A 69566-nucleotide genomic window follows, 5' to 3' on the forward strand; every position below is an offset into this window, starting at 1 on the left:
AATTGTTTTTCAATCTTTGCTGTGATAACGCTAAAGGCAGGGCAGCTTGATGAATAGACTGCTGAGCTGGCACCTGTGAGCTTTCAGTGGAGTCTGCCTTCATCAGGACATTTTTTTCCCCTCTTTTGCCCATCTCTGAAGAGGAAATAGTGTCATCTGCACAGTGAAACATCCTGAGACCTACAGCACTAAGAACCTGCTACCAGTACCACCAGGGAGAAAATGTTTGCCAAGCAGCCATCAAGTGCTTTTTCAAAGTTCTGCCACACCACATCCATCTTTCTTCCAGCTGCAGAGACCTCCCACCTTCTCACTCCATGAAGGGGATGGAAGATCCAGCCCCAGGCAAGTGGATGGGGTTAACCTGTGGATTCTTCTAGTGCCAGGTTTTAATCAAAGAGCTGGAGTTATGCCAGAGCCAGTCAGCTGTGGTGGTGGGTGTGTGAGAGTCTAGCACATCTTGATTATTAGGGGCATTAAGAAAGCCATTCAGAATTTAGCGATCTCAAACAGCACTAAGTAGGGTGTTAGAAGATGAGCTAATGTTCCCTTTAATACCCATCTTGGTTCTCCTTTTCTTAATTTCTTTTTATTTTCTTCTTCTTTTTTTTTTTTTTCTTTTTCTTTTTCTTTTTTTTTTTCTCAGATTTTACAAACCTGTATGAACAATAAAACTAGGTATTGTTTTAATAAGGGACTGCCTCTAAGACACGAGTTGCATTCTTAAAATGCTTTAAATGGCTATGGAGGGAGATGAAGGCCAAGCAGGAAGGACAGAGAATACAAATGTCCCAGGGATTGGACATGTGCTTGTGGGTCAGCATTGCCTGGAGCACCTCAGTGTCCATTTCCTCTGTCTTCAACCTACACAAACTGGTGCAGCTGGTCAGCTGGGAGTCAGGGCACAGTGCGTGACCTCGCAGTATCAAATACAACTTGGAATCTCAAGGGGGAAATAGTTGGAAAGGAATTCAAGAGGTCACTTAGGCTCTCTCTGTACTGACAACCTGAATAGTTAAATTATTCCTGGTTTTCAAAGTAATGTATATCCTTCCTTGGCACTCACTGTTAATCAGTGCTTGGTTACAAAAGACTGCAAGTCTTGTTCTGGAGCCAGCTTCCAATTTTTGCAGTGATTCTGTGATGTTCCCATCCTGAGAGCCTAGAAATGAGTTTACATTTATGGTTGTATTTGTTTGCACTGGGTTTTCTTCATTCTGTGTTTTGCTGAACATTTCCCCTAAGTGAAGATAAATATCCTAATTTTTATGTGCTGTAACAGTCTCTTTAAAAGTCTTTTGAAAGGGAAAGCCCTTTCCTGATGTGTTTCCCCTCCCTCCAGTCTTGTAACAGAAGCCACAAGCATTTCCAAACAAAGCTCTTTACAATTCTCTTTCTATCTTTTCATCTCTATTTCATTTATATATTATATAAAAATAAAGAGGTAATAGAGCATTACCTTAACATAGTGTTTCATCAAGTGAGTTGACACTATCTACAAGTAGTGCAATTCTCAGCAATAAGCCAGATTCAGTAGTCCAAAAATTAAATGTGCAATTAAACTGTACGCTGAGTTACACTGCATTTCTTGCTATTACTGTCTTGAAAAAATAACGATCTGCCTGTTTTTTCCAACTTTTCTCAAGGCAATGAAGACAACATTACTAAAATGGATACACCACCTCAGACGCCTTCCGTTTCATTTCCTTGCATAACACATCACACTCCAGTGAAACTTGGCCTTCTTGTATCTTGCTGCACTGTACTTCCTGTTAAGTATAAATTGAATTGTTTGTAATTCATTTCCCTATATAAAAAATTAATTATAATGTTCATTTTGTTGGGAAAATTGTAAAACAATTTTATTCGGTATATTTACAGAATGAAGCTAATAAATAAATATTATTTGAAACTGTAACTGTATTCAAGCATCCTTTTCTATTTTCCTTCTTTCTGATAAGCTAAACTGAATCAAGAATAAATCAAGTGGTTCAGTTTAATTTTTCATGTCTTTTTTTTTCACTTTTTTATTTAAGACAAAGCAATATAACCTTGTGAACTGTTACAAAAGATACCATGCAAAGTAACTAATAAGTAACTCTTCTGAAACTTCGTATCAATTCTCTAAACTGGCTGAAACTACAGGGCAAGGTCTGGTCATGGGAAGATCTCCCCTACTTCCTTCTCCTTCCTCCCTCTTACATTGAAGGCCAAAACAAACAAACAAACAAACAACAACAGAAAAAAAAACAAAAAAAACCACCAACAAAACCGAAACAGAATACCAGCACAGAGAGAAAGTTATAATCTATACTACTAGGCTATGAAGAATTTTGTCAGGAAAGCACAGTAACATAGCCAGAAGCTATTCTGGTTTTCATGCTTTCTGACAATATGCAGAACAATTTTCATAGCATACAGCAAAATCCAAAAACTAACTTCTTCAGAGCAATTCCAGCAGGCTAAGATAAACCACCTGCCTAGATGGTTAAGAATATGGTCCACTACAAGTTGTGGGTTACAAATTCAAGTGGTTTATACGACCTTGCATGTTTACATGCATAGCCTCATGATGCAACAGTTAACTTCAACACCAGAAAAGGAAGAAAAAATCCTCCTGTTTTGCACTCAAATTATGAGCTCCTACATTTGATATTAATTGTGATGGTTCAGATGAGGCATATTTACAGAGCAGCTTGGAATACGTGTCCTGTCAACTCCCAACTTCACCAGTAGTATACACAGACAGAAGACTGGTAGAGGAGAATTCAACTGCAAATATTAGGTACTCAATTCTGTTTCTCCTTATCTTCAAGATCGCAGGCTGCAGGCACAAAAGACTAAATATACAGGTACACTATCCTATCCAAGCTAAGAAAGAAGTACACTATCTGCTGTAAGTATGCAGCTCCAAGCAAATATGCATAAGGACCTTCTGGAATCAAAGATACCCTAATTACGGTCTCAGGCAAGGGCAGATGCATAAAGCAAACGTTAAAAGACATCATCTTTCACACTACAGAAACGAGTCATATTTCTGCAGTCAGATTAGCTGCAACTAATACACAGTCCAATTATCAGTGGCTTATTGGTTCTACCATCATTTACCCTCTACACTGTAGCTCTCTGTACAAAAGAGAGCATGGATTGGGGGCTTGACCTGGAAACAGTGAGATGATATTTAAGGTGGGGATAGTGTTTTCTTCTCTTTCTGAAGGGAAACACCATTTCACTAGGAATCAGAAGTATCACTTCGTGGCTATTTAAATAAGTGGGCTGTCATCATATAAGAATTAATTTTTATTAATTATATAATTAACTCATAACAACCTTTCCACCTTATTAAAATCAAATTTACAAGATTGAGGGGGGGAAAAAAAGTAACCGTCATCATATTTAAGGACCATAAAACTTTCAGAATAGCAGATCTGGAATGTTCCATTTCAGGCCACTGTAAAAGTGAAAAGTGAGCATCCTAAACATTAATTTCATTGCTTCTTGCTACCACATTTCAGTTGGACATCCACATAATCACTGAAGACATCCCGGCACTCTGGGACAATAAAATCTGAACTGGTCTGAAATAGCTATACAGTGTCAGAACTCAGCAGAAGATGATGACACATTTCAGTATTCCAAAAACAGTATGAAAATTAGGGACAGCAACAACTAGATGTAACAGAGCTATCATGGAAATACCCATCTTCCTTATTCAATTAAGTCTGGCATAAGAAACAAGACCTCAAAGATCATCAAGTCCAACTGTAAACCTATATCTTAAGGAACAAGAAGCAGAAGTATACACGCAACCAATGATATTATTGATTTTACTGAACACAGTAGAGTAAGAAAAACTGAAATTAGTAAGAGCACTTAGTCACAACAAAATAATTTATCCTCAGCAGAAGTCAACATTTCAACTTACAAATAAAGAAAAGCTAGTTATTTATAAGCAGAGACTGCTCAATTTGAAGCACGTACTCTGGGCATTACCATCCTTTCTCTTGAACATGCGCCCTGCAAGATCTGAGATTTCTGAAGACATTTCTTGGAGAAGCTAAGAACTCTGGGGAAACTGCATCTGTGTGGAAAGCTCAGAAGTTAACCGGGTCTTGAAAATAATTTAAGCATGCTTTGTTCAAGCCAGATAGTGAATTTTTCATTAAGTTAACACTTGTCAAGAGGTCACAGCAGCCTCTGGTTTTCCCCTCATCATACTTGATAGCTATAAGCTTTGTCCTTTATCTCTGCTGAAAGCTAAGGATGCTGATGCCTCTGTTTGCTTTAAGGGCCTCAGACAACCATCAATTAGGAATTCAAAACATCTGTGACTGTTCCAATTTATGTAATTATAAACTTCTCAGTTCCTAATGAGGAAAATGGGCTTTGACTTCTTAAATCACTCCAGATCATCTGATTATTTTCCTAATGGAACTACAAAAATTGAAGTGTGCTTGAAGAGAAAGGTATTGCAAATCTGGGAGCTAACATTTTCTACAATGAATTTTATTTTCCTTAGTGAATATTTTGATTGTTCCACCCAGACTTTCAGCTGCTGTTGCTGCTCTGCTCAAGTAACTGATTCTATTCCAGTCTTGACCAGAGACAATCCATGTACACAAGCCTAGGAACATACAAAGAAAATGTGTCACTCTCAGAACTGCAACTCCAAAACTTACCTTTTTCAGTCGCTTACAAGGACACTTGAGTTTAACCTTCTGGCTGCAGTTCAGAGGACAATCACCTGAATGGCAAATCTCTTCACACCGGTGACCACAAGGCAACTACAAGCAAAACAAGAAATACCCCACCAATGAATAACTGAAATTGCATGCAGTCTATGAACTAGTTTTATTTCAGACACAGCAGCTAAACAGAAAACTCATTCAGCTCATCAGGTTTGTCTTCCTACCTGCAAAACTGGAAAGAAAAAGGTCAACTTATTTCACTAGTTACTCAGAGTTTTTTGGTTCACATAGAATTATTTATCTTTTACTGGGAACGCTTGATCAAAAAACAATTTTTTCTTTCAAATGTTACAGGAACAGTCATCTCCACAATGATTCATATATCGACTGCCCTAACTACCTGTATGATGGAGGAATAAAAGTAGATGAAGTAAGAAGAAACTGAAAACTGAAATGAAGTGTGATGTGACCCAGCCTGACCCACAAATTGCTAACAAGAGGGTAGAATTAGAAGCAAAAATACCACAAAACTAGGTTTTATGTGCAAGAACCTTGCAAACTATGCAGGAGTCAAATACAGGCCACCAATATTCTTACACCTGAATTAATTTCACTAAATCCTAAATTTCTGCATTTGGTAAATTATCCTGTTTTTGACATCTGACAAATAGCATTTCCTTTTTTTAAACTATCAGTGAAAATTTTAACACTTATAATGAAACTATTATTATTCCTTACTGTATATTATTATTCATTACTGGGATAATTTAAATATGCTGCTGCCTTTTAAGGATGTAACAGTGTTCCCAGAACGACATTAGAGATTAAAAAAATAATTCACAAGAATAAAAACAAGTTTTCTTCCACAGTGTGTTGGGAGCTCAACTGACCTTGCTCAGGTCCCAAACAAAATCTTCATAACGATGATCTTTCATTTCCAATTACATAAATCAATACTGTCCAATACTGTTTATAAACAAAGGCAATAACTCATGTAAGATACCCAACTGATTCATTTATAAAGGTAGGTTTAAACAATATCACTCCCTGTACAGAAAGAGTTGGGGGAAAACACACTGGACAAATGACCACAGAGTCTCTTCCAGGATCCCACCTTAAGAGGCAAGAGCTTTTCCATTCATTTACATTTATTTTATCCAGCCATTAGATCTTATCCACAGACTGAAAAACTTCTCTACTGTCCTTTCATAACAGGCTCTTTATTCCCATAATATTCCCTTCATTGAATTCCAAGCAGCTTCAATCAATGTTTCTTGAATATAGTAGCCAGAACTGCAAGTAATATTCCAGCTGGAAGAACATTGTACAATGCCTTAATTGCAGCTTATTCTCCACAGAATATCTTTCCCTATACATCTTCCACTCTCATGTTCACTTCTCTCCAGTTATCCATGCTGCAACAGTAAGGGTTTCTACTGTCTCCCAGGAGGGTTGTTATTGGCCTTGACATGCCCAGTCTCACTGGTTTTTCTGTATCTGTACCATGTCCCAAACGCATGTGTTCTGCTGCACATGCGTTTCCTCAGTTGTCACCTACTGACAACACACCACAAATTCTCATAAGAAAATCCCAATGAGTTTTTGGTGCCAAGGTCATTACTGCAAACAGTGCAAGACTAGCCCTCAATTTGAGCCCTTGGAAAATCCCCTTATTGCCAACATTTCTCGTTCCAATCACTCCTGCAGGAATTTTTGTTGTTGCTTATGGCTTTTGAGGTGGTTGCCCTAAATAAAAAAAAGAACCACAAGCAGTTGTTTCCTTCAGTAAACACCAACTCTCGCAACGATCATCTCTTTTACATGAATTAGCTGTTTACTGTCTGGCACAGCCTCAAGAGCACAAGTGAAGTATGACATATGGGACTACATCTCTTCTCTTTGTCTGGAGGAAAAAAGGAATTGGTTGTTCTATCAAAGAAGGAATTCAGTTTTGTCTGGCACAACTGATCACCTGCAAATCTACTTGAACTCTGCCTCATTGTTAAAAGATGGATTAGATGCTCATGATTAAGCCTTGCACATGCTGAAGTCAGGCATGCTTCCATTAATAATGTCAAAGCCTGAACAGTTACATACCACCAGAGCACAGCACAGGAATATACTTAATGCAATACCAAAAATCGTATTTGCTTATTGAGTTCATACACAGCTCACATTCAGTGGGATGCAGGACAAGAATGAAGCTGACAGTTTCAGCTGCTTCTCAACCCCTCCAGTGCAAACACAACATAAACTCATGGGAAGCAGTTCTATGAGTGGCAAAACAACAGCCCCAAGAGCTAAGAGAACAGAAGCAATCCAACCAGTTCTGCCAGATAAGTGCTGTAGTGGGAAGGGAGGTGGTTTTGTCCATTTATTTTTTGCAAATGTTGAGGTGCTAAAATATAATGTGTTTATCCCCTTAGATCTTTTTCACTGTAAATATTCTGTTGTTAATAGCTAGTAAACTAAAGGCTGAAAAGAACAGGCTTTATATTTGTCATAGCAAGCCCATTAAAAGAAAGCAGTATAACCCACAACTCTGAAAACAATCAAACAGAAATCTTCATGAGCATTTTCCACTTTGGGAATGCATTTAAATCCTAACATTATGCCTGGTGATGACAAAAACCGTCAACATTTATGGATGCTTAACTCATCTTCACCAGCAGGTAATAAGCTATCTGTTAATGCACACATGAGAATAACCCCACTCTTGAGCAGCTGTCTCAAAGTTACAAACAAAAGCCAAGCTTATCACTTCCAACCCATGGGGCAGACTCACCAGTTTTAAAGTGTAGCTCTGCTCTCAGAGCTCTGTGAAAACCTCTACTGCTGAAGCTAGACACTGAGAAGGATACATGCTTATGATAGAAGCAAAGCTTTCATTGCACAGTAATAAAATGTAATGGAATACTGGCGGGGAGGTTCAACCTCTACTGCCATCCCACTAACATCTGCCTCTGATGTCATGGGCTGACATAATAAAATAGGAGGCATTACTTTCAGAGCAGCCCTCATAGATGCATCACAATGGGGTCCCATGTTTTACAATAAGATAATAGCAGAATGCACAGTAAAAGCACAAAGTACTGTTATTTTGTTGAAAAAATAATAATTACACGGAGCAAAGAAAAACATGTTAAACAGACCCACAACTACTGGTAATGGACATGTAAGCAATGGAAACAGATATGACTGTTAAAACTTTCGTTTAAGATCTGTCCCAAAACATCTGCTAACGTGATCATAAGAATTTAATCACCCCTGATTAAAAAAAGTTACATTTCCTTCAACAGGATATTTAGCTATTGCTACCAAACAAAGCAAAGAACTTTTTAATTAAAGCTTCACATCCAACAGCTGTAGCAGTATCAAAGACTTTGCTTCTCCCTTTAAGCAGATAGGAAATACGAGCTGTACCGCACAACATTTGAAGTCTTTCTTAATAGCTCAATACTACCACATGCAAAACAAAAGCACGAAACCTGGCAGGACTTTTCAATTCCTGCTGTATTTTTCCCAAGGCACCAGACAATACAGCTGATTTTCATAATCATTGGAAGAAGCACAACACCTGCAATTCAAGTACAATGCTTTCCACCATTTCCATTAATCAAAAAGACAAACATCTCAAAGCTTCAGGAGAATACTGTATTCCATTGAACCTAAACTGCACTATGCCGAACGTGGTGGAGTTACAGAATACACTGATTTTTAATAAACATTAGTTTTCCTGAGCTCTTCTGGTAAACCAAGCTCAGAAGGAAATTCTCATAAAAACTAACCTGGTATTTACTTTTGGGCTGCTAAGATAACACAAAAACATTTCAGATTTGGTGTTGAGGAGACAATTCTATTTAGGCATGAAGAAATTAAGAAGAACAGAGAGTACTTCTGAGGTTATCAGAACAGGACTAGGGAAAGCAGGAGGAACAGAAAAACAAGGACAGGAACTACATGAAGCAGGACTGTGCTAACACATTTCAAGAAAATTACTAAGACAGAACTAGAAACACAGGAAGAGAAGAGAATGTATTTTTATGTAACTGATTACACTACAAAGTTTTGCATGTAGATGAAACAAGATAAATCCATATCTACAGGAATGAGAAGAGTTAACCAAAAGCCTTATCCAACTAAAACAGACCCTGCTGTCCTGAGTCTTCTGTTCACATCCCACTGAATTCAATTCTAAAAAGGCCCTGCTCTACAAACGATGCAATTCTGAATTGCAGACTTGAATTCAGTAGTACTACTGGATGGATTTTAAACCTCAGACTGAGTCTTGGGAATACATCCAGAAAAATCTCAACAGTTAACATTAATCAAAGTCAAAGAAGAGATATGGAAAAAATCTTTGAAGAGAACCTGAAGTACAGGAACACGCAGTTCATGTTAAGAGATTAGAAGTACTCCTGAAAATAAAGAGGAGGAAGCGTTGCAGCAAATAAAACCAAAGTAACAGAGAAGGAAATGGAAGGACAAAAGTTAAGAGGTAAACAGTGAAATAAATCCCCTGCCGGGAAGAGAACTTTCAGACATCCAGGTGAGAAGATTGTGACAGATGGATTCATTTACTCAAGTAAGACAAATAAAGAGGATGTGCAAAACGAAGACATCACAAAGACAAGGGCAGAAAGCAGAAGATGCAAGTAGACACACAGCAAAGAGTCCAGAATTTCTATTGGGGTTTCATGGATTTGTTAACATAACCTTGTCTGAAAAACAGAGACTCTTGGGAAGCAGGCAGGAATACTATCAGTTTTGCAAGTTACTCAAAACCAGGAAAGTCTATCTAGTAAAAGACTGGACACTTCTGAAACCAGAAAATAATGCAACACAGGTTTTGAATCTATGTCTATTCAGTTGAGGCAGAATTCAGGCAAGGTGAGACAACAGATCTCAGACTAGAGGACTCCACAGGCAAAGCAGCACAACGGAACAGAAAGCAAACAGTGCAGAAGGACAAGCTGAATCAAATTACTTCTGAGTGCCAACTACATACTACTGGAGACAAAGTACAAGGCCAAAACAGAGTAAAAAACCAATAAACAATTTCAGGATTAAGTATTCTCAACCCTTTGAAATTATGCACAAGCCTTTTCTTTACAGCTGGGAAGCAGAATTTCTGAGAAATTCTGAAGTGTTTAACAGTGGAAACACTTTCCAAAATATTCCTGACTATTCACGTTTTTCCTCTTTGTAAATTTCCTAATTCTACAGTAGGAAAACAGAGTGAAGAAAGGGCTGTCACCCCTGCCACAACTAATGACAACTAAAGAACAAAGGCACAATAGTAAGTAATACATAGATTTCTGAAAACACACAAACAGCACAGAATAACAGCACTGGGAGGGACTAGGAACAAGTCATTTTGCCCATCCCTCATGTCTTACAGCAATAAAATCCATAACTAGACTAACCCCAATACATGTCTAAGCTGTTACTGATGAAAATTCTGTAGCTTTTCCAACCTATTCTTCCCAAGCTCTACAAGCTTTACTACTCAAAGGCAGTAACTAACACGAATCTTCCTAACTGATACAACCACTAGTTCATAGCCTGTTTACCATATAACAAGTTTACTATTCTTCTTTACAGCAACCCTTCATATAGTCACATACAACAAAGCAATTAACTCCTTTGTCTTAAGCTTCAAGCTACTCAATATGTTTCACTAGCACAGTCAGTCATTAAGAATTCATTTTACTTAGGCCCCGTGCAGTTTTTTTTTGTTTCTCTTTTCTTGTTTCCTAAAACTGTTGTGCAGACAGTGATCACTGACCCTGTGCAAGAAAAATCACAAATACACTCCTCTGTATTTGTCCCAATCAAAGAGTATCCTGTTGAGAAAGTCTGTTCAAGATCAGTTTTCAACCACATCAAAGGACATACTCTTCCTCATTCAACCTCAGCAGCTTCAAGCTTCAGCTTTCAAGCCATGAATGAAGTATTCACTGATACTGTCCTGGAGTCCTTAACCCTCATAGAATAAAAAAATCATTACGGTTGGAAATACCTCTAAGACCAAGTCCAACCATCAACCTATCACCACCACGTTTGCAGCGTTTGAGGCACGGACTCAGATGTGAACGACCCAAATCGTTTATTACAAGTTCTCACATCCCTTATAGACCTTCACAAGTTGTTATTTTCTAACTTTCCCGTCCGCCCTTACAACTTTCCCAACCACCTTTACATGTCAACAGAGCATTCTACAGAACCCTTTTCAACTGTCCATGCAGGCACGTATCCAATCAGAGCTCTGAGACCCTTCTTCTCCTTGCAGAGGTGTCCTTGGTTCTCATGTTGTTTATCTTGCTCCACAGCTGCTGCTCTGAACAGCTTTTCTTGTATTCCCACAAGTACCAGTGCAGCCACCGCCCTCAGGCACCCTGGCCATCCCTTACTCACTTCCTTGGCAATTTGCAGCTCAGGGGTTTGGCAGATGACTTTTTTCCTGGCAGTCCTTAAGGTTCAAAGTCCAGCTGTAATCTCATATCCCAAATATGTCACTTCCTGTTGAGTTATTTGTGCTTTCTGTAAACCAAGAAACTCAGCAAACTCTCAGTCTATTGTACACAGTCCTTTTGTTGCTGTGGCAGCCACGTGCTGCAGTAAAGTTCCACCCTAGAATGGAGGATCCCAGATCTCAGGCTCATGAGTTGACCATCATTCAGCTGTTCTCACAACCCTGGGTAACACTGTCCAGGTTAACTGAGACTCTTCTCCCCATATCAGGGCTTTCCTATTCAAAGGCAAATAACCTTAGGCTTCCTTTGGCCAAACCAGGCAGAAGAGACATCCCTCAAATCCAGAAGGTAAACTCCATCTTTTCGTTCCTTAACTTGGTTAATAAAGTGCATGGATTTGCCACCACTGAGTGTATCCATTCAACTATTCTAGTACTTGCCCTCAAGTCTTGTACCAAACTACAGCACTTGCTATCAAAATTGGAATCCAAACTCCAAAAAGTTACCTATTATTTCTTTTATCCTCCTACAGTCCCATAGCCTCAAAGGGCACCGCTTTACCCTGACTAGGCAAGCTCTTGCTTTTAACTTCTATTTAGGGCTTCATTTTTGGCCCTGATGCCCACACGACTAAGTGTATCATATTTGAGATTGCTGTAACTCCTGGGGGTACAACATTGTTTTGCCCAGTTTGTGTTAAAGCCAGAGTTACAGTTTTTAATCAGTCAATATTGTTGCACTCTTAGCTCCAGTTTTATTCAATTTCTTGCCAGAGTAACCTGGCAGGTACAAGAATTTCTGTATTCCTGCTTGTTTTCTTAGCTTATGTTTAATTAATCCAAAAAAGGAAACCTTTTCCCGTTGGGCAGTAGCATCTACACTGTTACAAAACCATCTATGGGTAGTAAGAAGCACCCATATCCACCAGAAAACGAACCTCAATATCCTGCTTTCCTAAATGCAATTTCCCACTGCAGTTTGCACACTGCTTTTCTTCCAGTGAGGTCACTCCCAAGTACACTGCCCGGTGCAACTCAAGGGTAGGTATGGCCAGCCATACGGACCACAAACCCACACAGAACCGCAAGGTATCGCTGCACAGAAGACTTATTAGGACCCTTAGACAAGGATCTGGGGAAAGTCGTATTCTTACAGCAGCTTCTGGGTAAAGCTCCTAGCCACAGCTCGGTTCCATTGCAATAGTTCTGTTCAACACACAATGTCCTCTGGTGCTGTACCGGAGACTGCCTCTTGCTGGGACATACTCGTGGGGGAGAGGAGTGAAAGGAACGCCAGGACAGCAAGGGAGGGATGCCTGATGACAAGGGTGTGCGAATGTCCCCACCGAAGGAAGCAAAGAGAGCCGGCAGAAAGCGATGCTTCATTAGCGTAACAAAACACAGCCCCCATTCCTCCCTCCCTCCTCCCCCGCACCCCTTCCCATCGCCATCCCCCGGGGGCAGATGTGCCATGAAAACGAGCTCTGGGCGTGATCGTTGTGGGAATTCCTGCCTTCCTGAGCCTGTGCGGAAGAGGCGAGAGCCTGGCTGGAAGCCATCCGGGCAGCACCGCGGGGGAAGGAGGTGCACCAAGGCCGTCCTGCGGCCAGCTCCGGGCTGAGGGCACTCGGCGTCCTCTGCTCTACGCGACTCCGAGGAGCCCGGCTACCTGCACCAGAGCTGGGAGCAGCCTGCTTCGCACCCAAGGTAGGTGCCCTTCGTGGCTCGTGCAGAGGAGCGCACGCTTCCTGCCCCCTGCCAGCAGCACCGGGAGAGGAGCGGGGAGCGGCCCCGGACGGGGCGGAACCCGCACTGCCGTACCCCAGGCGGGACCCTGGTCCCGGCTCCAGCTCCCGCTCAGCGCAGCAGGTTTGCTGGCCCAGACGGGCTGCAACCAGGGCAGCAGTTTATGCAGCCCGGGCTGGGCTCCGAGGGGCACGGGAACGGGCTGGGAGCTGGGACAGTGAGGAAGGGAGCAGAGGAGGTCAGCGTGCTCTGCTGCCCGGTTGGATCTCTGTAACACAGCGCAGCTGGGGCTGCAGTTCTTCCTCTGGGCCACGGGAGACACGAGACGGCCTCGCTCTGCAGCTGTGCACGAGTGGATTGATGGAAGCTTTAAACCCCCCGATGCCTCCTTTGGAGTGTCTTAATGTGAAGCCTCCAAGAGGGAATTTCCACTCCCCCTGCTTCTCCTCCCCGGCAGTTCCCAGCTTCCTTTCGGGGACCCTGCGGGCAACACGTGCTTCTAGCGACCCTTGAAATGGCGTTACCTTTTGTTTGCTGAGCGCTTGCCTAATGGCTCAGCTGGGGTTGTGCAAAGCCCTGGCAAGGCTTTTGTTCAGGCTGTCCCGGCAGCTGCAGATGCCTTGAGCGCACAGCTGCGGGCCCTGAGCACGTTCAGCATCTGCAGCAGCTCCGGCACTGGGCTCTGGAACAGACGATGAGAAGCTGGCAGCCTGTGGGCTGACTGGAGCACGCGTTGAGAACACGGCCGAGCAGCAGCAGGTCAGTAAAGCACAGCCCAGGTGCCTTCTGCAAAGGGCACGCGGTGCTGAGAGCGTTCCCTGCTAATGAGCGCAGTCGGTGTACTGCAGTTTTATGGCCTTTCATCTGTTATTGCTGGAGTGTTTCCTGGTGTGTTGTGCATTGTCTTTGGCATCACAAAGAGGAATAAGTCCACGATGCCATAATTATTCTGTTTAGCACTGCTACTATTTGGTCAGTTGCCTTCCTGGTTCGGTTAAAATTCCCAGCACAGCATTGTCTGGTGGTGGTTGTGACCGTCACAGGCTGGTTTGGCTGCAGTGCTGTCAGATACTCTCTCTTTTCAGGAGTTTTTTGGATGTTTTGTTGATTTTTTTCTGTGTTTAAGTAAGCCATCCTGTTTATTTGAGAAGTGTGTAAAATCCAGTTGACTCCTCGCCATTTTGCACTTCCTTACACAAGGAATGTGAGCCCTCATCACTTTTAGGTAACATCAGCAGCAGGTGGTTTTGAGAACTACATCATTTTCCTTCACAAAGTACTTTTCCCAACCCTTTTATGAGGGCTTGGTTGATTTCAGCAAGCCCAAGGCTACTTCCACTCCTGAGAGGATGTACAGACATCTGCCAGAGGATTTAATCCATTTGCCACCAGGTGTTCCTCTCACGGATCTGTAGAGGCAGTGCTCTAGCAGGCTGCTCTGCTGGCAGCTGCCATCTGCGCTGAGGCTTGCTGTGTTTGTGTGTTGGGGGCTGCATTCACAGTGTTCTTCCATGAACCAGGTGCTTTTCTGCACCTCCTGCTGGATGGTTGGATGGCTATACCATTTTCTAACAGTATTTTTGCAGCTCTTTCCTGGGTAGCCGTCCCATTTAGACGTGCTTGCAGTCAGTCAAAAGATCCCCCAGTCAGCACAGCCTGTCCTTGTTGTATGTCCTCAACTTTCTTCTCCACTCAGACCTCCAATAAAACTCCCCTTCTGAGGTGACTGGATACACTTGGTTATTTACTGCATAGAGGGTAGGGTTACACGCACAGCTACAGGAGGCCATCCCATTGAGTCACGAGGCTCAGAGTACTTCCCCTTTCTTTCTCATGTCTTCAGACCACAGAGGTAAGGAGCTAGGATGTGGCTGGATCCTCTCCTAGTCCCAAACTTGCTCAAGGCTTTGTGTGGAAGGAATCAAACGGTCCCACTAAGGCAGAGCCTTATAGAGCACATTAAAGCTCCAAAGTAACCACAGGTGCCTTAGAGAAGATCTGTACTGAGGAGGAGTCTTGACGTCAAGCTGCAAGGGATCTCTGTGCAGGTGTGAGCTGCAGAGAGCCCTGTTTGAAGGCAGGTCCTGTAGTGCAGCCTGCTGCTGTGCAGCAGAGCTGGAGGGGCACTTGTGCTGCTCCCTGTTTTGGGATAAGATGGCTGCCTCCTTGCCTTGCTTTTATCGTTAAGTCCCCAGCTCAGTCTCAGCTGTTGAACTAAGTGTCTGCTACCAGTTGCATCAGCCTCCCAGTATGAAACAGCTTTGTGGCAGTTTATCTCTTTGAGCTAGGCTGTTTCCTGTACTGCAGCTCATTGTCTTCCTCTGTAAGCCCAGGCAGCGCCCTGCAGAAGGGCTGAGCTGGGACTGGGACTGCTGCATTCCCTCACAGCTCCCCTGCCATTTCTCTTCTCCCTGCAGGCTCCAGTTCAACTTCTGCCTTCCAGCCGTGATCATCCCAGCCTGCAGGAGAGCAGCAAATGTCTGCAACACATCTAGCTGAGGTAGGGGCTGGGGAAGCAGGCAGGAGAGGCCAAAGGGCCAGGGATGTGAATGCAGGGGAAGAGGGAGGTGCTCTCAGCCAGCGTGTGTGTGCAGGGGACAGGGAAGCAGCTGAGATGGGAGGTTCTGTCCTGTGTGCACTGTTTGCCTGGGCCTTGGCTGTTCCCAGCAGGGAGCCTCTTTGCTTGCAGGAGCCCGTGAGCTTTGAGGAGGTGGCCGTGTATTTCAGCAGGGAGGAGTGGGCGCTGCTGGACCCTGCGCAGCGAGCGCTCTACCGGGACGTGATGCTGGAGACGTACCAGTGCGTGGCCTCGCTGGGTGAGAGCTTGTCTGCCTTTCCTCCTTGTTAGGGCACCTTTAACTGTGCAGAATGAGCCTCTGCAAGCTGGGCCTTGAATAATTGTCATGCAGCTACATATTGACTAACACCACAGTGCCAGCAAGAAAGGAGATACTGAGAAGCATGAGTTTCAGAAGGGATTAGTATGCACGGCACTGTGATCAAAGCTGCAGAGTCAGTGCTGGCAAGGAGGCATCAGCCAGGAGGTAGAAAACCAGCCCTTGTGTTGAGTGTTGCATGGTGCCACCAGCTCCAGCTCACAGATGACTCCCTGAATACTGCTATGAAATTGAGGATTTTACATGCAATTGCCATCAACATTTTGATGCCTTGACCACTGGTAGATTGTAAGAAAATAAGTAATCTGTTTTAAAGTTAATTTGAAAGAAAAAATATCCCTTCACAATGTTCAGAGATGTCAAAGCATTCTTTGCTCCAAGGGAAGCTGTAGGCGTGGTGTCATTCAGGCCCAAATGGTGGTTTCTCCTTGGGGAGGGAGACAGAGTGAGCTGTTGAACAGGCACTGTGCCAGCATGATGGAAATGCTCTCTTGTTCCCTGTTTCTCTCCCTGAAGCTCCATTTCCAGGCCCCAAGCCCGTGGTGATCTCCCTGCTTGAAAGTGGGGAAGACCCCTGGATCCCAGATGTGCGTAGCCCTGAGGCCATGCCAGGAGACCTCATCCCAGGTGAGATGGTGGAGGGAAGGGGAATGTTGGGGCTGTAAGAGCCTTCTCTGCCTGTGTTTTATGTTGGGCACCGTGTGCTATTGCTGCATTTTGTCTGTCATCCAGCAGCTGATGGGATCAAAAATGCAAAGGAGGTTCTGCAGAGAAGTTGTGTAGCAGATAGACAGTGGGGTCACATCTCTATGGAAGAAATCAGAAGGGATGCCCATGAAGGCCTGCAGCATGGGCCGGGTGAGCACATCAAGAAGCCCCTGGGAAAGCGTCTGGGAATGACATTGAGGAACCCAGTGGACTTCACCATAGGTCCAAAGCAGCCTGAGGAAACCAGGAGCAAGGATGTGTGCCGGATGAAAAAGCAGAATCTGTGCACTGAGTGTGAGAAAAGCTTTAAAACAGATTCCAGCATCACTAACCACCAGTGCATGCACTCAGCAAAGAGGCATTACGAGTTCTGTGATTCTGCAGAGAGCATGAAAAGGAGAGTCCACCCCACTGGCCAGCAGTGCATGTACACAGGAGAGAGAGCCTCCGAGTGCTCTGATTGTGGAAAGAATTTCACGGACAGTGGGAGCCTCACTTCCCACCAGTGTATCCACAGAAGAGAGAGAATGTACAAGTGCCCTGAGTGTGGGAAGAGCTTTAAATGTAGTTCTAAACTCAAAAGACACCAACGTGTCCACACAGGAGAGCGACCATATAAATGCCTTGAGTGTGGGAAGAGCTTCAAAAACAGTTCCAGCCTCATCTACCACTATCGCGTCCACACAGGAGAGAGACCATTTAAGTGTACTGAGTGTGGGAAGAGCTTTAGAAGCAGCTATGAATTGAAGATGCACCTGCGCATCCACACAGGAGAGAAACCATATAAGTGTTCTATGTGCGGGAAGAGCTTCAAAAGCAGTTCCAAGTTCTCCCAACACCATCGCATCCACACAGGAGAGAGACCATTTAAGTGCACTGAGTGTGGTAACAGCTTCAGGAGCAGCTCTGAATTGACGCTCCACCTGCGCACCCACACAGGAGTGAGACTATATAAGTGCTTTGAGTGTGGGAAGAGCTTCAAAATCAGTTCTGTTTTGAAGTGCCATCAACGCATCCACACAGGACTGAAACCCTTTCAGTGTCCTGAGTGTAGGAAGAGCTTCAAAAGCAGTTCTGTATTGAAATTGCACCAGAATGTCCACTCAGGAGACAAACCATTTAAATGCCCTGAGTGTGGGAAAGGCTTCAAATGGAGTTCCAGCTTCTCTTCCCATCAGCGCGTCCACATGGGAGAGAGACCCTTTATATGTCCTAAGTGTGGGAAGAGTTTCAAAGGGAGTTATGATTTGAAGCGCCACCAGCGCATCCACACAGGAGTGAAACTGTCTAAGTGCACTGAGTGTGGGAAGAGCTTCGCCAGCAGTTCTTTTTTGAAGTGCCACCAGCGCATCCATACGGGAGAGAAACCCTATACGTGCCCTGAGTGTGGGAAGAGCTTCAAAAGCAATTCTGAACTGAAGTGCCACCAGCGCATCCATACAGGAGTAAAACCCTTTCAGTGCACTGAGTGTGGGAAGGCCTTCATAAGCAGTTCTAAATTGAAACTGCACCAGAATGTCCACTCGGGAGACAAACCCTTTAAATGTATTGAGTGTGGGAAAAGCTTCAAATGGAGTTCCAGCTTCTCTTCCCATCAGTTTATCCACATGGGAGAGAGACCATTTAAATGTACTGAGTGTGGGAATAGCTTCAAAAGGAGTTCTGATTTGAAGCGCCACCAGCACATCCACACAAAAGAAATACCCTGAAAGTGTCCTGAGTGTGGTAAGAGCTTCAAAGGGAGTTCTGAACTGATGCTGCATCAGAGCATCCACACAGGAGTGTGTCATTATGTTATCTAGATCAATCTATGTCCGTGACTGGGGTTAGCAGGCCTATGGGCTCCCCGCCCCCCATTAATGGGAAGGAAAAAGGGGTAGGGAGACGGGAGCTGGGCTCAGGGAAACAAACAGAGCAGCAGCAACAATCTAAGGTGGAGACTTACCTTACTAACTATGATGTTGGGATGTAAGATTACACAATATAATACAGTCTTATTGAAACTGAGGTCCTCTGGGATGTGTAGTTCTTCTCTGTGCTCCACATGATGTTCTGATGTGGAATACTGTCACGGGTTACTTAGATTTACCTATGCCCGTGACAGGGGAAGCCACCCCACACCCCCCCCCGGGGCCCGGAAAGGAGGGGGAAAAGGGGAGTGGGATAAAACAGCGACAATCTAAGGAGGAAAAACTTATTTTACTAAATATGATATCGAAATACAAGATAACACAATATAATATAATTAAGGCTAACAAAATCGAACGAAACAGAGAGAGAGAGAGTCTCCGAAAACCGAGAGGCCTACTGTGAACTCTAGGCGACACGGCTGGAACGCTTCCCACTCTCCGAGAAGTTCGAGAGAAGAAGGAGGGCACTCCAGCCTGGGAACGAGATTATATAGAGTCCTGGTCCCGTGACTTATTGTTACTCCTGTTGTTCTCTGGGATATGTAGTCTTCTTCTGTGGACTGCACATTCAACAGAAGTATCCATACTTGACATGATGTTATGATGTGGAATACTGATAGCAAAATTACAAAATTACAAAACCATGACATTCCACCCCTTATTCTACATTATTACATCATGGTTAATATATACATATATATACATATATATACACGTATGTAAAATTATGATAGCTAAATAGTAGAATTGCATGTAACATAACTAAATGTACAACTATAATAACTAAAATACACTACACATGCAAACATATATATATATATATAGATACATAAAATTATTGACTGCACTCCCCCAGCATCAAATTCCCTTGTGGCACACATTGAACATCCCCATCCTTCTGCATTACCCACCAAGTGCACCCAGGTCCCTGGGCAAAGACAGTTCCACGGATAGGTTTGCCCTTTCCAGAAGCTGGAAGGACCCAAACAGCTTTTCCCAACATGTTCTTTACATGTATAACAGGGACCTTATCTCCTTCTACAGTGTGTAGGGGGCTAGATTGACTAGGACCATCACGATTGACAGATCCTCTAGTATTGACCAACCAAGTGGCTTCTGCCAGATTCTTCTCCCAGTGCTTAAATGTTCCACCACCCATTGCTTTCAACATAGTTTTCAACAACCCATTATATCGTTCAGTTTTACCAGAAGCTGGTGCATGGTAGGGAATATGATAAATCCACTCAATGCCATGATCTTTGGCCCAAGTATTTATAAGAGAATTTTTGAAATGTGTCCCATTATCAGATTCAATTCTTTCAGGGGTGCCATGTCGCCACAGGACTTGTTTCTCAAGACCTAATATGGTGTTTCGAGCAGTTGCATGGGGTACTGCGTATGTTTCAAGCCACCCAGTGGTTGCCTCTACCATAGTGAGTACATAACACTTACCACTGCGAGATCGTGGCAAGGTGATATAATCAACCTGCCACGCCTCCCCAAATTTATACTTTTGCCATCGCCCTTCCTCCCAGAGAGGTTTCATCCTTCTGGCTTGTTTAATTATGGCACATGTTTCACAGTCATGAATAATCTGCGCAATAGCGTCCATGGTTAAGTCCACCCCTCGGTCTCTGGCCCACTTATATGTTGCGTCTCTTCCTTGATGGCCTGAGGTCTCATGAGCCCATCGAGCTAGAAATAATTCGCCCTTATTCTGCCAATCCAAGTCGATTTGAGCCACCTCAATTTTGGCAGCTTTATCTACCTGATGGTTGTTTTGTTGTTCTTCAGTAGCCCGACTTTTGGGCACATGTGCATCCACATGACGCACCTTTACAACCATATTCTTTGTTCGGGAAGCAATGTCCTTCCATAGTTCAGCGGCCCAAACAGATTTTCCCCTCCGTTGCCAGTTATTTTGTTCCCACTGCTGTAACCACCCCCATAAGGCATTTGCCACCATCCATGAGTCAGCATAAAGATACAGCATTGGCCACCTCTCCCGTTCAGCAACATCTAAGGCCAGCTGGACAGCTTTTACCTCTGCAAACTGACTTGATTCTCCCTTACCTTCAGTGGCCTCTGCAACCTGTCGTGTGGGGCTCCACACAGCAGCTTTCCATTTGCGATGCTTCCCTACAATGCGACATGATCCGTCAGTGAATAGGGCATATTTCTTTTCATTTTCTGGTAATTCGTTGTATGGTGGGGCCTCTTTAGCACGTGATACCTCTTCTGCTGGTGATGTTCCAAACTTTTTATCTTCAGGCCAGTCCATGATTACCTCTAGGATTCCTGGACGATTGAGGTTTCGCATTCGCGCTCGCTGTGTAATCAGCGTAATCCACTTGCTCCAGGTGACATCGGTAGCATGATGGGTGGAGGGAACCTGTCCTTTGAACATCCAGTTCAACACTGGCAGTCGAGGTGCCAAAAGGAGCTGTGTTTCAGTCCCAACTACTTCGGAAGCAGCCCGAACCCCCTCATACGCGGCTAAGATCTCCTTCTCAGTTGGAGTGTAGCACTCTTCAGACCCCTTATATGATCGACTCCAGAATCCCAGGGGTCGGCCTCGGGTCTCTCCTGAGGCTCTTTGCCACAAACTCCAAGTGGGGCCTTTCTCTCCAGCAGCAGTGTAGAGGATGTTCTTTACATCCTGTCCAGTCCGTACTGGCCCCAGGGCTACAGCACGGGCTATCTCTTGTTTAATCTGTTCAAAAGCCTGCTGCTGCTCTGGGCCCCATGCAAAATCATTCTTCTTCCGCGTCACCTGATAAAGGGGGCTTACAATGAGGCTGTAGTTTGGAATGTGCATCCTCCAAAAGCCCACTGCACCCAGGAAAGATTGTGTCTCTTTCTTGCTAGTTGGTGGAGACATGGCAGTGATTTTGTCGATCACATCTGCTGGGATGTGACGACGTCCATCCTGCCACTTTATACCTAAGAACTGAATTTCCTGGGCAGGTCCTTTTACTTTGCTTCGCTTAATAGCAAAGCCAGCTTGTAGAAGAATCCGGATTATCTGCTCTCCTTTTGTGAAAACTTCTTCTGCTGTATCGCCCCACACAACAATGTCATCAATGTACTGCAGGTGTTCAGGAGCACCACCCTGTTCCAGTACAGTTTGGACCAACCCATGGCAAATGGTTGGGCTGCGTTTCCACCCCTGGGGCAAACGGTTCCAAGTATACTGAATGCCCCTCCAGGTGAAGGCAAACTGTGGCTTGCATTCTGCGGCCAAAGGAATAGAGAAGAAGGCATTGGCAATGTCAATGGTGGCATACCATTTGGCTGCTTTTGACTCCAGCTCGTACTGGAGTTCCAACATGTCCGGCACAGCAGCGCTCAATGGGGGTGTGACCTCATTCAGGCCACGGTAGTCTACTGTCAGCCTCCATTCTCCACTGGCTTTACGCACTGGCCATATGGGACTGTTAAAAGGTGAGTGAGTTTTACTGATCACTCCCTGATTCTCCAGCTGGCGAATCAAATCATGAATGGGGATCAAGGAATCCCTGTTGGTGCGATACTGCCGTCTGTGCACTGTCTTCGTAGCAATTGGTACCTGCTGCTCTTTTACTCGTAGCAGCCCCACAACAGACGGGTCCTCTGACAGGCCAGGCAAAACAGACAGCTGCTTAATGTTGTCCATGTCTACAGCAGCTATCCCAAAGGCCCATCGATACCCCTTAGGATCCTTGAAATGCCCCCTTCTGAGGTAATCAATACCCAGTATACATGGAGTCCCTGGGTCAGTCACAATAGGATGTTTTTGCCAGTCTTTGCCAGTGAGGCTTATTTCAGCCTCCAGCACAGTCAATTCTTGAGAGCCCCCAGTCACTCCAGAAATATGGATTGATTCTGTCCCTTCATGACTGGAGGGCATTAGGGTGCACTGTGCACCGGTATCCACCAGCGCCTTATATTCCTGTGGTTCTGATGTGCCAGGCCATCGAATCCACACAGTCCAATAAACTCCCTTTCCCTCCCCTGACTGAGGGCAGGGCCCCTCTATTGGTTACCTGTGATGACTGGAGCAACTCCACTGGTGGTTGGTATGTCTAGTAGTTCTTTCACCCGTGCTCGTAGTGCAGACGTGGGCTGATCATGCCACTTCCTCATGTCCTCTCCACGGTCACGTAGGTAGCGCCACATGGAAACACGCGGTGCAATCGTACTGTTGTTCTTTGCTCGAGCTGGGAAGCGTGTGCATTTAACAGCTGAGACTTTTGATGATGCAGGTGGGGAGTAGGACTGGACTAGTTTGATCAGATCCTTCATTAGACCTGGTGGCCCGTACGAGGATTGACCTTCATCAGTTGTTTCTGATACTATTACGGGATCATTACAATTAGTTGATGGAAACAATTTCTTGCACATTTCATCTACTCGGTTTTCTAGCCGTGAGATGGCAGAAACTGCGGCATGCAGTTGGGGGAGCTGCTGATCGGTGGTTTGAAGCATTATAATCAGCTCAACAACTCGGGGCCATCTGTCCACGAATCCTTTAGATCCTGATACCAATGACTGTGCAATTCTCTCTGGTGCTGTACTTGTGATTTTCTGCCACATGTCAGGATCGGCCCTCACTCTCTCAGGGTCAAGTTTGCTTGGATCAGGGCTGTACAACATTTTCGCCATGGCCAATTCCCTCAGGCGCTGAATACCTTTTTGGACGGTATTCCAACTATCAAATTTAGGCTTCAAAGCATCCTTATAGGGGTACCTTTCTCTCACGGCTTCTAACAGCCGCAACCAGAGAGTGGCAGCTCCATCCGAACATCTGCTAATCCCTCTGTCGATACCTGCATCTTAGGCAATGCTTCCTAGTTGGCGAGCTTCATTACCATCTAGAGACAAGCTGTTGGCCCCGTTGTCCCAGCAGCAAAGCAACCAAGCAAGGATACCTTCATCTTGACGCCGTGTGAACTCCTTTCTTGAGCCTTGGATTTCAGTCAGCTTCAGAGGTCGACAATAGGTGATTTCCTCCTCATCATCAGTCTCTTCTTCATGCCTCTTGGTTTTTGCCTTTGCTTTTTTCGGTACTGCTCCATGCCCGGCACCTGGGTCTTCTGCTGCCCCCCCCTGTGCTTCTTCTTTTCGTTCTAGACGCATGGACACCCGTTTCCATTTCTTGCCTTCCACAGGGGCAACTGATATTGCTACTGATGCCTCCTGTGACTGATCAGAATTAACTTGGGCTTGAATCTCAGATCGGAAACTCTCTCTCTCCAGAATAGTATGATACAAAGCACGGTATGCATAAGCCAAACCCCACATAAGGTTTACCTCCTTAGATCTCTGACCCAAATACTCACTTAATTTCTTAGGGTCACTTAGGTGTTCAAGAGTGAAATCCCATGACACTGCGGGTCCCCATGCTTCTAAGACTTTTCCTAAACCTTTCCATATTCCCTGCCAGTCATCATTCTCTGGCTCTGGAGGAGACTTCCGCATAGAACGAATGCATAGGAACATATATGCATGCATTGATAGTGATAACATGAATGCAAGTATGAACCCTATCTCAGTTATTGAGAAGCGTGTGGAAATCTGAGAGTACAACCTAAATAAAAAGGGTTTTTTTAGCCTGTACAATGAATTAAACATGGTGGTGTTTGTAAAATTGCCTGTTCCATCTGGGATGCAAGTATTTGTAAAATTGCCTGTTCCATCTGGGATGCAAGTGTTTGTAAGATTCACAATTCCATCTGGGGTGTAGGTGCCAAAATTCTGACCATACCACATCTCGTAAAAGTACCAGGCAGGTGTCTCCATCAGTATCCACCTTATTAGGCTATATACCTGCACAATTCCACAACATCAAATTATGGTGTTAATAGTTGACCAATACTTTAAGAAGATCATAATTGCTTTCAATCCCTTAAACAGAGCAACTGGGATGAAGAGTGGATTCATAGCTGGCAGGCTCTGTAAAAGTCAGAGCTAGCTAGCTTTGCTCTAAGGGAGAAAGAAATCCCTTTGTTTTCTACACAAAAGTTAGATAGCAATGCTGAGAATGTACAGCAGCCCTTAATGTTGACAATTTGTCTGGTATTTCAAGGTCACGTTCTCCGTGAGCAGCTATGAAAAGATAACACTCCCCTAACGAAGCTCTTTAAGAGTAAAGAGAGAGTCGTTCTAAAAGCTAAAAAGCTCTATGCCCGCATTCTCCACCAAAAAATCTGTCACAGGTTACTTAGATTTACCTATGCTCGTGACAGGGGAAGCCACCCCATGGGCCCCCCCCCCGGGGCCCGGAAAGGAGGGGGAAAAAAGGGAGTGGGATAAAACAGCGACAATCTAAGGAGGAAAAACTTATTTTACTAAATATGATACCGAAATACAAGATAACACAATATAATATAATTGAGGCTAACAAATCAAACGAAACAAAGAGAGAGAGTCCCCGAAAACCGAGAGGCCTACTGTGAACTCTAGGCGACACGGCTGGAACGCTTCCCACTCTCCGAGAAGTTCGAGAGAAGAAGGAGGGCACTCCAGCCTGAGAACGAGATTATACAGCGTCCTGGTCCCGTGACTTATTGTTACCCCTGTTGTTCTCTGGGATACGTAGTCTTCTTCTGTGGACTGCACATTCAACAGAAGTATCTTCTGTTAGTATTCTACTTGACATGATGTTATGATGTGGAATACTGATAGCAAAATTACAAAATTACAAAACCATGACAGATGATTAATTAATTATTAATTGATTATTAATTATTAGGCTAATTAACCCTAATTAGCTCTATCTTTTCTCTTTCCAGGTCCATATCGACGACGGAGCGACTTCCGCCCCCCCCTAATTAGTTAATTAATGATTAATTAATTAATGAGCTGCCATTAATTAATTAATCCATTAATCGAGGCCTCATTAGCACTTAATAACAGGGACCGGGAAAGGGGGCGGGGCTATGCAAATCAGGCCAGTGGCTCATGAATATATAATCACATGCTAATGAGGTCTCAATGTTAGTTGGTTGGGCGTGGTGGGATTTGACAAAGCCACGCCCCCTTCACTTGCATAATTAATTAATGCGCACACGTTAACAAAGCTGGTGCCCGATTGGTCGGCGTCTTGTTCTTCCTTCATTCCGATGGGGTTAATATGGGGGGGGGGGGGTTAATTAAGGCATTAATTAAGAGGTTAATTAAGGGGTTAATTATGGGGTTAACGAGGGTCGATGTGTTGCCGGGGGTGGGGGGGAGGGGGGAGATGATGGATGCGGTTGGATGAGAATAAAGATGGCGGAAGAGCGACAGGGTCTGGTGTTATTGCGGGGGATATGGGGTATATGGGGGGGATGGAGCCTATAAGACCCTATAGACCCCATAGGACCCCATAAAAATCAATAGGACCCCATAAGAATCACATAGGACTCCACAGAACTCATAAGTCCCTATAAGACCCCATAGGACCCCATAGACTCCATAGGACCCCACAGACCCCATAAGACCCTATAAGACCCCATAGGAACCAATAGGACCCCACAAGACCCCATAGGAATCAATAGGACCCCATAGAACCCCATAGAAACCAATAGGACCCCATAAGACCCCATAGAACCCCATAGGAACCAATACGACCCCATAGAATCCCATAGGAACCAATAAGACCCTATAAGACCCCATGATACCCCATAGAACCCATAAGTCCCTATAAGACCTCATAAGACCCCATAGAACCCCACAGAGACCCCATAGGACCCCATAGAACCTCATAAGTCCCCATAGAACCCCATAGGACTCTAAAAGACCCCATAGGAATGAATAGGATCCCATAAACCCCATAGAAACCATAAGTCCCTACAAGACCCCATAGGACCCCATAGGAAACAATAGGACCCCATAAGACCCCATAGGAATCAATAGGACCCCATAGAACCCAATAAGATCCCGTAGAACCCCATAAGACCCCATAAGTCCCTATAATACCCAAAGGACCCCATAGGATCCATAGGACCCCACAGACCCCATAAGACCCTATAAGACCCCATAGGAACAAATAGGACCCCATAAGACCCCATAGGAATCAATAGGACCCCATTAGAAGCCATAAGACCCCATAAGAACCAGTAAGACCTCATAAGACCCCATAGAAACCAATAGGACTCCATAGGAATCAAAAAGACCCTATAAGACTCCATTGACCCCATAAGACCCCATAAGATCCCATAGGACCCCAAAGGAATCAATAGGACCCCATAAGACACCAGAGACCCCATAGGAACCAATAGGACCCCATAGAACCCAATAGAACTCCATAAGACCCCATAGGACTCCATAAACCCCATAGAAATCAATAGGATAATTAGAAACCATAAGACCCCATAAGAACCAATAGGACCTCATAAGACCCCATAAGACCCCATAGAAACCCATAGGATCCCATAAGACCCCATAGGAATCAATAGGACCCCATAGAACCCCATAAGAGACCCCATAAGAGACCCCATAGGACCCCATAAGACCCCATAGGAACCAATAGGAATCCGTAGAACCCCATAGAACCCTATAAGACCCAATAGGAACCAATAAGACCCCATAAGACCCCATAGGACCCCATAGGATTCAAGAGGACCCCATAGGACCCCATAGAACCCCATAGGAACCAATAGGACCCCATAAGACCCCAACAGAACCCTATGGGATCCCATTAAACCCAATAGGATGCCATAAGACCCCATAGGACTCCATAGACCCCATAGGACCCCATAGGAATCAATAGGACCCCAAAAGACCCCATAAACCCCATAGGACCCCATAGAACCCATAAGTCCCTATAAGACCCCATAGAACCCCATAAGATCCCATAGAACCTCATAAGTCCCCATACAACCCCATAGGACCCAATAAGACCCCATAGGAATGAATAGGACCCTATAAGACCCCATAGAACCCTATTAGACCCCATAGGACCCCATATAAACCCCATAGGACCCCATAGGACCCCATAAGACCCCATAGGACCCCATTAGACCCCATAAGCCCCATATGACCCCATAGGACCCCATAGACCCCATAGAGACCCCATAGGACCCCATAAGACCCCATAGGAACCAATAGGATCCTATAAGACCCCATAAGACCCCATAGACCCCATAAACCCCATAAGACCCCATAGAACTCCATAAGGGGAAGGAAGGAGCCCCAAATTCCCCCTATTAACCAATCAAACGAAGCTTTTCCTGGTCTTTCAACCAATCAGAGCTCTCCTCCAGCCCTCATTTGCATACGGCTGAGGCAATAGTTACACAGCACTAACGGCTTCATCCTATAGGAGGATATAGGGTGAGACTATGGGGTCTATGGGGTCTTATAGGGTTTTATGGGGTGTATGGGGTCTTATGGGGTCTTATGGGGTCTCTATGGGGTCTATGGGGTCTTATTGGGTCTTATGGGGTCCTATGGGGTCTTATGGGGTCCTATGGGGTCTTATAGGGTCCTATGGGGTCCTATGGGGTCTATGGGGTCTTATGGGGTCTTATGGAGTTCTATGGGGTCCTATTGCTTCCTATTGATTCCTATGGGGTTTATGGGGTCCTATGGGGTCTTATGGGGTCCTATGGGGCTTATGGGGTCCTATAGGGTCCTATGGGGTATCTTCTTCCTTTCCTATGGGAAGGGGAAGGGGAGGGGGAAGAGGAAAAGGAATAAGCCCATTTCCTTTCCAGCCACAACGCTACCCTGGAGGTGAAATCCAATGGGCGATGTACTGGCTGGATCCCAAGCGTTATCCGGATCGAGAAGCTCGCGTCTTCGCTCAAAGCCTCCACGAGCATCAAGCCATAATGAGCCTGGCTTTAATCAGGATCAAACCCGGAGCGCTCCGGGTCCCCCACTGGCATTTTAATGCCAACGTCCATGGCTACGTGGTGCAGGTAGGCCGCAGCCTTTGGTTTTGCTTCCACTTCCTCTTTCTCTCTTCCACCTTTAAGAATATCCTTCCTTTTCCTCTATGGCTTCATTTAACCCTTATTCCCCTACCTTGTAATCCATTTACCTCGCGGGTTTACCCTAAAACCCTATAGGATTTCCCCTATATTCTATAGGGCATGGCATGGACCTTCCATGGCATTACCCTTCCAGGACCTTAATAGACCCCATAAGACCCCATAGACCCCATAAGACCCCATTAGACCCCATTCTTCCCCTTCCAGGACCTTAATACCCCCATATAATCCCATATTCCCCTTCCAGGACCCTTCCTTTAACCTTCCAGGACCTTTCTATCCCCCTTAGGTTCCCCTCCGGCACCATTTAATGGCGGAGTTTTCCACTGGGCTCCGTATCGACCTGCCAGGACCTGGATGGAACCAATGAATCTCATTTACATCCAGTCGCTCCTTCAGGTAACGCCTTTAAGCTGCCAGGACCTTGGAGGGGTCGGTTGCCAAATAGTGAGCCAATGGAATGCATAGGTGCCAAATAAGGAGTCATTGGTTTTCATAGGGGCCCATTGTTGCCAAATAGTGAGCCATTAAAAGACATAGGAAACCAGCGTTGCCAAATAGTGATCCATTAGGTTACACTGGAAAGCGTAGTTGCCAAATAGTGATCCGTTGGATTACATAGAGCCCCATAGCTGCCAAATAGTGATCCATAGAGTCCCATAGGACCCCATAGCTGCCAAATAGTCATCCATATTCCCCCGTAGAGCCCCATAGAACCCCATAGAGCCCCATAGAACCCCATAGAGCCCCATAACCCCCCATAGGACCCCATAGAGTCCCATAGCCACCGCATAGGACCCTATAGACCCCCATAGAGCCCCATAGAGCCCCATAGGGATCCATTAGACCCCATAGCCCCCCCATAGGACCCCCATAGAGCCCCATAGCTGACAAATAGTGACCCATAGAGCCCCATAGGACCCCATAGACTCCCATAGCCACCCCATAGGACCCTATAGAGCCCCATAGGACCCCATAACCCTCCACTGGACCCCATAGAGCCCCATAGCTGCCAAATACAGACCCATTAGACCCCATAGAGGCCAATGGGCCCCATAGAGCCCCATAGACCCCATAACCCCCCATAGAACCCCATAGAGCCCCATAGCTGTCAAATAGCGATCCATTAGCCCCCATAGCTGCCAAATAGTGATCCATTGGACCCCATAGGACCCCTACGACCCTCATAGACCCCCCATAGGACCCCCATAGAGCCCCATAGAGCCCCATAGACCCCCATAGGACCCCATAGACCCCCATATAAACCTATATAACCCTATATGATCCTATATATAACTCATTGCAGCACCCCGATCCTCTCACCATAGCCACCCTAAGGATCTTCCCTAATGAACTTGGCCAACCCCATTATCATCTTAACGCTAACGAGCTGGCTTACATCCTCCAAGGCTGTGGCAAGGTAAGGCCCTATATTATATATAGGGGATATAGGGGGGTGGGATGCAAATGAGGCTTAATGAGCTCATGAATATGCGAATGCAGGCCGGCCTGGTGTTGGAGAATGGGGAGAGCCTGAGCTTCGAGGTGGAAGTGGGGGACGTCCTATTCTTCCCTATGGGGAGCCAGCATTACTTGAAGAGCGGGTGCCCCGACGGGATCCTATTGGTGCTGGGTTATAGCACTGGGAATATGGTGGGTCTATGGGGTATATATGGGGTTCTATGGGGGTCTATGGGGTCTATAGGGGTCTATGGGGCTCTATGGGTGGCTATGGGGTCTATATGGGGTCCTATTGGATCCAATTGGGTCCTATGGGGTTCTATGGGGTCCTATTGGGTTCTATGGGGCTCTATGGAGCCTTATGGGGTCTATGGGGGTCTATGGGGCTCTATGGGGTCCTATGGGGGTCTATGGGGCTCTATGGGGGGTCTATAGGGGTCTATGGGTCACTATTTGGCAGCTATGGGGTCTATGGGGGTCTATGGGGGTATATGGGGGTCTATGGGGCTCTATGGGTCTCTATGGGGTCTATATGGGGCTCTATGGGGTCCTATGGGGGTCTGTGGGGGTTTATGGGGTGTCTATGGGGCTCTATGGCGTTCTATGGTGGTCTGTGGGGCTCTATGGGGTTCTATGGAGCTCTATGGAGCCTTATGGGGTCTATGGGGCTCTATGGGGTCCTATGGGGGTCTATAGGGCTCTATGGGGTGCTTTGGGGTCTCTATGGGGTTTATGGGGTCTCTATGGGGCTCTATGGGTTAACAATTTGGCATCCCTGGCCCTCCATTCATTCGAATGGATCCCTATTTGGCAACTATGGGCCTCCGTTCATTCCTATGGGGCTCCATTCATTCATATGGCTCACTATTTGGCAGCTATCTGGCCCACCATTCACCCTAATAGCTCCCTATTTGGCACCTATGGGCCTCCATTCATTCCTATGGCTCCCTGTTTGGCAGCTCAGAGCCTCCATTCATTTTAATGGCTCACTATTTGGCACCTATAGGAACTCCAAACCCAGCGCCTCAATCGCTACTTCCGGTCTCTCCCGGCCGCCATCTTGGCTCGCCTCTTCAGTACGGATCTAGAAAAGACCCGGATGTTGCTCCGGGATTAATTAAAGCTCATTAATTAACGCTTGTAACTCATTAAACAGATGGCAACGCATTGATTGTATTGAGACGGTCCTCCAGGGCCATAGAGTTGGACGGGCTAGAAGAGACTTCCGGGTTTAGAGAGGCATAAAGGGACTTCCGGGTTCCGAACGCTTCCGAACGCATCCGAAGGTTTCCGAAGCCCGAAGAAACCCGGAAGTCGAGCGGAGCGGCTCCGAACTTGACCCGAGCGGCTCCGAGCGCTTCCGAGTGCACCCGAGTGGTTCTGAAGTCGATCCGAGCGCTTCCGAAAGGTTCCGAACGGTTCCGAAGCGTGAAGGAACAAGGAAGTCGCTCGTAGCGATCCCGAATGGCTCCGAACTGGACCCGAGTGTTTCCGAGCGTCTCCAAAGTCGACCGGAGCGCTTCCGAACGGTTCCGAATGGTTCCGAAAGGGTCCGAAGCTCGAAGAGACACGGAAATTGCTCGTAGCGATCCCGAATGGCTCCGAAGTGGACCCGAAGGGCTCCGAGCGTTTCCGAGCTCCTCCGAAGTGAACCCGAGAGCTTCCGAAAGGATCCGAATGGTTCCAAAGCCTGAAGAAACCCAGAAGTCGCTCGTAGCGACCCCAAACGGCTCCGAACGGCTCCGAACTGGACCCGAAAGTTTCTGAATGTTTCCGAAGTTGACCCGAGCGCTTCCGAACGGAACCGAAGCGCGAAAAACCCGGAAATCGCTCGTAGCGATCCCGAAATAGACCCGAGCGTTTCCGAAAGGTTCCGAACAGCTCCGAACCCGACCGGAAGCCACCTGTAGCAACCCGGAAGTCAACCGGAAGTCGCTGGGAGCGGTTCCGAACCCGACCCCAGCGGTTCCGAAGAATTCCGAAGGTGAAATCGAAGGAACCCGGAAGTAAACCGGAACTCGCTCCGAAAAGACCCGAGCGTTTCCGAATGGAGACGAAGTGGATCTCGGAGCAACCCGGAAGTTAACCGGAAGTCGCTTCAGAACAACCCGAGCGCTTCCGAATACTTCCGAAGAGAGCCGAACCGGAACGGAAGTGGCCAGACCAACCCGGAAGTAAACCGGAAGGCCCTTCAGCAGGCTCCTCCGGCAGCCGAACCGGCTCCGAACACCAGCCGAACTTCGGCTTTTTTCGGCTTTTTTCGGCTCTTTTCGGTTCCGGTACCGGGGATGGAGAAACAAGGGCGGGTGGATTGCCCGGCGTTACCGCCCGGGTGGAAGAAGGAAGAAGTGATACGGAAATCGGGGCTGAGCGCCGGGAAAAGCGACGTCTATTACTTCAGGTAACGGGGACCGGCCCACCGTTCCCTGGTGGCAAATTCTCATCTTTTGTTGGCTCTGTGCTCCTCCCCTGGCTTTCTGCAAGGCTGCCATTTGCTGGAAGGCTGCTTCCATCAGCTTCTGACAGAAAGGAGACAAGAAATGCATGAAGAGCATCTCTTTGGAGGAGGATCTGAGCACAGCCAACCACAAGCTTCTGGTCAAGAGCAGTTTCTTCAGTTTACCGTTCCACTGCTACAGTGTTGTGCCACTTCTGCAGTGTCCTTTCCTCTCTCCTGCATCACACACCCTGCCCTTCCCTTCACACGGCCCTATTTAGAGGCAGGTACCCACACCACAGCTCACAAGAGCTTCCTACCCACAGAGGCTTTCTCTTGCTTGGCCTCCACGCCTCACCTTGGCCTCAAGACTACTAAGCTGCAAGGCCTCTTGGCCAGGCTCTGGGCCTCCCTCCAGGCTGTTTTACCTTAAGGCCTCTAAGCCTCCTGGGCAACCTCTAAGCCTTTAGGCCTCCCCCTATGCCCCTAGGACAGCTTACAGGCATCTGTGCCTCCAGGTGTGTTCTCCATTACAGCTCTAAACCTTCCTTTGTGCCATGAATGCTCATGGACTCGTGGTCTCTTTTTTGGCCTCCCTCTGTGCATCAGGCCCTCAAAACCTCAGTGCTTCCAGTCCAGCCCTTTAGTACCTCGGCTCCAGGCCTACCCTTAAGCTTCAAGGACTTTAGGCTCTACAGGGCTGTTAAGGCCTCTAAGCCCCCTTTTTTTGGCTGTGTCCGATAGAACCACCACTGCCCTTGATGCTCTGTCCCATAACCCCCACAGCTTAGCCCCGTAAGCTATGCACCATAAGCTTCTGTTTGCCTACAAGCTATGGCCTCTAAGGTTCCCCATGGGGCTCTACACAACACGGCCAGGGACAGAAATGGGGCTGTTTCTGCCCTTCTTATCACCCGGTCCCTCCCACCGTCTGTCAGGGACAGGAACCCACAGGACCCATAGAGAACCAAAAGAACATCATAGAGAGTCATAGAGCCACATAAGAACAACAGGGAGCAATAGAGACCCACGGGGAGCCAAAGGGAACAAATACAGACTCATATGGGAGCTATACTGACACACTCACACATGTACCTGCAGGGACCCATAGAAGTGCATAGGGGAACATACTGTCCTGTAGCAACCAACTGTGCCCCACAGCCAGTTACGATGATGTTCAGTCACCATGGATCAAGGTTCACGGCACTGTGGGATGGCCTGAGTGGCCAACTCACACTCTTGGCCACCCTCCATCTCCCGTGGCTCCCACACCAACCCCACAGCACCACCCACACTAAGCCCTGTCCCACAAATGCAGCTGCTGCCGCTCAACAATTCTTATTGGCTGAAAGCAGGAGAGTTGAGAGATCCAAAGGGGTTGTGAGATCAGAGGTTGGGGCTGGAAGGCAGAGCATCTGCAGCTTTCGTTCCTCACTGAGTCCTTTCTATTGGGAAAGGAGATGGAGGGCAGGGATGTGGGGTAGGAACCCACCTTGATGATGATGTCACGGCTCCGTGCCTGCAGCTTGTTACCCTGGGACTCAGCCATGTCAGCACGTTCCTCTGCCTCATCCAGCATGTGCTGTGCCCTGGGGAACTTGGCCAAGTTGGCCTGCTTGTCCTGCGGCTTAGCCCCGGCCCCCACCCCAGTCTCCCCCCCAAACACCCACCCAACTCATCCCCGCAGCTCCTCCCTCCCCCCAACCAGCCTCGAGTCGGGCAGAAAGTTATCGACATCTCTTCATTGAATGATCAATCCCTAAATAAAACCCTCTGGTAGACATCAGAGTTTAGGGGTTTTTAGGGTTTATTAGGGTTTTTAATGGTTTTTAGGTTTTTTAGGGGGTTTTAGGGTTTATTAGGGTTTTTTAGGGGTTTTTAGGTGTTTTTAGGGGTTGCCGTGGATTTCCAATTGGTATACGCAGGTGTATTCCGCGTTCCCCCAGTTGCTGCGTACATCCATTTTAATCCTTTTGTAGGACTGAAGGGGCTTCTCCTGCCAATGCAAAGAGGAAAGGCTTCGTTATGGGCCGGAGGGGGACCAGTGCCCCATAGTGCCCCATAGTTCCCACTGTTCTCCCCATACATACCAAAGCATCCCATAGATCTCATAGTGCCCCACAGCTCCCACTGTTCGCCCCACAGTCAATGATTTCCTGGAATTCTGATCCATATTCAATAGTTGTTTAGCATGCAGACCCCTCTCTTGTTATCACCCATCTTATCAGTGTGGGAATCAAATGTTGTTTGTGCCTTTAGAACAAGAGAAGAATCTTTTCTTTCAAGGTTTCAGTATATAAGTGAAGTAGTTTTTTGTTATTTCAAGGTCTCAGTATACAAGTGAAGCAGTTTGTAGTTATTTCAAGGCCTTAGTATACAAGTGAAGCAGTAGCAGAGGAGAGGCTTTGTTATGGGCATGGGAAGCGCCATGGCACAAGTGCTTCCAAAGGCTTGCAAAAGGGACCCCACGGGAGTCGGCCATGTTGGAGAGCAGAGGGTGGGCAGGAAAGCTCTTTCTTCCCATGCCGTGCAGGCAGCCCAGCCTCCCCACTTGCACTTGCCATACCTGAACATGGAATGCCTGGGCGATCTCTCCGTCCACATCGTAAACAAATGATCCCAGGAGAGTTTCCATTTCGTCCTCATCCACTCCCTCAAAGACAAGAGATGATGGCGGTCACACTTAGGCAGGCCGTGCCATAAAGAACACACTGAGGCCAAAGGTGGGAGCCCTTCCAACCCTCCCTGTGCTCTGGTAGGATTGGAGCACAACGGAGGGCGAACCTGAGTCAGGGCACGTGGAGCAATTGCTCCCAGCTGCTCGGCCACAAAGAGCAGCAGAGGCCTTTGGAGACATGGAACCAGCCGAGGGATTCGGTGCCCTCAGGCAGGATGCCGTGCTCTGCAGCAGCCCACCACTGAAATTTGGGAGCTCCCAACTGTATGGGGTCGTATGGGGCTCTGTTGAGTGTCTACCGTGTGGCTCTATGGTGCTCTATGAGCTCTTGTGTGGCTCTATGGGGTCTTACAGGGCTCTATGCGGCAGTTATGGGGCTCTGTTGGGTGTCTGTAGGGCCCTTATGGGGCCCTGTTGGGTGTCTGTCGGGCACCATGAGGCTCTTTGGTTCTCTATGAGCTTCTTGTGCAGCTCTATGGGGTTTTACGGAGCATTATGGGGCTCTATGGGGTGTCTGTGGGGCTCTATAGGGCTCTTCGGGGTGTCTGTGGGGGTGTGTGTGGGGGTCTATGGGGTCTTATGTTGCGGTTATTGTGTTCTGTTGGTTATCTCTGGGGCTCTATAGGGGTTCAATGGGCTCTTATGGGGCTCTATGGCAAAGCTTTTTCCTCGGGGGCCTCCAGAAGCAGCAGCAGGCAGAGACTTACCAAGATGGCAAAGTCTCTGGGGGCACTGCTGACATCCCCAGAGGGAGACACCGCCTTGGAGACATGCCACATGGTGAAAGCCGTGGGCCAGATGTTCTCCAGCAGCTAGATGACGGCGTGGCCCTGCGAACCTTGGAAAGCCCAGCAGTTGCCAACAGAAATATCAGGCTGAAATGAGAGAGATGCATCCATCAGCGGTGAGGCAAAGAGTCGCCAGAGCTGGATGCTGGGCAAGGAGCACAGAATTTGTCTTCTGTGTGGGCTGCCGTGCTCCCCGTAATGGAACGCTACTCAAGGGACAGGAGGGGAATATGCAAAGGTTTGGACAACAGCTCTGGAGTCAGCCGCCTTTCTCTGCTTGCCCAGAGCCGGCGGGGCAGCCCTCCCCAGCATCTGTCAGCCCAGCACCCTCCCAACACTGGTGTCAGTGATGTGGGGAAGAGTGTGGGCTGAGCAGAGCAGCTGGGCCAAAGGAAATGGATGTGCAGCCAGAATGGGGTGAGGATGTGGGGGAGGGAGAATGGGAGGGAAGGGTTGGGGGTAGGAAAGACTGGGAGAAGGATGGGGGGTAGGATGGAGGGAGGAATGGGGAGGATGGGTGTGGGAATACAAGAAAAGCTGTTCAGAGCAGCAGCTGTGGAGCAAGATAAACAGCATGGGAACCAAGGACACCTCTGCAAGGAGAAGAAGAGTCTCACAGCTCTGATTGGTTATGTGCCTGCATGGACAGTTGAAAAGTGTTTTGTAGAATGCTTTGTTGACATGTAAGATGTTTGGGAAAGTTGTAAGGGCGGATGGGAAAGTTAGAAAATAACAACTTGTGAAGGTATATAAGGGATGTGAGAACTTGTAATAAACGATTTGGATCGTTCACATCTGAGTCCGTGCCGAGTCGCTGCATGAGGGCTCTTTTCCTAGGCAGGCGGGCAAAGGCAACTGAAATGCAAGTTTGCTGTCCCTCTTTGTTCTCGCGTCAGTAGGCCCTGGATATCTTCCCAGCACCTCTCTTAATCAGCCTGGAAATGTTTGCTAGCAGGAAGTAACCCCATCACATTGCCTGAGACTAATGATGCCTTTTTCCCCACTCACTGCAGGCAGCCTCTGTGATCATTTTAGACAAAAGTGCACGCTAATAGAACTAAATTTGATAGTTTATTCTGTTTTTTAAGCAGGTGTTCCACTTGGGCTCTGTATCACGTACTGGCCACGCAGATATGGTGTACAACTGGAAGAAATACTTCAGACCCTGAATGCAGGAGAGAATCTGTGATGGGTGAGAGAGGAAATGTGCACCTTGAAGCAGGGGACGCCCTGCTGGCACTACCTGTTACATCCAACACCAACATGGCTTGCTGTTTCTCAAGGGTCAGTAAGTAATAATGCCCCTAGTGATACTCTAGTACATTTTTCCTCTAAAATTGGTTCTATTTGATATGCTATTCCATTAAATTGCGCGATCATTAATCAATTATTAGCCCGGATAACTCAGTCAGTAGAGCATGGTTATGAGCATCTTAAAAGCATTTATTGCACAAATTTTAGTGGTCATTAAAAAATCAATGTATCAGAGTATATGAAAATTGAAGACTTTCCAAATCAGTTACAGATTAACACAATGGGACCCTCACAGATTTATTTTCAGGTTGCAGAAACTTAGGTTGCAGTACAAACATATTTGTTTTTTTTAGTGGGTTTAACAGTAATGTTGTTATGTTGTATTTGACTTGTCTCTTTTTTCACTTTCAGAGTATTGTCAATTAAGGCCTTGATTGAGTTATCATAGTTATGTTATTAATATAAGTAGTGTTGTTATTCTATAGGCAGTATCTTGAAATTGTTGTAATACAAGAAGAATTTATGGAGCAGCAGCCATGGATCAAGATAAGGAGTTCACAGAGCAGCAGCTACGGAGCAGGATAAAACTACATGAGAACTAATTGAACAAATGAACTGAATTGCTTGTTAAATATGGTTAGTCGGTCGGTAAACTGAGCCTTTTCAGCCTAAAAGAAAACGGGGGAAATGTAGAGAGTGTTTTTTACAGCGAGTTAGCTGAGAAGGGTCGTAAACACGGTGCAGTTAATTAAGCAGCCATAACACCTGCAAGGACAGTGAGAACAACAGGATGCCCTGGGATGGTGAGAAACTAGCCATGGTTTTGTGAACTCAGCAAGGGAGTAGCTTTCAGGATGATAACAAGAAGCTGCAAAGATACTTGGGGATGGTATGTAATTGGGAACCAATGATGAGCTCCACTTTTGCAATATGTATGAGCTAATTATCCGTATTATAAATGTACACGCAGCCAAGGAATAAACGAGATTAGCTGATCATATGTCAATGACAGGTGTGATCGTTTGCTTTTCTCCCGCCGTTCTGCAACAGGTGCTGTTCTTTAGAAAGCTCTGCCTGATTATGCACATCTCTCTGCATAGAGTTGGGCTTCTTTTGACAGAGGGCCCTATTACAATCTTGAAAAAAAACACAGAACATGATAACTGGAAAACTCACGTTGTAAAGCTAGATAACACCAATTTTTAACAAAGCTTGCAGCTGCACTTCCCCACAGAGAGCATGGCAAAGCTTTGATGACAGGGCTTAACAGACTTAGGAAAACTCACTGCAAGAGACTGAATGTGTCTCACTTTGTCCATTCTTCATAGGTGCCCTGCCCGCAGCAGGAGCAGAGCAAGAGGAAGACTGAATCTCCCCAGTACTCTGAGGTACTTTCTCTGAAGGATGTGCAGGGACCCCTGTTGGCTTGCTTACTTCTTGGCTTGCTTACTTCTAGGCTTGTCACCTCTGGACCCACCTCCCTCTGCTGCTGCCTCTGCCTTATGCTTCTGAACAATGAGACCTTGAAATACTTAAGCTCTAGGCCAGCTGTTCAAGGTACATAATGCTGCTAGCAGGCCTGGGTGCTTTTCACAAGCTGGATGGGCAAAGCAGTGTGTTAGAAACAGCCTTCTAGTGGATACACAGAAACACTTTGCTCCCCCTGCAGGTTTCTGCACTGAAGCTGACATGAACCTAACAGTGGATGAGCAATGGGTATTTCTGAATTCTCCCCATCCCTGATTCTAGGAGGAGCCCAAGCTCCTGCCTTCAATGCCCAACTGTGAATTGGCCCTTTTGCTAAGCTTGTGCCACATGAAAGACTGCAGCCATATTGGGGATGTTTAATGTAAACAGGCACCAAATTACACGACAACACAAGCCATATACTCACATCAAAGCTCTGGACTCTGAGGTTTCTCCATGTCCGTCCTAAGTTTCCACGTAGTTCCCAGAGAGTGGTGCTCAGGTCTTTGCTGTAACAACCCAGAGTGGAGAGCTGATTCCTTCTCTGGGACATTTCTGTAGCTCAGGATGCTTCAGCGTGCACTCAGCTATGACAGTGACTGGGAAGGAATGGGGCTGCTGCATTCCGTGTCTGCTCCTATGAGCAGCTTAAGGTTACAGTGGGGGCATGAGCTCAGGTTGCTGTAGCACACTGAGCATCGTTTCAGCAGGGTAGATTCAGTGATATGAAAGTTGGTTGTCTTGTTTTACTAACCTGTAATTAGGAGGGCTGCCAATCAAGAAGTTGCTTTTTCCATGCTGGGAGAATTGTGTGCATGTTCCTTTCAAAAAGCTATTTTTTGAATTCTAATAGAAGGGAATGCAATGAAGTAACGTGAGTTTTTGAAAGTAGAAGTTGTCAGTTTCCCTCCATAAAGACTGCTCTTTCAGAAGTTGTGCTCTTGTGAATGTCCACAGCAAGGCCTGTCTCTCTTTCAGGCTCAAGGCTGGAAGTGACAGACTGGAAACCACAGCTCAGCAACAAAGCAAAACGAATGAAGCCCCTCAGGACAACCTTCAAGCCTTTGCTTCAGTAAGCTAGTTAAAAACCTCTGTGGGTTTTGCAAGCTCCTGAGACTAGTTAAGTAATTCTGTGAGGAAAATGCATGATGACATTTTCCTGGAGGGCCTAGGAGAGCTGAATTCCCAAGCTGTGCTGACCATAGGCTACTCTGAAAATCCTGCCATTTGTTATTTCCCCACGTTTGTGGTTTTGAGACTTGCCACGATGCTATGGCAAGCCATAGTTAACACTAGAGAAGGTAAGGGTTTACACTAACATGCTGGTGTAAGTATTTTCAGGTTTAGATCTGCTTTAGTTGTGGTATCGAAGACCTCAGGCTGCACGTTAGACATTCCTCCTGCATTAGAGGTATTTGCCAAGTTTGTAGAACTGCACAGCACTGCATTAAAGTGTCTCACTGTCCTTAACGTGGTTAGAGTTGTTATAAAATAGTATTTTCATCTGAGGCCTATGAGAAGCAAATGATTCATGGATTTGGTCTGGGGAGGTAGGGAGGTGACTGCAGGCCCTGTGCTGTACTGATACTGGCAAGAGTGGCAATAAGGTGTGAACTTCAGGAAGAAACACTGCATATACAAAATAACAAAACTTAATTTTTAGTCTTTATTATTAAAGCATGTAAAAAAGAGACCAAAAAACCCACAAAACTAGTGGGATATGTGATCTTGTTTCTGTGAAACAACCACATGAGGCTGCTTTAATGGCAGTGATTGCCATTCTCAGTGAGAACTCCAGGTTTTGATCACAGTTTTGATGAAATTTTACTCTTCCTGTGCTTCAGCCTTGAAAAACAGTCACTCACAAATGTATTTACTGCCAGAAGCGGTGACACAAGCAAGAAGGAGGATATTTCTCTCTGGTAAAATGAGACTTGTAGAGGTCTGGTAGAGAGACATGATCAAACTTTTAGTTGCAACTCCATATATTCCATTTGAAAATCTGCAAGTCATGTATTTATGTCAACTGAAAATGGAGTCATAAAGAAAGCAAATAAATGATATATTTTTTTTTTCAATCTTGAAACCTATTCTTAATTTTCATTGTTAAAATGGGAAGCATAGCTGCATCTTTTTCATTTAGAGTAAGCCAAAAGGAATTCTTTCAGCATTATCAATAGAAACTAGCTGTTAATCCAGCTGAGGATTAACAGACCATGTGCATGAGATACAGTGTGAGAGCTTCAGACTGGACCAGGAACAAGCAAAACTGTATTTAAGCATACACATTGGCTGCATAGGGAAGCAAGAGTGTAACATCAAAAGCACCACCTCAGCTCCAGCTCTCCAACCTAGACAGAGCTGGAGCTGCTATAGTCTCTACCTGCAACTGCCCAGTTCTCTTCAAAGCCCTGGAGCAAGCAATGCAGAAACATGCTATCTGCCCAGCCAGATTTCCCAGCTTGTAAACACATCAGCTGCAAATCAGGTGTAGTAAATCACCTGTGGATACTGATAGGACAAGGGGAATGGTTTGAAACTAAGGCAGGGGAGGTTTAGGTTAGATATTAGGAGGAAGTTTTTCACACAGAGGGTGGTAACTCACTGAAACAGGTTGCCCAAGGGGGTTGAGGATGCCCCATCCCTGGTGACATTCAAGGCCAGGCTGGATGTGGCTATATCCAGGGGGGTTGAAACTAGATGGTCATTGTGGGCCTTTTCAATCCAGGCCATTCCATTCTATGATTAAAAGATTCTATGACCAGACAACACGCAGCACACAAGCCTTTACTGCCATTGTTACTCTTCAATAAGCAAAATACACACAGTGATTTAATAGGGGAAAAATAAAGACTGCAGAAAGAGAGCTTCAGACTGCCATTTTGTACCTCAGAGCTGCAAGGATTGTGAGCTAAATTATCCAGCCGTATTGTTATGTCAAAGGAAAGGTGAGTCTTTAGCAGACTAACCCAAATGCCAATGCTTACGCAACACTTAAGCCACACTTAAGCCTTTACTTGAAAATCTTACTGTGCTACGTGGATCTAGTACTGGGTAAGAGAAGAGGAATCACCTCATGCAGACAGCAACAGGAATAGCAATTGCTCAATGGTTCTTAGAGAAAGCTCCAGATTATCAAAGAGAACACACTGAGAATATGAGGAACCGTGACAGGAAATACCAATTTCTGAAGAAAAATAAAAATTAAATGGAACTATTTGTTTTTAACAGGAATGAATTAAAAATATTATTCAAAATCACCCATATTAAAGATTTAATAAACAGTATGAACAAAGGTGGAGGGGGGGAGGGGAAGATGGGAAAACTGAAGACAGAAAGCTGACAACTGGTTTAGTAACAGGTTAAAAACGCGTGCTTTGAGATCCCTATTAAATAATACCCACAAGTAGGGCAAGAAATAACCCTGCAGACGGTTATCCCCGTGACTATTCCAAAGGCAACGGCCCCAGGACACACCGTTGCCAACCGCTTTCTGAGGCAGCCGAGCCTACAGACGCGCACACTCCTGCTCTCCGCGGGTGTGTATCCTCTTGATATCGCTTACTATCGCTTCATATCGCTTAGCATCGCTTAATATCGCACGTATAACGCATACGTGGGGCTCCCGGCTCCGGCTGGGAGCCTGAGGCTGCCCTGCAGCCTGTGGGTTGGGCCGCGGCTTCCCTGAGCGTGCGCCGTGTTTCCGCGTCCTGCTCGGGGCTCGGCCCGGCAGAGTTTTAAGACGACATGAAGAAGATACTCAGCTTCGTAAAGAAGAAAAAACGGGATCCGCCGCCCGGCAGCGCCGCCTCGGCGTGCTCCGCCGGTGCGTACGAGATCCGCCGGAAGGAGCTGACCAAGCTGCACCGGGGGGCCGCCGCCGGAGACCTGGCCCTGGTGCAGCAAGGACTGAAGAAGCACGACATCGACGAGCGCGACAAGGTGCAGCGGTAAGGGCGGCGGGCCGGGCCGGGATCCCCGCTGCATGACCTGGGCACAGAGGGCTGCTGTTAACGGGGGCCGCGCGTGGCTGGGACGGCCGGTAGAGGCCGCTCCGATGTGCCCTCCCGGCCTGGCTCCCTCGTAGGGCTGCTCGGCATTCCTCCGAGCTGAGAGCTCTGTTGGGGGCTGGTGAGAAAGGGCAGCGATAAGGCTGCTGGCTTCATGAAGGCTTTCTTGCTTGCGAAGCTGATGGTGGTTCCTTTAGGTTGTCATATTCCCCAGTGCTTGGTAACGGCTGCTTTTGGGTGAGGAGGGGCTCCTGCACAAAGTTGTGTTTGTTACAGTTAAATTACTCATTCGAGCTCTTTGCGGTACACTGTGCTAAGTAAATAATAAATACAGTGCTCAGATCAATATTGTCAGGCTTCTATTCGGAGGTGAAGGATCTTGTATACTTATTTGGGAATTTCTCAGTGGGGACAGTCACCCTCGAGTTGTTCCATGTCTGTGACAAGGCATGATGAGTTATTTGACGTTCTGCCTGTTATTTCGTCCTCATCTTCTCTGCCTTGGAGGAAGCTGGTCTTATGGAGGGTACTCATCAGCCTGCCTGTGATGGGAGCTGTTAGGACAAGAGGGAACAGCCTCAGCTTGCACCAGGGGAGGTTCACGTTGGATGCTAGGATAAGCCTCTCCAGAGAGTGGTTGTGCACTGGAATGGGCTGCCCAGGTTGGTGGTAAAGTCACCGTCCCTGGAGGTGTTCAAGAAACATGTAGATGTTGTACTAAGCGACATGGTTTGGTGCACGCTGGTAATGGAATAAGCTTGTTTTTATTTTATTTTGTTTATTTTGGGAGGTAATTGGGATAAAGAAATGCAATTTGCCCTGTTCATGTACCACAGAGTGAAAATATTTATTTAGCTGTCTGTTTCAATTTACACGTTTCACTTTTAGGACACCACTGCATCTTGCTTGTGCAAATGGACGTGAGGATGTCGTTACGTTTCTAGTAGAAAACAAGTGTAAGCTAAATCTTTTTGACAGTGATAACAGATCTCCACTGATGAAGGTAAGTAGAACATACTATGTTGCTGCAAGTAGGAATTATTGATTATGTATTAAATGATGTCTTTCCAGATTCTTTAAGTAAGTCTGTGTAGAAGCATGCATGCTGTAATCAGTGTGGCTTTGGCATGTGCTAGCTAATCTTGGCAGATGCTTTTATATTCCAGGAATGGGAAGTTGTAGTAGTAGTGACACAGTGAAATATGACTGCTGGGAATTTTACCTTTTTTTTTTTTTGTGTGTGTGTGTGTGTTGTTTCCAGGCAGTACAATGCCAGAAAGAAAGATGTGCAGTGATCCTGCTAGAGCATGGTGCTGATCCGAACCTGGCAGATGCTGGTGGCAACACTGCCCTTCACTTGGCTGCTGTAACTCCTAACACATTTCTAGCAGGGATGTTAATTGAGCACAGTGCCCGTATCAATGCTCAGAATAAGGTACATTTCGAGATTCAATAGAGAAGTTCAAAAAGTTGCATTGATATTTTTATTGTAGATTTTTTGTTTGTTTCTTTTGATTTTTAACTTGAATTATTTCTGTTCTTTCAGGACGGATGTACTCCTCTTACTCTTGCTATCTCTGAAAATCACAAAGAAATGGTAGAGCTCCTTCTTAAAAAAGGAGCTGATGTTCACACTCGAGATCCGTGTGAAAGGTGAGGAGATGGTCTAAACTCTGCAGGTCACCTTAGTTGTCTTCAGGCTGGACTGATGGGAGGGATGGGAATGAGCATTGAAGTAGAAAGACACAGAGAAAGAGCTCGTTGAGTGACTGGCGAAAGCAGGTCTCAGCTTGGCAGGTGGCATGCATTATTGCATGTTTTCTGCATTGAGAACTGCAAGAAAACATTGTTTCTGGTAGCCGCTGTGGCAGGAAAATTGCTATTGTGCCAGCAACATTGCTGTTATGCCAGAGAGAGTTTTTCAAATTGATGCCAAGTTTGTATGCAAGTGTTGTTAATATGGAAGCTTTTTTTTCTGTTCATAAAGTGATTTTCTTTGAGATTGAGCAAATGGGAATTAAAATAATTACAATGTCTGACTAAATTGTATGGTTTGTCTTGTATTTTGGATGCTGTAGAACCCCACTTATGACTGCAGCAGCCAGTGGGGAGCTTAAGTTGGTAGAAATACTTCTTCGCTATGGTGCTGAAATTTTCCATAAAGACGTTAATGGATGGACAGCTGAGGACTATGCTATTCTTCATGGAAATGCTAGATAAACTTTTAAATTTATTGCTAGGTTTTTAGTTATCAGTGTTGAGTTTGAACCTTTTTGGTAACAGCACCAAGTTTAACGGTGCTATTTTGAAGATGTGTTCATTGACATCTTCTCACATATACTGTTCATGTGTCTGGTGTTAATTTGAAAGTTGAGAAAAGGGCTTCTGCTCAAAATTCTCTGTAAGATTTCAAGTGTTTGTTTCTAAGCTGATGTCTGCCTGCTATACACTATTAAAATGTGTCTGTAGCCCACAGACGCAGAAGTTCAACTTGAAAAACTGAAATGTTTGTAAATTCTTCTCAAAACAGAACCCTTGTTATTACTGTCTTCTGTTCCACTGACCAGGAACCACCTGTTTTGTTTCAGAGGAGATCTAGCTGTTATTTCTTTTGTTAAATTACTAAGCAGTTTAACTCCTCCTACACATAAGTATTTTACCCATGGGTGTTCATTCATAAGAGTGGTTGTATTTGTAAAAACTGGACTGCAGAGGGTACCGAGCAGAAGTAAATAACTTCATAGATCTGGATGTGCATCTATAAAATAGATGTGTCCATTATATTTGAGTATGTTACGGTTTGCAAAAAGTAGAGTATGTTACACTTACTGAATATGAAAATTGTTTTGGCTATGGTTATGTTTAGGATGGATAGTATAAGGCTCTTATTATCCCATTAAGTGTTTATGTAGCTATGGGATTATTTTTCCCAAATGCATTTCCTTTTTTGCTCTCCGTAGTCTTAGTAAAACACTGGCAGAATATGCAGACCATGAGAACGCAGGGGAAGCTTCTGCAGGTGCTAAAGGAGGCATCCCTGTGCCAGTGACTCCTCACCAGGCAAGAGCTGCTGGCTTTACGTTGGGTGCAGCTGCTTCGAGCAGAGGAGGTAGGATACTTAACTGTGGTAGAGCTAATGGGCAGAATCGTGGTGGCCCCTTCCTTAGGTCGGTTTGCATCTTTTAAATTCACCGTGCTCAGTGTGGACTTCAGTGGAAGCATCAGGTGGACTGTAATAAGAAGTGTTATGAATGTGTTTGCTTGCTGCTAGTTTACACTGCATCTCCACAGGCTGTGGGGACAGTTGTGATTTGTGTGCACTACATCCATCTGCTCATACAGTTGTCACTTTCAGCACATCAAGTTGCCCATTTATTTAAATTGTCCCTTTAGCAAGGGGGAGGAGGGAAGAGAAGAAACAAAATAGGTTAAAGTAGCCTTGTTTTATGGGTGTGCAATTTTTCTTAGAGATGCTCATTTAGATTGTTGTTCAGAAAATCCAATTGCAAAAGCTGTAGTTTCATCCCAAATAGTAGTTTTATCTTCTGTAGCAGCGAAGCAGCAGATGAATTGCAAGAAGATGCATCTTTTGTTGATTACCACTGGATTTCTGTCACTTTGTTTTAATTTTAATAGTTTCACCTGCATAAAGCTCCTTTTTTGGGAGACATAATTTCTCACCTTCAATTACAATTGCTTTTGTTTGTGTTGTGGAGACGTAACAAAAATTGTCTTGGAAAAATAACTTCATAAGCAACAACAGTACATTGTTTGTATATACCGTATCTTTTTGGACATGGTTTGATTTATAATCAAATAATGTTTTTTTCAATTACTTTTATTTAAAAAAGAAAAAAAAAAAAAACAACTGAGAAAGACTTTGTGATCCAGAAAAACTGTTACATTTTCTCATTGCCTTGTAAATAAAAGAAATACATTCCTTCAATGAATTTGTAAAATCCAGGCAGCGTTTATAAGCTCAAATTGCCCTAAATGAATCTTAGAAAGTTGCTATTTTAGTATGAATGAGATTGCCTTGCAGTTTACGTTTCAAGCCCCAACGTACGAGGTTTTATTTGTTCCTTATTTTTAAGGGTTTTGTGAGAATCATGTGTCAGATGGGCAGCAGACTGTTCAAACACAAGTCATTACTTTTTTATTATAAAGACTGAGAAATATGATCAAAGAATACATGGCATATTTTTTCTTCCTGGACTTATCCCAGATGGAAGTATAGATTTTAGACCCAAGTGATGTTGCCTTTGACTTAGGAGCAGTTACTTTGAACTAGAGAGTGGTTGAAAAAGTTTCTTCGTAGCTTGGTTTTGAAGTTTTGTTTGCTTGTTTTTCAGTGGGGCTCGATACAGTTGGTTTAATCATTGAAATACTTTTTTTTATCCAAATCCACTCAGTTGCTACCTTCCATGCACATAGATAGTTGCTCTGGTACCCCATTGTAAGGACTAACAGGCCTGGGTTAATTTAAAATATGTGATTTGAGGGTTTCTTCTTCCAAGTAGAGGGTACATTTAGACTAGATATCAGGAAGAAATTCTTTACTGTGAGGGGGATGAGACACTGGAACAGGTTGCCCAGAGAGGTTGTAAATGCTCCCTCCCTGCAAGCATTCAAAGCCAAAGGTGCATGGGGCTTTGAGCAACCTGGTCTAGAGGGAGGTGTCCCTGCCTATAGCAGGGAGTTGGATTTAGATGATATTAAAGGTCTGTTCCAACTCAAACCATTCTGTGATTCTCCCTGTGCTCAGTCTCTTAAAGATGACACCAGCATGAGGAGTAGGAGGGAGCAGAGAGAAAGTTCAGTAGCGTAGTAGAAACAATATTGGAATTAATTCTGCAGTCTCTGATTGCATCCACACCCTGAATCATGAGAGTCCTTTTAATATGCCACAGTAACAGTCTTAAAAGTGTCCTTTAGAGAAGCCGGGATGTTGAGAGAGAGACCAGAGAAATACCCACTTTGGAATTCTTTTATTGTCTTTTGCTCTTCTGTTTTATTTTTCTGCTATCTAAAATTTTGACCTTATCCTTTCTGCTACTTTTGTACTTTCTAATTAGAAGAGGAGATTCTGAAGAATGTTGAACAGGTCAGCATTTTTCAACAAGTTTGCTCATGATTATTTGGATGTCAGAACATGAACCCTTTTATTAATCACGTACAGATTGGCTTCCAGAACATATTGAATGACCGATCTCTTAGATTTTAAGTAACGATTTCTTTTTGAGGAAAACAGTAGTTGTGCTATTTCTGTTTCTAGTATGTTTGCAGTGACAGTATGTTTGGCCACTGCAGCACATACTAGTGTATTGTTCAGCGTTTCCCTGAGTCATTTGCAATTGGACTTGATAATCTTTTCCAACCTTAGTGTTTCTATGATTAGAGGAATTGTCTCAGCATTGTAAAACTCTTTACAAAAGTAAATTATCACTTCTGTGTGATTTTTATCTCCTGAGGTCAGATAAAACTTTTCCTGTATTCCCTCTTAAGGAAACAGAGAAAAGCCAGAAGGGATGAGAAATCATCTTGAGGTTCTTTTCAACCCAAGCCATCCTATGATTCTTTTAAACTTTCTCTTAAGTGTATGTTTCTGATAGTAGCTGTTTTTCCACAGCACTGCATGTGTATGTGATAAAATCCATGTAAGTAGGACAATCTTCTGCTCCAGAGAAAAGTAACAGATTTATTGTGAAAGAATTTGATGTCAAGGTAGTGTTCCACAGTTTCTCTTTTGACACACAGATGTACACATGCACACAAATGCATGTCATAGTCACAGCGCATTCTCCCAGTGCTGTAGCTTTGTGTGTGTGCTTTTTGTATTTTCCAAACTTGTGAGATTCCGCATTTATTCTGATGTCATTGTTGTCTGTCCTTTCCATGCCTTTCCCTTAATGGATATAGAAATGCAATGGTGCCCTGAGCAGACTCTGAGAACAGGAGAATCGAGTGAAGGTATTCATTCTGCACAGCAGTATTTTAAATACCACACATGTCTTGTGATACACAAATACTTATTCATCATAGGTGCTTATTATCTTGCAGATCTGTATCTTGATGATTTAAGATCTATGAGTTAGAGTGGATTTGGGGCAGCTTTTGTTTCTTTGCATGTTTTGCATGAGTCCCTTATTACTGAATTCAGCATTTGCTTTTATCACTTGTGATAGTGTTGGTTTTGGGGTTGTTTGTTTTGTAATCTGTTCTCCTCTTGCTCAGAAATGGTGATATAGGCTTCAGTTAAAGTGGAAACGGGTCCCTGGAGACTAGATCTCATTTCTGTGTCAGTGCATCATGGCTGTGGTTTTGGTCTAGCTGAAAGCTATCTCATCAAATTCCTGTCTCGCCTTCTAAAGGATAGCAGGATCATTGGCAGTATTTATATGTTGAAAGCAAAAGTGTAGGTAATTTAATGAGCTGTTTTCCTTACTTCTAGTGGTACTCATTGAAGATGTAACTGAAGTCGTTCGTCCAGAGTTTAACTGTTCCACACAGCAGCAATTTTCTGTTCTGCGTGGAAAGTTAGCAGATAGAGTCATAGTACTGAGTTAGTTATTTAGCTTTACATACAGCAGGATTCCATTAGCATTTAAGAATATTCTGTGTTTTCTGTAGTGGAAAACATCAAAAATCAGATTGTTAGCATTTGAACCATTTAAGATGCCCTCAGATGGGAAGTTTCAGCCTCTAGCTTTTTTCTCCATGAGATTTCTTTGAACATTTATACTGTACTGCATCTCAGAAAGCTGTGTTCAGATCAGGGAATATTCTCGCATACTGTGTTTAGGAAAGGCAAAATTTGTACACTCATTTGTAGGTTGTTAGTAGTAACCCTTCTTTTTGTTATAATATTTAACAATTCAGAAACTTCAGGAATTATGATTTCTATGTGGAGATCAGATATGTCTGTTTTCCCTTCTGTGCTGGGAATCAGAAAGTCCTTCTATTATGTTTTAGTTGTTAAGAGGTGTTAGCGCTTCAAAAATTGTGTTCCTAGACTGCAGTTTTCATTAGAACGGTGACCTGAAGGATTTACTGCAGGGCGCTCTCATCAGGGTTGCTAATGATCTGAAGTAAGAGCGATTGTTGGATATGCTTCAGCACAGAGCTGGCATTCAGAGGGACTTCAATGAGCCAGGGCAATAGACTGGCAGGCATCTTAAGAAATCCATCGGGGGCAAATACCAAGACCCATTTGGGGTGAAAAAGCCCCTTCCTACAAAACATGATGGGACTGCACGGCAGGGGAGCAGCTCTGCTGAGAAAGGACACAGACCTGTCAGAAGGCAAGCTGAGCATGAGGCAGCAGGGTGCTCTGGCAGCTAAGGGCTGCAGCTTGCACTGTGCTAAGAGTAGCAAAGCCAGGAGACTGAGAGAAGCGATTGTCAGCCCCTGTTTAGCACTCACTTGACTGTGCCTTGGCTGTAATTTTGAGTTCCTTCTACGTGAGAGGTCGATCGATCAATAGCAAGCTAATTCTCTAGGGAGCCATCATATTTGTGAAGGAGTATTTGCCCTGTGAGAGAGGGCTGAGAAAGTGGACTTACTCAGCCTGAAGAAGAGGCAGCTTTGAAGGGCCCTAACTGCAGCGTCCAATGCAGATGAGAAGACAAAGCCAGATGCTTCCCTGTGATACTTGACAGGAAGCGAAGATGGCAAGAGGTATAAATGGAAGCAAGATGGTTTCTAGCTGGAGATGAAAAGTGTTGCCATGATAAGGATGGCAAAATAGAGAAGTTGTGAACCTTCTCTTGGAGGTGTTCAAGACTAGACTGAATAAAACCCTGACCAACTTTTCCTGACCTCAAAGCTGAGCTGGCTTTAAGTAGTTGGTTGAGAGACTTCCAGAGATCCCTTTTGACCTGACCTATCCTATAGTCTTAGGTGTGAGTTACTACCTTCACTGAACTGATAAAAACTTGGGGGTGTAGTATAGCATGCCCTGCTAATGCTCCTTTTGTCTCAAGTATATCATTTTTTGATTCACTGTAGAGAAATGCTGGTGATTCTTCTAGCTAGGGATAACCTATAGCTCCTGAGTATGCTTTTTGATTTTCTTTGTATTTATAAATATACTTTATATTTATTTATAATCCATAGCAAGGTACGGCAGCAAAAAATGGTAGATATTGTAGATATGTCTGATTTGTTTTTCAGTATAATTTGAAAAAGCATTTGTTTTGTAAATACTTTCCTTCATGCTGTTCTTATTGAATTGGCCACTTCAGCTTCTGTACTCTTATGAGCTGTTTTCATGTTAAATGTCTGTATTGGTTAATTTTTAGTATGCAAAATCTAATCTCAACATGTCGATTTATATTTGAACAGCAATGGATGACTTTTTCGAAGGATACTCAACAAGGTGAGTCTTATAAAAATACCAAATGCTTATTTGAGGAATTATTTGAGAGGACCAGTACTTACTTTTCGTTGTTTTTGAAGTTCTGAAAAAGAGGGCAGTAATGGCACCTGGAATAATTCTGAGGAAGAAGAACTGGATTTTACAGCCAAGGTATGGTGCCTTTATGGGAAAATAGTTGTGTAAAATAAGTGATTTGAAGGCAATTTCCTATGAGATAGAAGGAAACTCTTTTTCCAGCCAATTCTTTGTTTTTTTTTTTTTGTTTTTTTTTTTCCTCCTTAAGAAGAGTCTCTCATCTGCCAACCTTTCTTCTGCTGTAAGTTTTTCCTAAAAATTGTTGCTTTGGCAGAACATGCAGTAGATTTGTGGTTTGAGGCAAAAGAGTAGATATTAAGATAAACTACCACATTGTATTAGTTGTTCATTGAGTGAGATTTGCCAACCCTAGGAATTGATAAGTTAATAAATAACCTGTTCTCTTTCAAACTTCACAATTGTTTCCCCTAATTTACATGATAGGATGATTAATGAAAAAGAACACGATAATGAAAAAGAACATTTATTTATCAAAATCTAGTGAAATTGTTCATCACCTGGTTCTCTTTCCTTCCTCACTAGGTTCCTCAAGTGTTCGATACTTGAGTTGCTCAAATAATTATTTTTTCTTTCTTTTTTCCTTCTGTGGGATGACATTCCGTGCTTGTATATAATCTCACACTGCATGACTATCTTCATTTTTTGAATATTTGGACTTTTCTCTTTATAAGCTCCATGTGCTTATCCTGCTGTTTTTATGAATGTTCCAAAGGATTACCAGTTTTTTCAATGGCGTCTGGAGTATTTAGTCTGTTGCACTGGGATTCTGCAGTGATTAGGAACTTTAGTTTGTTAGTTCAGCACACTCTGTAATGCTGGAGATGTAAGCATGTGTACTTTAAAATTTTTTCTATTTTCTTACATTGATTTTAGGGGAAGTGATTCAAATTTCTAGCATTATTTTGAAATTTACAGATATTTCACTAAGTGGAGTTATATTAACTAATTTATTCTTCAAGCTTCAGGAACTTTAATTGATACTTGAGTTGTGCATACTTACAAGTAAGTAATCGCGAGTGTAGTTGTATTTTACCAATGGATTAAAATACCTTTTTAGAATTGTTACGCATTTACAGATAGTTTTGAATAGTCACTGACTTGTACACAAGAGGAGAGGAATGTTTGTGTAATTAAAGTTGAAGGATCTAGCAAGTATCTGAGTCCTTTCAAAAGGGGACAGCCTGGTTGTATTTACTGTTCATGATTTGATGTAAGTAAAGGATTTGCTTTAAAACAAAAAAGCAAACAAAAACAGATCAAATAATTCTTTTAAAATGTGTTTTTATTTGCAGAAGCCACAGAAGCCAAACTTGACATCGTTAATGAATGTTCCCCAAAAGTTCAGAAATAATGGTAAGTTATTTGGAAAGTACTTCATAATACAATGACATACAAAAGTAAACTTACTAAGTAATTTCATTTCGGTTTTTGTTGTTGTTGTTTTCACTTGGCTGTAGTAATTGAGGAAAGTAGTGTTATAAGAACAGAACAGATGGTCATGTCAGAATAAAATAAGTAAGATAATGGAAATGACCATACTGAGTCCCCTCCTAAGCCTTTGTGTCTGATGTGTCCTTCTCCCATCCTGCCCTTACCTGGCTTCTTTTCCATACAGTCCCAGATGACTACTTTCCTGTGTTTTTAATGGGTAAAATGCCTGCTGCTATTTATATAACCCATTTGATTCATATTCCTCTTTCCCTTTCTCATGCTTTAAGGTGGTGGTGATAGTTCTAGAATTGAAATTCCTAAGTCACAGAAGAAAAGCCTCAAACAAAAAAAACCAACAGGTGCAAATCTGAGCAGAGGAGAATGTGGAGAGTTGTTGAAACAAGATGTCTCAGATTCAGGCAACCTTGAGGAAGATGAATTGGTGGAAGAGGAAGAAGGGCAGTGCAAAGAGGTACATAATAAATTCCATGAAACACTAAAACAAGAAAGTGAAAACCTGGGCCTAAATAGATATGAGGAAAATCTATGGGCAGCATTTCCCTCAAGCACAAAAGTAAGTGTACAGGGATGATTCAATTGGAAGAGTTTGTTAAGGGTAATACAGGTAAGCGACAGTAAACTATTTTCCTGTTAATACTCAATCACGTATCTGTATTCAATCATTGTATTTTGATACTGAAAACATCTTGTTTATAGCCAAACTCAGACATTATTTTCAATATTTTTATTATGAGATTGGAGAGTTTTGGAAGGAGAAAGACAGGAAACTTCATTCTTTCTGGAATCTGTGCACTTTCTGTTATGTAAAACTGAGGGAATGGATAATATCCATTAGAAGTTGTAGCCATTTAGTAGAATTCATGAGGTAATGACTGGAAATGAAGAAACAAAAGGAAGTTTTGAATGAAATTGAGGGCAGGAAACTAGTGAAATTGTGAGATATGTAGGCAGAAAGAAGACTTTCTGAATAATATCAATGAAACTGCATTTAGATTGACACAAGGAAGTGCTTCTCAGAGGTTTTGCATAGCCAGAGATGAGGTTTACAACATGAGGCACTGCAGTTTAATTGTGCAGATTCCCACTAAAAATTGTAGGCCTTTAGAAACCATGTTGCATATTGCTTCATTTAAGTCTTACCCAAGAAAACCGTTTTCCAAGTTGTTAATGGGTGGTGAAGTAGATATTGATTTCTGTGCTTTTCAGCTGTTTTGGTCAATCTGTTTTAGAAGGAGTCACCTAAATGGAAAGAAGAACAGGAGAAGGAAGATACTAGAAGGAAGCTGCAAACGACAGTTTTGGGGGATGTGAAACATTCTGTTTCTAGTAATAAACATCAAGTCCGTAAAGTTTCAGAAGACACAGCTTATGCGAGAAGTGAGTTTAAATATGATCCTGATTGCTCCTCTATAAGTATTAATGTTCAGTAAATAAAGTAAAATGATGATTATCCTCAAAGATGATAAACTTTCCTGTTACCTGTGAACCCTAGCCTGCTGTGGTAGAGAAGGTCTGCAGCTTTTGTTTTTTTTCGTTCTTACCTAACGGTCACAAATGGTGGTGCTGGATTCCTAATGATTACGTATGATGCAAGTTTCTTTATTAATTTTGTTGCTGTGTTCTCCTTGATGCCGTCTGAACAAAACAAGAAGCTAATCTAATCTATCTTCTGTGTGACAATATTGTTTCCCTTTCCGATGCTACTATCTGATTGAAAAGCTGTGGTTTTTCAGGGCTTCAGCCAAAAGCAGACCTGAGTCAAACTCAGAGAAGACTCTTCCAGTACCTCAACTTGTTCAGTTGTAGAATGTAGGAGATCTCTCCTTTGCTAAACCTTTGTGGGCTTGAGAGCATGACCAGCTCAGAGAGAGTTGGGTAATTTGGCATAGACCCCAGGGTGTGAAAACAGAAGATACTATTTCCATTGTCTGACTCCAGAGCACTGCTTGTTGCAGTAGACTTCTTCGGAGCATGTGTAGCTATTGGTCAGATGCTGCACAGAACATTGTCCAAACATGGTGAATGTAGCCATGTCAGCTGTCCTGCTTGGGCATCTTCTGCTGGAAAACAGATGAAGAGGAGTGAAGAGAATACTGTGATGTGACTGGATGTAAAGTTACCCTTGAGTGGGACTCACTGTTTGGTTTGTTCTTTGCTGTAGAATTACTGCTCGTCTTTCAGATCCTTTATTTGACTGATGGGGTATAAAAGTGTAGTGCAGTATATTTCTCAGTGTCTGTATTTCTCCTTTTTTTTTGTAGAAGCCCAACCCACAGTAGGAGCAGAGAAAAAGGAAGAGTCTGATTCTCCTTGGGATTCTGAGGTACTTTCTGTGAAATGTGCATCTCCCCGGACTGTGGGAGAGCCAGATGAGAACTACGTGAGAGCTTGCCTTTGCGTTGAGCCCTGCCCCTGGTGAGGCTTATTTACCCCATATTGCTGCTGCTCTATGTCCTGTATCTGAGGGTCAACGAAATACTTGTAGTGTAGGTTCTGTGTGGAGATAGTACTGGGACAAAGTTAGGTTAAGCTTCTTGTATCGGCCCTTTGGTTGCAGGCTTTTGAGTTGATTTTCTAGCACAGTAGTGAAACAGAATAACTACTTCCCCTCTAGTCTTTGTTGTTGGGAAAAAAACTAATTCCCCACTCCTTTCTTAAAAATACAAGACTTTCTAGATAGCTTAATCGCTATCAGCTTTGCCATTTTGGCCTTTAAGCAAATCAAATCTTGCTTTTGCAACGTAGTGATGCACTCACTCAACATTGTGGGACATGTGCCCCAGCAATGTAGGCTGATATTTGAATGCCAGGTGCAAATTTGATGCCAATGTTCAATCAACACAGAGCTGCAGCTTCTTGTTCACAATCAACATCTTGATTTCCTGTGTTAATTTCTTGTGTGGCTCTGTGATTTGCCAGCCTTAATCAACATTATGGAATAGTTTAGATGAATTGTGAGGATTTTTTTGCCCTTTTATTTAAAATGCAAAAGCCTTTGTTAGATTTTATTTTAAAAAAATTGTTTTGTACAAATTCTTACGCGTATGTACTGTATTGTACAGCCGTGTTCTGAAGGTCCGAGGAAAGCATCTCCTCCTGTGTTTCTCCCACCTGCAGCTGAACATGGAGTACGCTTGCAGAGTGTTTCAGGGGAGCACAACAAGGGTAACTATCTCATAGATTGGATTTGTCTGTGTTTATAGACAAGTGAACTTTTTCTTTTGTTTTCCTTGTTAGTCCTGTTGTTCAGTGAGTATGTGCTGTAGCAATGAAGTGCTTGGCTGATGTTAATTAACAGCAGTGAACACTGAACTTGCTGGCCTGCTTGATTAGTCCAGGCGGTTCTTGCGTTCATTATGTATACTTTTTGGATATGTGTTTGTTCGGGTGTTTTTCTTTGCTTTAGGTGGTTGCTTAAAGTGGTGGGAGGTGTATCTGGTTTAAGATTTAGCTGTGAACCCTAGCCTGCTGTGGTAGAGAAGGTCTGCAGCTTTTGTTGCTTTTCGTTCTTTCCTAGAGGTCACAAATGGTGGTGCTGGGTTCCTAATGATTATGTATGATGCAAGTTTCTTTATTAATTTTGTTGCTGTGTTCTCCTTGATCTGCACAAAACAAGTAGGTAGTCTAGTGTGCCTTGTGTGTGACACTATTGATTCCCTTTCTAATGGGTACTATCAGATTGAAAAGCTGTGGTTTTTCAGGGCTTCAGCCAAGAGCTGACCTGATTCAAAGTCAGAGAAGACTCTTCCAGTGCCTCACCTTGTTCAGTTGTAAAATGTAGGAGATCTCTCCTGTGCTACTCGTTTGTATGCTTGAGAGCATGACCTCAGAGAGAGGTGGGTGCTTAGGTACTCACCCCAGGGTCTCAGAGCAGAAGATAGTATGTCCGTCTCCAGAGGATATCTTGTTGCTGTAGATGTTTTCAGAGCTCGTGTAGCTATTGGTCAGTTGCTGCTCAGAAGGTGTGGAAGCAGCACTCACGGTGCATTCACTTTTCTCTTAGTGCATTTTATGTGCAAAGAGTTTATTTTGGAAAAGCATGAATAGTCAGCACTCAGGCTGTAATCAGCAGTTATGGTTTTCCAGAGTGGACGCCATTGCTCCTGTCTGGCTCATTCCTGTAAATTTTCCTTGCGTTTCTGTGTGAGTCAATGCTGAGTTTGTTTTACATAATGGAGTAGCTTAGAAGAGAGAACTGACTGTGGTCTGCTCTAGATGGGAGTTTGGTGGTCAGAAGATACTAGACTTTGAAGTGATAAGATTTAAAATGCTTGCAGTGTTCTGGACTGTATTGGAGCTGTGAGCTTCTGTTTCATTCCTAAATGTCAGTTTCTTATGTATGTACTGGTCAGAAGTTGCAGGATTATGAATCATGGTCAGGTGAGGTATCCCTTGATAGCACTAAGCAAGGAGCCGTGTGTGTTGGCAGCTTCCTCTTAGTGTGAGGTTGTTTTGTATCGTGCTTTTGTGGTATGTCCTGTAGAGTGGAATGTGATAGTAAGTGCCAGATGATGGAGGTGTAGGCAAGAGGGAAGATGACTCAGGGTGTCCATATGCTGAGACTGAAGCATGCTGGAGTTTCTTCCTTAACGTTGTCCCAACACGAGGGACATTGTCATGTCAGCCACCATTCTTATGCATCTTTTGCTGGAAAAGAAATGAAGAGGAGAAAACAGAATACTGTGATGTGACTGGGTGTAAAGCTACCGTTGAGTGTAACTCATTTCTTGGTTTGTCCTTTGCTGTAGTACTGTTACTCATCTTTCAGATCCTTTGTTTGACTGATGGGGTATAAAAGTGGAGTGCAGTAAATTCTCAGTGTCTCTCTTTGTCCATTTTTTTGTAGGTGCTCTGCCAGCAGTAGGAACAGAGAAAAAGGAAGAGTCTGATTCTCCCTGGGATTCTGAGGTATTTCTGTGATATGTGCATCTCCCCGGTCTGTGGGAGAGCCAGATGAGAACTACGTGAGAGCTTGCCTTTGCGTTGAGCCCCGCCCCTGGTGAGGCTTATTTACCCCATGTTGCTGCTGCTCGATGTCCTGTATCTGAGGGTCATTGAAATACCTGTAGCGTAGGTTCTCTGTTGAGATAGTACTGGGACAAAGTTATGTCAGACTACTTACGTTGGCCTCCTGGCTGCAGGCTTTGGAGTTGATTTTCTAGCACAGTTTTAATACAGCAGTTTATTGCTGCTTTTAAACTTATGAACTTCTCAGGCATATTTTTGTGAGGATTTTTTTTTTTCCTACTATTCAGATCTATTCTGCTGATCCAGTCAGAGTTTAACGGATGCCAATACACTGAGCAACCCAGACATTTAGATTTTTCTGTATAGAACCTCTGTCTTCTCTAGATAGACTTAATCCGATTTTGAAAATCATGTTCAGCAGACACCAAGTGTGCTGGCTGTGTTTATCCTTTCTGTCTGATAATTCTCAAGATGAGAGTGAGCAGGGTCTGTAGCTACTTCCCCTCTAGCCTTTGTTGTTGGGAAAAAAACTAATTCCCCACTCCTTTCTTAAAAATACAAGACTTTCTAGATAGCTTAATCGCTATCAGCTTTGCCTTTTTGGCCTTTAAGCAAATCAAATCTTGCTTTTGCAACGTAGTGATGCACTCACTCAACATTGTGGGACATGTGCCCCAGCAATGTAGGCTGATATTTGAATGCCAGGTGCAAATTTGATGCCAATGTTCAATCAACACAGAGCTGCAGCTTCTTGTTCACAATCAACATCTTGATTTCCTGTGTTAATTTCTTGTGTGGCTCTGTGATTTGCCAGCCTTAATCAACATTATGGAATAGTTTAGATGAATTGTGAGGATTTTTTTGCCCTTTTATTTAAAATGCAAAAGCCTTTGTTAGATTTTATTTTAAAAAAATTGTTTTGTACAAATTCTTACGCGTATGTACTGTATTATACAGCCGTGTTCTGAAGGTTCGAGGAAAGCATCTCCTCCTGTGTTTCTCCCACCTGCAGTTGAACATGGAGTACGCTTGCAGAGTGTTTCAGGGGAGCACAACAAGGGTAACTATCTCATAGATTGGATTTGTCTGTGTTTATAGACAAGTGAACTTTTTCTTTTGTTTTCCTTGTTAGTCCTGTTGTTCAGTGAGTATGTGCTGTAGCAATGAAGTGCTTGGCTGATGTTAATTAACAGCAGTGAACACTGAACTTGCTGGCCTGCTTGATTAGTCCAGGCGGTTCTTGCGTTCATTATGTATACTTTTTGGATATGTGTTTGTTCGGGTGTTTTTCTTTGCTTTAGGTGGTTGCTTAAAGTGGTGGGAGGTGTATCTGGTTTAAGATTTAGCTGTGAACCCTAGCCTGCTGTGGTAGAGAAGGTCTGCAGCTTTTGTTGCTTTTCGTTCTTTCCTAGAGGTCACAAATGGTGGTGCTGGGTTCCTAATGATTATGTATGATGCAAGTTTCTTTATTAATTTTGTTGCTGTGTTCTCCTTGATCTGCACAAAACAAGTAGGTAGTCTAGTGTGCCTTGTGTGTGACACTATTGATTCCCTTTCTAATGGGTACTATCAGATTGAAAAGCTGTGGTTTTTCAGGGCTTCAGCCAAGAGCTGACCTGATTCAAAGTCAGAGAAGACTCTTCCAGTGCCTCACCTTGTTCAGTTGTAAAATGTAGGAGATCTCTCCTGTGCTACTCGTTTGTATGCTTGAGAGCATGACCTCAGAGAGAGGTGGGTGCTTAGGTACTCACCCCAGGGTCTCAGAGCAGAAGATAGTATGTCCGTCTCCAGAGGATATCTTGTTGCTGTAGATGTTTTCAGAGCTCGTGTAGCTATTGGTCAGTTGCTGCTCAGAAGGTGTGGAAGCAGCACTCACGGTGCATTCACTTTTCTCTTAGTGCATTTTATGTGCAAAGAGTTTATTTTGGAAAAGCATGAATAGTCAGCACTCAGGCTGTAATCAGCAGTTATGGTTTTCCAGAGTGGACGCCATTGCTCCTGTCTGGCTCATTCCTGTAAATTTTCCTTGCGTTTCTGTGTGAGTCAATGCTGAGTTTGTTTTACATAATGGAGTAGCTTAGAAGAGAGAACTGACTGTGGTCTGCTCTAGATGGGAGTTTGGTGGTCAGAAGATACTAGACTTTGAAGTGATAAGATTTAAAATGCTTGCAGTGTTCTGGACTGTATTGGAGCTGTGAGCTTCTGTTTCATTCCTAAATGTCAGTTTCTTATGTATGTACTGGTCAGAAGTTGCAGGATTATGAATCATGGTCAGGTGAGGTATCCCTTGATAGCACTAAGCAAGGAGCCGTGTGTGTTGGCAGCTTCCTCTTAGTGTGAGGTTGTTTTGTATCGTGCTTTTGTGGTATGTCCTGTAGAGTGGAATGTGATAGTAAGTGCCAGATGATGGAGGTGTAGGCAAGAGGGAAGATGACTCAGGGTGTCCATATGCTGAGACTGAAGCATGCTGGAGTTTCTTCCTTAACGTTGTCCCAACACGAGGGACATTGTCATGTCAGCCACCATTCTTATGCATCTTTTGCTGGAAAAGAAATGAAGAGGAGAAAACAGAATACTGTGATGTGACTGGGTGTAAAGCTACCGTTGAGTGTAACTCATTTCTTGGTTTGTCCTTTGCTGTAGTACTGTTACTCATCTTTCAGATCCTTTGTTTGACTGATGGGGTATAAAAGTGGAGTGCAGTAAATTCTCAGTGTCTCTCTTTGTCCATTTTTTTGTAGGTGCTCTGCCAGCAGTAGGAACAGAGAAAAAGGAAGAGTCTGATTCTCCCTGGGATTCTGAGGTATTTCTGTGATATGTGCATCTCCCCGGTCTGTGGGAGAGCCAGATGAGAACTACGTGAGAGCTTGCCTTTGCGTTGAGCCCCGCCCCTGGTGAGGCTTATTTACCCCATGTTGCTGCTGCTCGATGTCCTGTATCTGAGGGTCATTGAAATACCTGTAGCGTAGGTTCTCTGTTGAGATAGTACTGGGACAAAGTTATGTCAGACTACTTACGTTGGCCTCCTGGCTGCAGGCTTTGGAGTTGATTTTCTAGCACAGTTTTAATACAGCAGTTTATTGCTGCTTTTAAACTTATGAACTTCTCAGGCATATTTTTGTGAGGATTTTTTTTTTTCCTACTATTCAGATCTATTCTGCTGATCCAGTCAGAGTTTAACGGATGCCAATACACTGAGCAACCCAGACATTTAGATTTTTCTGTATAGAACCTCTGTCTTCTCTAGATAGACTTAATCCGATTTTGAAAATCATGTTCAGCAGACACCAAGTGTGCTGGCTGTGTTTGTCCTTTCTGTCTGATAATTCTCAAGATGAGAGTGAGCAGGGTCTGTAGCTACTTCCCCTCTAGCCTTTGTTGTTGGGAAAAAAACTAATTCCCCACTCCTTTCTTAAAAATACAAGACTTTCTAGATAGCTTAATCGCTATCAGCTTTGCCTTTTTGGCCTTTAAGCAAATCAAATCTTGCTTTTGCAACGTAGTGATGCACTCACTCAACATTGTGGGACATGTGCCCCAGCAATGTAGGCTGATATTTGAATGCCAGGTGCAAATTTGATGCCAATGTTCAATCAACACAGAGCTGCAGCTTCTTGTTCACAATCAACATCTTGATTTCCTGTGTTAATTTCTTGTGTGGCTCTGTGATTTGCCAGCCTTAATCAACATTATGGAATAGTTTAGATGAATTGTGAGGATTTTTTTGCCCTTTTATTTAAAATGCAAAAGCCTTTGTTAGATTTTATTTTAAAAAAATTGTTTTGTACAAATTCTTACGCGTATGTACTGTATTGTACAGCCGTGTTCTGAAGGTTCGAGGAAAGCATCTCCTCCTGTGTTTCTCCCACCTGCAGTTGAACATGGAGTACGCTTGCAGAGTGTTTCAGGGGAGCACAACAAGGGTAACTATCTCATAGATTGGATTTGTCTGTGTTTATAGACAAGTGAACTTTTTCTTTTGTTTTCCTTGTTAGTCCTGTTGTTCAGTGAGTATGTGCTGTAGCAATGAAGTGCTTGGCTGATGTTAATTAACAGCAGTGAACACTGAACTTGCTGGCCTGCTTGATTAGTCCAGGCGGTTCTTGCGTTCATTATGTATACTTTTTGGATATGTGTTTGTTCGGGTGTTTTTCTTTGCTTTAGGTGGTTGCTTAAAGTGGTGGGAGGTGTATCTGGTTTAAGATTTAGCTGTGAACCCTAGCCTGCTGTGGTAGAGAAGGTCTGCAGCTTTTGTTGCTTTTCGTTCTTTCCTAAAGGTCACAAATGGTGGTGCTGGGTTCCTAATGATTATGTATGATGCAAGTTTCTTTATTAATTTTGTTGCTGTGTTCTCCTTGATCTGCACAAAACAAGTAGGTAGTCTAGTGTGCCTTGTGTGTGACACTATTGATTCCCTTTCTAATGGGTACTATCAGATTGAAAAGCTGTGGTTTTTCAGGGCTTCAGCCAAGAGCTGACCTGATTCAAAGTCAGAGAAGACTCTTCCAGTGCCTCACCTTGTTCAGTTGTAAAATGTAGGAGATCTCTCCTGTGCTACTCGTTTGTATGCTTGAGAGCATGACCTCAGAGAGAGGTGGGTGCTTAGGTACTCACCCCAGGGTCTCAGAGCAGAAGATAGTATGTCCGTCTCCAGAGGATATCTTGTTGCTGTAGATGTTTTCAGAGCTCGTGTAGCTATTGGTCAGTTGCTGCTCAGAAGGTGTGGAAGCAGCACTCACGGTGCATTCACTTTTCTCTTAGTGCATTTTATGTGCAAAGAGTTTATTTTGGAAAAGCATGAATAGTCAGCACTCAGGCTGGAATCAGCAGTTACGGTTTTCCAGAGTGGACGCCATTGCTCCTGTCTGGCTCATTCCTGTAAATTTTCCTTGCGTTTCTGTGTGAGTCAATGCTGAGTTTGTTTTACATAATGGAGTAGCTTAGAAGAGAGAACTGACTGTGGTCTGCTCTAGATGGGAGTTTGGTGGTCAGAAGATACTAGACTTTGAAGTGATAAGATTTAAAATGCTTGCAGTGTTCTGGACTGTATTGGAGCTGTGAGCTTCTGTTTCATTCCTAAATGTCAGTCCTTATGTATGTACTGGTCAGAAGTTGCAGGATTATGAATCATGGTCAGGTGAGGTCTCCCTTGATAGCACTAAGCAAGGAGCCGTGTGTGTTGGCAGCTTCCTCTTAGTGTGAGGTTGTTTTGTATCGTGCTTTTGTGGTATGTCCTGTAGAGTGGAATGTGATAGTAAGTGCCAGATGATGGAGGTGTAGGCAAGAGGGAAGATGACTCAGGGTGTCCATATGCTGAGACTGAAGCATGCTGGAGTTTCTTCCTTAACGTTGTCCCAACACGAGGGACATTGTCATGTCAGCCACCATTCTTATGCATCTTTTGCTGGAAAAGAAATGAAGAGGAGAAAACAGAATACTGTGATGTGACTGGGTGTAAAGCTACCGTTGAGTGTAACTCATTTCTTGGTTTGTCCTTTGCTGTAGTACTGTTACTCATCTTTCAGATCCTTTGTTTGACTGATGGGGTATAAAAGTGGAGTGCAGTAAATTCTCAGTGTCTCTCTTTGTCCATTTTTTTGTAGGTGCTCTGCCAGCAGTAGGAACAGAGAAAAAGGAAGAGTCTGATTCTCCCTGGGATTCTGAGGTATTTCTGTGATATGTGCATCTCCCCGGTCTGTGGGAGAGCCAGATGAGAACTACGTGAGAGCTTGCCTTTGCGTTGAGCCCCGCCCCTGGTGAGGCTTATTTACCCCATGTTGCTGCTGCTCGATGTCCTGTATCTGAGGGTCATTGAAATACCTGTAGCGTAGGTTCTCTGTTGAGATAGTACTGGGACAAAGTTATGTCAGACTACTTACGTTGGCCTCCTGGCTGCAGGCTTTGGAGTTGATTTTCTAGCACAGTTTTAATACAGCAGTTTATTGCTGCTTTTAAACTTATGAACTTCTCAGGCATATTTTTGTGAGGATTTTTTTTTTCCTACTATTCAGATCTATTCTGCTGATCCAGTCAGAGTTTAACGGATGCCAATACACTGAGCAACCCAGACATTTAGATTTTTCTGTATAGAACCTCTGTCTTCTCTAGATAGACTTAATCCGATTTTGAAAATCATGTTCAGCAGACACCAAGTGTGCTGGCTGTGTTTATCCTTTCTGTCTGATAATTCTCAAGATGAGAGTGAGCAGGGTCTGTAGCTACTTCCCCTCTAGCCTTTGTTGTTGGGAAAAAAACTAATTCCCCACTCCTTTCTTAAAAATACAAGACTTTCTAGATAGCTTAATCGCTATCAGCTTTGCCTTTTTGGCCTTTAAGCAAATCAAATCTTGCTTTTGCAACGTAGTGATGCACTCACTCAACATTGTGGGACATGTGCCCCAGCAATGTAGGCTGATATTTGAATGCCAGGTGCAAATTTGATGCCAATGTTCAATCAACACAGAGCTGCAGCTTCTTGTTCACAATCAACATCTTGATTTCCTGTGTTAATTTCTTGTGTGGCTCTGTGATTTGCCAGCCTTAATCAACATTATGGAATAGTTTAGATGAATTGTGAGGATTTTTTTGCCCTTTTATTTAAAATGCAAAAGCCTTTGTTAGATTTTATTTTAAAAAAATTGTTTTGTACAAATTCTTACGCGTATGTACTGTATTGTACAGCCGTGTTCTGAAGGTTCGAGGAAAGCATCTCCTCCTGTGTTTCTCCCACCTGCAGTTGAACATGGAGTACGCTTGCAGAGTGTTTCAGGGGAGCACAACAAGGGTAACTATCTCATAGATTGGATTTGTCTGTGTTTATAGACAAGTGAACTTTTTCTTTTGTTTTCCTTGTTAGTCCTGTTGTTCAGTGAGTATGTGCTGTAGCAATGAAGTGCTTGGCTGATGTTAATTAACAGCAGTGAACACTGAACTTGCTGGCCTGCTTGATTAGTCCAGGCGGTTCTTGCGTTCATTATGTATACTTTTTGGATATGTGTTTGTTCGGGTGTTTTTCTTTGCTTTAGGTGGTTGCTTAAAGTGGTGGGAGGTGTATCTGGTTTAAGATTTAGCTGTGAACCCTAGCCTGCTGTGGTAGAGAAGGTCTGCAGCTTTTGTTGCTTTTCGTTCTTTCCTAGAGGTCACAAATGGTGGTGCTGGGTTCCTAATGATTATGTATGATGCAAGTTTCTTTATTAATTTTGTTGCTGTGTTCTCCTTGATCTGCACAAAACAAGTAGGTAGTCTAGTGTGCCTTGTGTGTGACACTATTGATTCCCTTTCTAATGGGTACTATCAGATTGAAAAGCTGTGGTTTTTCAGGGCTTCAGCCAAGAGCTGACCTGATTCAAAGTCAGAGAAGACTCTTCCAGTGCCTCACCTTGTTCAGTTGTAAAATGTAGGAGATCTCTCCTGTGCTACTCGTTTGTATGCTTGAGAGCATGACCTCAGAGAGAGGTGGGTGCTTAGGTACTCACCCCAGGGTCTCAGAGCAGAAGATAGTATGTCCGTCTCCAGAGGATATCTTGTTGCTGTAGATGTTTTCAGAGCTCGTGTAGCTATTGGTCAGTTGCTGCTCAGAAGGTGTGGAAGCAGCACTCACGGTGCATTCACTTTTCTCTTAGTGCATTTTATGTGCAAAGAGTTTATTTTGGAAAAGCATGAATAGTCAGCACTCAGGCTGTAATCAGCAGTTATGGTTTTCCAGAGTGGACGCCATTGCTCCTGTCTGGCTCATTCCTGTAAATTTTCCTTGCGTTTCTGTGTGAGTCAATGCTGAGTTTGTTTTACATAATGGAGTAGCTTAGAAGAGAGAACTGACTGTGGTCTGCTCTAGATGGGAGTTTGGTGGTCAGAAGATACTAGACTTTGAAGTGATAAGATTTAAAATGCTTGCAGTGTTCTGGACTGTATTGGAGCTGTGAGCTTCTGTTTCATTCCTAAATGTCAGTTTCTTATGTATGTACTGGTCAGAAGTTGCAGGATTATGAATCATGGTCAGGTGAGGTATCCCTTGATAGCACTAAGCAAGGAGCCGTGTGTGTTGGCAGCTTCCTCTTAGTGTGAGGTTGTTTTGTATCGTGCTTTTGTGGTATGTCCTGTAGAGTGGAATGTGATAGTAAGTGCCAGATGATGGAGGTGTAGGCAAGAGGGAAGATGACTCAGGGTGTCCATATGCTGAGACTGAAGCATGCTGGAGTTTCTTCCTTAACGTTGTCCCAACACGAGGGACATTGTCATGTCAGCCACCATTCTTATGCATCTTTTGCTGGAAAAGAAATGAAGAGGAGAAAACAGAATACTGTGATGTGACTGGGTGTAAAGCTACCGTTGAGTGTAACTCATTTCTTGGTTTGTCCTTTGCTGTAGTACTGTTACTCATCTTTCAGATCCTTTGTTTGACTGATGGGGTATAAAAGTGGAGTGCAGTAAATTCTCAGTGTCTCTCTTTGTCCATTTTTTTGTAGGTGCTCTGCCAGCAGTAGGAACAGAGAAAAAGGAAGAGTCTGATTCTCCCTGGGATTCTGAGGTATTTCTGTGATATGTGCATCTCCCCGGTCTGTGGGAGAGCCAGATGAGAACTACGTGAGAGCTTGCCTTTGCGTTGAGCCCCGCCCCTGGTGAGGCTTATTTACCCCATGTTGCTGCTGCTCGATGTCCTGTATCTGAGGGTCATTGAAATACCTGTAGCGTAGGTTCTCTGTTGAGATAGTACTGGGACAAAGTTATGTCAGACTACTTACGTTGGCCTCCTGGCTGCAGGCTTTGGAGTTGATTTTCTAGCACAGTTTTAATACAGCAGTTTATTGCTGCTTTTAAACTTATGAACTTCTCAGGCATATTTTTGTGAGGATTTTTTTTTTTCCTACTATTCAGATCTATTCTGCTGATCCAGTCAGAGTTTAACGGATGCCAATACACTGAGCAACCCAGACATTTAGATTTTTCTGTATAGAACCTCTGTCTTCTCTAGATAGACTTAATCCGATTTTGAAAATCATGTTCAGCAGACACCAAGTGTGCTGGCTGTGTTTGTCCTTTCTGTCTGATAATTCTCAAGATGAGAGTGAGCAGGGTCTGTAGCTACTTCCCCTCTAGCCTTTGTTGTTGGGAAAAAAACTAATTCCCCACTCCTTTCTTAAAAATACAAGACTTTCTAGATAGCTTAATCGCTATCAGCTTTGCCTTTTTGGCCTTTAAGCAAATCAAATCTTGCTTTTGCAACGTAGTGATGCACTCACTCAACATTGTGGGACATGTGCCCCAGCAATGTAGGCTGATATTTGAATGCCAGGTGCAAATTTGATGCCAATGTTCAATCAACACAGAGCTGCAGCTTCTTGTTCACAATCAACATCTTGATTTCCTGTGTTAATTTCTTGTGTGGCTCTGTGATTTGCCAGCCTTAATCAACATTATGGAATAGTTTAGATGAATTGTGAGGATTTTTTTGCCCTTTTATTTAAAATGCAAAAGCCTTTGTTAGATTTTATTTTAAAAAAATTGTTTTGTACAAATTCTTACGCGTATGTACTGTATTGTACAGCCGTGTTCTGAAGGTTCGAGGAAAGCATCTCCTCCTGTGTTTCTCCCACCTGCAGTTGAACATGGAGTACGCTTGCAGAGTGTTTCAGGGGAGCACAACAAGGGTAACTATCTCATAGATTGGATTTGTCTGTGTTTATAGACAAGTGAACTTTTTCTTTTGTTTTCCTTGTTAGTCCTGTTGTTCAGTGAGTATGTGCTGTAGCAATGAAGTGCTTGGCTGATGTTAATTAACAGCAGTGAACACTGAACTTGCTGGCCTGCTTGATTAGTCCAGGCGGTTCTTGCGTTCATTATGTATACTTTTTGGATATGTGTTTGTTCGGGTGTTTTTCTTTGCTTTAGGTGGTTGCTTAAAGTGGTGGGAGGTGTATCTGGTTTAAGATTTAGCTGTGAACCCTAGCCTGCTGTGGTAGAGAAGGTCTGCAGCTTTTGTTGCTTTTCGTTCTTTCCTAAAGGTCACAAATGGTGGTGCTGGGTTCCTAATGATTATGTATGATGCAAGTTTCTTTATTAATTTTGTTGCTGTGTTCTCCTTGATCTGCACAAAACAAGTAGGTAGTCTAGTGTGCCTTGTGTGTGACACTATTGATTCCCTTTCTAATGGGTACTATCAGATTGAAAAGCTGTGGTTTTTCAGGGCTTCAGCCAAGAGCTGACCTGATTCAAAGTCAGAGAAGACTCTTCCAGTGCCTCACCTTGTTCAGTTGTAAAATGTAGGAGATCTCTCCTGTGCTACTCGTTTGTATGCTTGAGAGCATGACCTCAGAGAGAGGTGGGTGCTTAGGTACTCACCCCAGGGTCTCAGAGCAGAAGATAGTATGTCCGTCTCCAGAGGATATCTTGTTGCTGTAGATGTTTTCAGAGCTCGTGTAGCTATTGGTCAGTTGCTGCTCAGAAGGTGTGGAAGCAGCACTCACGGTGCATTCACTTTTCTCTTAGTGCATTTTATGTGCAAAGAGTTTATTTTGGAAAAGCATGAATAGTCAGCACTCAGGCTGGAATCAGCAGTTACGGTTTTCCAGAGTGGACGCCATTGCTCCTGTCTGGCTCATTCCTGTAAATTTTCCTTGCGTTTCTGTGTGAGTCAATGCTGAGTTTGTTTTACATAATGGAGTAGCTTAGAAGAGAGAACTGACTGTGGTCTGCTCTAGATGGGAGTTTGGTGGTCAGAAGATACTAGACTTTGAAGTGATAAGATTTAAAATGCTTGCAGTGTTCTGGACTGTATTGGAGCTGTGAGCTTCTGTTTCATTCCTAAATGTCAGTCCTTATGTATGTACTGGTCAGAAGTTGCAGGATTATGAATCATGGTCAGGTGAGGTCTCCCTTGATAGCACTAAGCAAGGAGCCGTGTGTGTTGGCAGCTTCCTCTTAGTGTGAGGTTGTTTTGTATCGTGCTTTTGTGGTATGTCCTGTAGAGTGGAATGTGATAGTAAGTGCCAGATGATGGAGGTGTAGGCAAGAGGGAAGATGACTCAGGGTGTCCATATGCTGAGACTGAAGCATGCTGGAGTTTCTTCCTTAACGTTGTCCCAACACGAGGGACATTGTCATGTCAGCCACCATTCTTATGCATCTTTTGCTGGAAAAGAAATGAAGAGGAGAAAACAGAATACTGTGATGTGACTGGGTGTAAAGCTACCGTTGAGTGTAACTCATTTCTTGGTTTGTCCTTTGCTGTAGTACTGTTACTCATCTTTCAGATCCTTTGTTTGACTGATGGGGTATAAAAGTGGAGTGCAGTAAATTCTCAGTGTCTCTCTTTGTCCATTTTTTTGTAGGTGCTCTGCCAGCAGTAGGAACAGAGAAAAAGGAAGAGTCTGATTCTCCCTGGGATTCTGAGGTATTTCTGTGATATGTGCATCTCCCCGGTCTGTGGGAGAGCCAGATGAGAACTACGTGAGAGCTTGCCTTTGCGTTGAGCCCCGCCCCTGGTGAGGCTTATTTACCCCATGTTGCTGCTGCTCGATGTCCTGTATCTGAGGGTCATTGAAATACCTGTAGCGTAGGTTCTCTGTTGAGATAGTACTGGGACAAAGTTATGTCAGACTACTTACGTTGGCCTCCTGGCTGCAGGCTTTGGAGTTGATTTTCTAGCACAGTTTTAATACAGCAGTTTATTGCTGCTTTTAAACTTATGAACTTCTCAGGCATATTTTTGTGAGGATTTTTTTTTTCCTACTATTCAGATCTATTCTGCTGATCCAGTCAGAGTTTAACGGATGCCAATACACTGAGCAACCCAGACATTTAGATTTTTCTGTATAGAACCTCTGTCTTCTCTAGATAGACTTAATCCGATTTTGAAAATCATGTTCAGCAGACACCAAGTGTGCTGGCTGTGTTTATCCTTTCTGTCTGATAATTCTCAAGATGAGAGTGAGCAGGGTCTGTAGCTACTTCCCCTCTAGCCTTTGTTGTTGGGAAAAAAACTAATTCCCCACTCCTTTCTTAAAAATACAAGACTTTCTAGATAGCTTAATCGCTATCAGCTTTGCCTTTTTGGCCTTTAAGCAAATCAAATCTTGCTTTTGCAACGTAGTGATGCACTCACTCAACATTGTGGGACATGTGCCCCAGCAATGTAGGCTGATATTTGAATGCCAGGTGCAAATTTGATGCCAATGTTCAATCAACACAGAGCTGCAGC

The 69566-nt window shown here is 44.1% G+C and overlaps 3 protein-coding genes and 2 long non-coding RNA genes across 10 annotated transcripts in view; 4 read left to right on the forward strand and 1 right to left on the reverse strand.

Moving 5' to 3' along the window:
• The window catches only part of LOC146756612 (uncharacterized), a 2201-nt gene extending 278 nt beyond the window's left edge, over positions 1–1923 (forward strand). The window contains exons 2-3 of the long non-coding RNA XR_014937282.1: positions 142–345; positions 1647–1923. This is a non-coding gene — a long non-coding RNA (uncharacterized LOC146756612). The remainder of the gene's footprint in view (positions 1–141; positions 346–1646) is intronic.
• A 12086-nt stretch (positions 1924–14009) lies between these two features.
• Positions 14010–25692, forward strand: LOC146756613 (zinc finger protein 707-like). 3 transcript variants are annotated; one of them, XM_085523990.1, is made up of 5 exons: positions 14013–15409; positions 15599–15725; positions 16323–16433; positions 16539–18239; positions 25198–25692. In XM_085523990.1, the coding sequence occupies exons 1-4, from the start codon at positions 15386–15388 to the stop codon at positions 18221–18223; spliced, it is 1947 nt and encodes a 648-aa protein (XP_085380116.1). In that variant the 5' UTR covers positions 14013–15385; the 3' UTR covers positions 18224–18239; positions 25198–25692. The 3 variants fall into 3 exon arrangements, with proteins under 3 accessions (XP_085380117.1, XP_085380116.1, XP_085380115.1); XM_085523991.1 differs by lacking the exon at positions 16539–18239 and having other exon boundaries at positions 14010–15409; positions 25198–25684; XM_085523989.1 differs by lacking the exon at positions 25198–25692 and having other exon boundaries at positions 16539–18521.
• A 2986-nt stretch (positions 25693–28678) lies between these two features.
• LOC146756614 (uncharacterized) lies at positions 28679–30034 on the forward strand. Its single transcript, XR_014937295.1, has 3 exons — positions 28679–28782; positions 29690–29803; positions 29887–30034. It is a non-coding gene; the product is annotated as an uncharacterized LOC146756614 (long non-coding RNA).
• Positions 30035–31924: 1890 nt separating this feature from the next.
• LOC146756615 (uncharacterized) lies at positions 31925–57629 on the forward strand. Of its 2 annotated transcripts, XM_085523999.1 has the most exons (16): positions 31925–32245; positions 38329–38388; positions 38457–38557; positions 39446–39539; positions 43366–43480; positions 43739–43912; positions 44024–44130; positions 45438–45586; positions 50821–50854; positions 50935–51004; positions 52243–52303; positions 52669–52853; positions 53632–53779; positions 54664–54725; positions 55465–55567; positions 57249–57629. In XM_085523999.1, the coding sequence occupies exons 1-16, from the start codon at positions 32133–32135 to the stop codon at positions 57320–57322; spliced, it is 1650 nt and encodes a 549-aa protein (XP_085380125.1). In that variant the 5' UTR covers positions 31925–32132; the 3' UTR covers positions 57323–57629. The 2 variants fall into 2 exon arrangements, 1 of the variants encoding a protein (XP_085380125.1); XR_014937238.1 differs by lacking the exons at positions 31925–32245; positions 38329–38388; positions 38457–38557; ... (1 more) ...; positions 50935–51004; positions 57249–57629 and adding an exon at positions 41784–42417.
• LOC146756616 (SUN domain-containing protein 2-like) lies at positions 34071–39010 on the reverse strand. Of its 3 annotated transcripts, none has more exons than XR_014937258.1 (3): positions 38895–39010; positions 35666–35833; positions 34071–34934 (listed from the first exon to the last, which is right to left on the reverse strand). XR_014937258.1 is itself a non-coding variant. In XM_085524147.1 (3 exons), the coding sequence occupies exons 1-3, from the start codon at positions 35735–35737 to the stop codon at positions 34170–34172; spliced, it is 267 nt and encodes an 88-aa protein (XP_085380273.1). In that variant the 5' UTR covers positions 35738–35999; the 3' UTR covers positions 34071–34169. The 3 variants fall into 3 exon arrangements, 1 of the variants encoding a protein (XP_085380273.1); XR_014937259.1 differs by lacking the exon at positions 38895–39010 and having other exon boundaries at positions 34071–34277; positions 34372–34934; positions 35666–35999; XM_085524147.1 differs by lacking the exon at positions 38895–39010 and having other exon boundaries at positions 34071–34277; positions 34848–34934; positions 35666–35999.
• Positions 57630–69566: the final 11937 nt, after the last annotated feature.

Source organism: Coturnix japonica, chromosome 26 (assembly GCF_054131305.1).
Source record: "Coturnix japonica strain WE chromosome 26, WE-NBRP24, whole genome shotgun sequence".
NCBI lineage: Eukaryota > Metazoa > Chordata > Aves > Galliformes > Phasianidae > Coturnix > Coturnix japonica.

Excerpts from the sequence above, each read along its gene's own strand:
- LOC146756616 (XM_085524147.1), bottom strand. The coding sequence starts at position 35,737 with ATGTGGCATGTCTCCAAGGCGGTGTCTCCCTCTGGGGATGTCAGCAGT. Across the intron at positions 34,935-35,665 it reads CCAGAGACTTTGCCATCTTG|GGAGTGGATGAGGACGAAAT; the intron begins GTAAGTCTCTGC and ends CTTGTCTTTGAG. Across the intron at positions 34,278-34,847 it reads CCCAGGCATTCCATGTTCAG|GAGAAGCCCCTTCAGTCCTA; the intron begins GTATGGCAAGTG and ends TTGCATTGGCAG.
- LOC146756613 (XM_085523990.1), top strand. The coding sequence starts at position 15,386 with ATGTCTGCAACACATCTAGCTGAG. Across the intron at positions 15,726-16,322 it reads CCAGTGCGTGGCCTCGCTGG|CTCCATTTCCAGGCCCCAAG; the intron begins GTGAGAGCTTGT and ends CTCTCCCTGAAG. Across the intron at positions 16,434-16,538 it reads GCCAGGAGACCTCATCCCAG|CAGCTGATGGGATCAAAAAT; the intron begins GTGAGATGGTGG and ends TCTGTCATCCAG.
- LOC146756615 (XM_085523999.1), top strand. The coding sequence starts at position 32,133 with ATGGAGAAACAAGGGCGGGTGGATTGCCCGGCGTTACCGCCCGGGTGG. Across the intron at positions 50,855-50,934 it reads TTCGAAGGATACTCAACAAG|TTCTGAAAAAGAGGGCAGTA; the intron begins GTGAGTCTTATA and ends TTGTTTTTGAAG. Across the intron at positions 52,854-53,631 it reads AAGAAGGGCAGTGCAAAGAG|AAGGAGTCACCTAAATGGAA; the intron begins GTACATAATAAA and ends AATCTGTTTTAG.